General features: G+C 37.5%; 3 protein-coding genes across 3 annotated transcripts; all 3 read left to right on the plus strand.

Moving 5' to 3' along the window:
* The first annotated feature begins 12,316 nt into the window (after positions 1 to 12,316).
* Positions 12,317 to 16,657, plus strand: LOC115506428 (fatty acid-binding protein, adipocyte). The gene is made up of 4 exons (XM_030304411.1): positions 12,317 to 12,454; positions 14,918 to 15,090; positions 15,876 to 15,977; positions 16,432 to 16,657. Exons 1-4 carry the CDS (start codon positions 12,382 to 12,384, stop codon positions 16,480 to 16,482), a joined length of 399 nt encoding a protein of 132 aa, XP_030160271.1. The 5' UTR covers positions 12,317 to 12,381; the 3' UTR covers positions 16,483 to 16,657.
* Positions 16,658 to 33,895: 17,238 nt separating this feature from the next.
* LOC115506413 (fatty acid-binding protein 9-like) lies at positions 33,896 to 37,335 on the plus strand. The gene is made up of 4 exons (XM_030304396.2): positions 33,896 to 34,020; positions 36,251 to 36,423; positions 36,895 to 36,996; positions 37,158 to 37,335. Exons 1-4 carry the CDS (start codon positions 33,948 to 33,950, stop codon positions 37,206 to 37,208), a joined length of 399 nt encoding a protein of 132 aa, XP_030160256.1. The 5' UTR covers positions 33,896 to 33,947; the 3' UTR covers positions 37,209 to 37,335.
* Positions 37,336 to 47,272: 9,937 nt separating this feature from the next.
* LOC115506325 (myelin P2 protein) lies at positions 47,273 to 51,481 on the plus strand. The gene is made up of 4 exons (XM_030304287.1): positions 47,273 to 47,372; positions 49,804 to 49,976; positions 50,304 to 50,405; positions 51,431 to 51,481. Exons 1-4 carry the CDS (start codon positions 47,300 to 47,302, stop codon positions 51,479 to 51,481), a joined length of 399 nt encoding a protein of 132 aa, XP_030160147.1. The 5' UTR covers positions 47,273 to 47,299.
* Positions 51,482 to 72,089: the final 20,608 nt, after the last annotated feature.

Raw genomic sequence — 72,089 nt, forward strand, 5'->3', positions numbered from 1 at the left:
CAGATGCCTGACATTTGTACTTTCTCACTCGATCAGAGTTCACTGGGGAGAAGTCCCACAGCAAAAGTGCCTCCCAGAAAGAATACTCAGTGCCTCCTGTAATCACACTTGTTTCCGGCTGAGCTGCTCCTGTTCTGTCTCTCTGGCAGCATCAAGTCACAGTTCATGCCTATTGTGGCGTCTGCCAGGGCCTGGTGTTTTCATTCTACCCCATGGTTTTCGTTTTGTCTACGACGCTGGCGGGCCCAAGTGTTCATCCTGAGCATCCTGTTTCTCTTTTCTTTTTTCCCTCTTCCATACTCTCTCTTTGCTTTATTCTTTTTCTCCTCCCTCCTTCTCCCTGACCTCTTCCTTCTCTCTTTTAAACATTATTTCTTAAGGGCTTACTAAAGCAGCAACTGTGCCTACTGTCCGCCAGAGCCACTCTGACTGCACGGTCTCTCTTCTCCAAAAAGTTCACGGTTCTCATGTGTCTGCCCTGCTTGTCTTACTCACTTTTATACCACGGCATCCACCACAGTGGCTGGCACTTATTAGACATGTAACGAACATGTAGCTGAATATCTTCTTTGTGTTGAATTCAATTTATGTAATTGAAGTCACACAATACGTGTGCAATTTTTAAAAGCACATAAAATGTAAGTGGGGTGAGGCTGGTAAAAGTAAGGTCATGAACAGAAGTTTGGAAGAGACAGGATGTGCTCAGTCCTTGTGGGTTGAAAAGAGTTCTTATAAGCACAGTAGCACTTTATATACTAATACAACTTGAGGAGCACAGATGCGTTCTTTTGTTCTACTGTATATTTCCTACATCTGAAGATTTACCCTTGACTCGGTCAAAAATAATTTCAAGGGTTTAATCAAGATCTATTTTTTAACAAATGCAAATACTTCTAGTAATATTACAATATTATCTGTTATTTAAATGAATCTGAATGATCGCCTCTCAATTCAACAATACAGTACAATACAGAACTTCCACAACATACAGAATGGTAATCCTCAGGTATCCAAGGACAGATGATATATCACCCCTAAGTAGCTTATAGCCAGGAATTAAAAGGGGAATAACTTAATGTTAAGTGAACATGAAGAAGAGAACAAGCTTGGTGTATGTGTATGTGTGTGTGCGTGTCTGTGTGCACTCACATGCGTGCAAGTGTTTCTGTCTGTCCTCCTGGACATTTTCTTAGTGATATCTTCTTTTATTTTTATTTAAAAAGTTTTTTTTAATGTTTATTTATTTTTTGAGAGAGAGAGAGAGACAGAGTGTGAGCGGAGGAGGGGCAGAGAGAGAAAGGAAGACACAGAATCCGAAGCAGGCTCCAGGCTCCGAGCTGTCAGCACAGAGCCCGACGTGGGGCTTGAACACACAAGCTGTGAGATCATGACCTGAGCCAAAGTCAGACGCTTAACCAACTGAGCCACCCAGGCACCCTTTCTTTTATTTTTAAAGTTTATTTATTTATTTTGAGAGAGGGGGAGTAAGGGGGAGAGAAAGAGAGAGAGAGAGAGAGAGAGAGAGAGAGAGAGAATGTGTGTGAGCAGAGGAGGGGCAGAGATAGAGGGAGAGAGAGAATTCCAAGCAGGCCCCATGCTGTCAGCACAGAGCCCAGCGAGGGGCTTGAACTCATGAACTGTGAGATCATGACCTGAGCCAAAATCCAGATTCCGTGGCCCAACTGAGCCACTCGGGCGCCTTAGGGATATCTTCTAATATCACAACTGGTTCATTTGTACATACTTTTCTGGTTTTCTAGGTTCACTTTTTCACTTGCCTATAGTCAGTCCTTCATAATGATGCTTGCTTTATTAAATAAAGACAAAGTAGGACACATTCTCCATTCAGAAAGTGCTTTGCCAGCTCTTTAGTTGGTTCCTACTTGTACCTACTATTCTATGAACGAATAGCCCCTTTCATGAATAAGAGGGCAAATGAAGAAGTTACACAACACTTGTGAAGCCACAACACAAGTCTATAATTAGCCACCACCTTTTTAACTGATGCACATAGTCTACTGGCTTACTCACGGTTTCTAAAACCAACACTATTTGAAGTCAAAGTGTCAATGATCAGTCACTGTGAATATATACTCAATGGATGATACACAAACTAAATAGGGTAGGTAACCTTTACTTGGCCTATTAAACCTAGGATAGGAAATATAAAGCAATTCTCATATTAAATTTCCCAATAATCTGTGGGGGAGAGAACCAAATAATATATGCCTTAATTTCCTGCCAAAATTTTATATTTAAACTCTTAACAAAATCCCCAAACATTGGTATTAATATTACATTAATATAGGAACTTTGCTTTAATAAAAGGAGAAGCTTGGCATGAACCCTTTCCTAACCTATCACACACATTCTGTGAAAACACTCCCCTTCCCAATGACTTTGGTCTCTATGCCTTATTATCCTGAGATTGGCTACATTTCCTCTTCAACTTAAAAATTGTCAGAAAAAATACCTTCATTTCCTCCAAAAGAAATAAACAAAGGCAAAGTTCAGAGGGAAGCATTCCGTGGAAGCTGTCCATAGTAGAGCAAAGTGCAAAGCAATCAGCCTGAACCAGAGAGGGCCTGTCCCCAGTCAACCCTGAGGGTCTGGGGCCATATTTCTAGTCTCCACATTTCCAAAGCAAAGCAAGGTTTTAGTCACTGAAGACCCCTTTTCCATGGTTCTGGGGAAAGAGTATGATCTAGTATGTACATTTTAGTGGTGTTATTTGAATATTTGTGAATAAAAGCATAGTCATTCCTGTGGGAATTCCTTTTATAATCAAAGGTACATTTTCTACCATGTACCTTGTTTATGGGGACCAGGCTCCTCCTCCAAATGGAGTTTCCTATGTCTTTCCTATGTCATTTCTCCCTTTCTTCCACTGCTTTTCCATCATCTCTCTGCTGTTACCCTTGCTCAGCTCCCTATCATCCCATAACTCGCGCCTTGTGAGGGGAAATTACATCTGCTTACTTTATCCTTTATAATATACCCTTCCTAGTACCACTACATATTTGTAAAACACAGATTTGAGCCTATGGTTTTGTTCATTTAAAACTCATACACAGGGGCTCCTGGGTGGCGCAGTCGGTTAAGTGTCCGACTTCAGCCAGGTCACGATCTCGCGGTCCGTGAGTTCGAGCCCCGCGTCGGGCTCTGGGCTGATGGCTCGGAGCCTGGAGCCTGTTTCCGATTCTGTGTCTCCCTCTCTCTCTGCCCCTCCCCCGTTCATGCTCTGTCTCTCTCTGTCCCAAAAATTAAAAAAAAAAAAAACAACAAAACAAAAAAACAAAAAAAAAACTCATACACAACCATTAAGCATGATTACATAGCCTAAACCCAAACTTCATTCCTTTTGTTATTAATATATTAATTCAGCAAATATTTGGTGAACGAGTGAAGTACAAGGAACTTTAAGTCATGGATGGAATAAAGTTCAGGATGGTGGAGGGAGATCAGGAATGAGGAGAGACTGGGAATAGGATGAAGATACCACTTTTCTTGTTTACATTATACGCTAGTGAAAGATGCTAAAACTGAAAAAAAACTTGGGAGAGCAACAGATGCCTCTTGTACAAAAAAAGAAAAAGCTCCATTAAGATGATTGTCAAAATAAACATCTAAAAATGCTTTGTATTTTACTTTGGCCTCAGTTTGGCAACTAGAATATGGAGTTAGATCATTAAGGAGAAGCAGAAATCACATCTTCTTTATTATTATATTCCCTCACCACACCTACCACAGTGCCGCGGACATAGTAGGTTTGCCAAAGAAAGCTTTTGTGAAAAACCTTTGCCAGTGTGATCATTTAACAATGAAACAATATTTGAAAATCTAAGTAGTATAATTTCTACTACTTTTCAAGAAAGAATGACCACTAAATTTTTTGTTAATCAGAATTTTCTTCATTACACAGGGAAGACATTCTTCAAAGAATGTTGAACCCCAAGTCTTACAATGTTGAATTGCTTTTTAGTGTTAGTCCCCTTATTATATACAATCTATTCATATAGCAATCTATTGACACTGTGGTGAAAGATACTGGTTATTTGACGAGGGAACATTCCATCGTCTTATTCAGACAGCAAGATTAAGTCTTAGGAACTAAGATGAAGGTAATTTATGGAAGAACTAGGCAGTTACTTATATTCCAAGTTACACTGCAGAGTAGATGCATAAAATATGAGGTATGGGTCTTTGGATTAAATTTCTGGACAGCATATGGTTCTTTGAAAAGATCAAAAAAGGGGCACCTACATGGCTTTGTCAGTTAAGTGTCCAACTCCTGATTTCGGCTCAGGTCATGATCTCACAGTTGGTGGGATTGAGCCCTGCATCAGGCTCTGTGTTGACTGCATGGAGCCTGCTTGGGATTCTCTTTCTCCTTCTCTCTCTGCCCCTCCCCGGCTAGTGCATGCTCTCTTTCACTATAAATAAACTTTAAAAAAATCAAGTAAATTGACAAAACTTTAGCCAGACTCATAAAAAAAAAAAAACGTTGCAAACAAAATCAGAAATGAAAGAGGATAAGTAACAACAAATACTACAGAAATAAAAAGGATTATAAGAGATTATGAAAAATCATAAGCCAACAAATTGGACAACCTACAAAAAATGGATAAATTCCTAGAAACATAAAACCTCCCAGAATTGAATCAGGAAGAAATAGAAAATTTGAACAGTCTGATTACCAGCAATGAAATTGAATTAATAATCAAAAACCTCCAACAAAAGCAAGTCCAGGACCAGATGGCTTCACAGGTGAATTCTACCAAACATTTAAAGAAAGCTAATACCTATTCTTCTCAAACTATTCCAAAAAATAGAAGAGAAAGGAAAACTTCCAAATTCATTCAATGAAGGCTGCATGATGCTGATACCAAAGTAGATAAAGATAATAGAAAAACAAGAGGATTACAGGTCAATATCTTTGATGAACATAGATGTAAAAATTGTCAACAAAACGTTAGCAAACCAAATCCAACAATACATTAAAAAAAATCATTCACCACAGTCGAGTGGAATTTATTCCAGGGATGCATGGGTGGTCCAATATTTGAAAATCAATTAATGTTATACATCACATCAATAAAAGAAAGGATAGGGGCGCCTGGGTGGCGCAGTCGGTTAAGCGTCCGACTTCAGCCAGGTCACGATCTCGCGGTCTGTGAGTTCGAGCCCCGCGTCAGGCTCTGGGCTGATGGCTCGGAGCCTGGAGCCTGTTTCCGATTCTGTGTCTCCCTCTCTCTCTGCCCCTCCCCCATTCATGCTCTGTCTCTCTCTGTCCCAAAAATAAATAAAAACGTTGAAAAAAAAATTTTTAAAAAAATTAAAAAAAAAAAATAAAAAAAAAAATAAAAGAAAGGATAAAAACCATATGATAATTTCAACTGATGAAGAAAAAGCATTTGACAAAGTACAACATCCATTTATGATTAAAAAGCCTCAACAAACTATATCTGGAAGGAATATACCTCAACATAATGAAGGTCATCTATGAAAAACCCACAGCTAACGTTATATTCAATGTGGAAAAACTGAGAGCTTTCCTCCTACAGGATAAGGATGTCTACTCTCACTACTTTTATTCAACAAAGTACTAGAAATCCTAGCCACAGTAATCAGACAAAAAAAGAAAGGAAACACATCCAAATTGCTAAGGAAGAAGTAAGACTTCCACTATTTGCAGATTACAGGATACCATATATAAAAAACCCAAAGACTCTACCAACAGACTACTAGAACTGATAAATAAATTCAGTAAAGTTTCAGGATACAAAATCAGTGTACATAAATCAGCTGCATTTCTATACACCAATAGTGAAGCAATAGAAAGAGAAATTAAGAACACAATCCTATTTATAATTGCACCAAAAGTAATAAAATACCTAGGAATAAAGTTAGTCAAAGAGGTGAAAGACTTGTACTCTCTAAAGTATAAAACACTGATGAAAGAAATTGAAGATGAAACAAACAAATGGAAATCTATAGATTTAATGCAATCCCTATCAAAATACCAACAGCATTTTCCAGAGAACTAGAATAACCCTAAAATTTGTACAGAACCACAAAAGATCCAGATTAGCCAAAACAATCTTGAAAAAGGAAAAGCTGAAGGTACCACAATTCCAGATTTCAAGTTATACTACAAAGCTATAATAATCAAAACAGTATGATACTGACACAGAATTAGACACATAGATCAATAGAACAGGATAGAAAGCCCAGAAATAAACCCACTCTTATATGGTCAAGTAATCTTTGACAAAATAAGCAAGAATATGCAATGGGATAAAACAGTCTCTTCAACAAATGTTGTTGGGAAAACTGGATAGCTACATGCAAAAAAATGAAACTGTACCACTTTCTTAAACTATACACAAAAATAAACTCAAAATGGATTAAAGGCCTAAATGTGAAACCTGATACCATAAAAATTCTAGACGAGAGCACAGGCAGCAATGTCTCTGACATTGGCTGTAGCAACATTTTTCTAGGTATGTCTCTGGTGACAAGGAAAATAAAAGCAAAAATAAACTATTGGGACTACATCAAAATAAAAAGCTTCTGCACAGCAAAGGAGACAAGAAAACAAAAGACAACCTACTGAATGGGAGAAGATATTTGCTAATGACATATTTGAAAAGGGGTTAACATCCAAAATACAGAAAGAACTGACACAATTCCACACCCAAAAAACAAATAAGGCAATTAAAAAAGGGCAGAAAACATGAACAGACATTTCTCCAAAGAAGACCTCCAGATGGCCAACAGACACATGAAAAGATGCTCAACACCACTCATCATCAGGGAAATGCAAACCAACACTATAATGAGATATCACCACACACCTGTTAGAATAGCTAAAATCAAAAACACAAGAAAGAAGTGGTGAGAATGTGAAGATAAAGGAACTCTGGCACGCTGTTGATGGGAAAGCAAACTGGTGCAGCCACTGTGGAAAACAGTATGGAGGTTGCTCAAAAAATGAAAAAATAGAATTATGCTATGAATCAGTAAATCACAACTCTGGGTATTTACCAAAAAATTACAAAAACACTAATTTGAAAAGATATATGCAACCCTTTGTTTATTGCAGCATTATTTACAATAGCCAAATTATGGAAGCAGTCCAAGTGTCCATCGATAGAAGATTGGATAAAGAAGTAGTAATATATACAATGGACTATTTATTACTCAGCCATAACAAAGAATGAAATCTTGCAATTTGCAACAACGTGGATGGAGCTTAATGCTAAGCGAAATAAGTCAGTCAGAGCAAGACAAATATTACATGATTTTACTCTTTTGTGGAGTTTATGAAACAAAACAAATGAACAAAGGGAAAAAAAGAGTAAGAGAGACAGACGAAGAAACTGACTCTTAATTATAGAGAACAACCTGATGGTTACCAGAAGGGAGGTGGGTGGAGATGGATGGGTGAAACAGGTGATGGGGGTTAAAGATTATACTTCTCGTGGTGAGCACTGAGTAATGTATAGAATTGTTGAATCTCTATATTGTACACCTGAAACTAATACAACACAGCATGTTAACTATACTGGAATTAAAATAAAAATCTTAGAAATAATTTCTGGAGAGCTTCCTGTTTGAAGGACATCTGTGTCTTATATGATACATAACTTAGTGGACTTGTTCATAGAATATTAGCATTCCACAGGATGATCCATGTGGTTGGAACATAAACTAAGCTGCATGTATGCATTTATTTATTTATTTATTTATTTATTTATTTATTTATTCATTCATTCATTCATTCATTTATTCATTTATTTAAAACTGAGCTGCTTTTAAAGACAACATCCCTTCATGTAACTCTGGCAAACTTATTTTGTTACTCTACACAACTGAGAGCATGAAATTTTTTCATGTAGACCCAACAATCTTCTTATATGTTAATTTTTTCATGGCTCTTCAAGTTACCAAGTTCCTTTACTATAGACTATGAGTTTTGTTTACATGAAATCAGTAAAGGAGTCTGTTTTTGTTTCTAGAAAATTTCAACTATGCCATTTCTCCAGTAATGATCAGACTGTAAACATGTTAACATAGGAACATGAGACTACTGGCCCATAGAAATATTCCTGAGGTAATTTTACAGGAGTGTTGCTCTACTCTCACTAACTTACTTAAGTGGGATTTCCTTCAAGCATTTTGTGGAATACTTGATTATTTGATATGCGCCAGTAAATAATCACGATAAAAGTTTCTGCCTTAACGGAGCTTAGACTCTGCTCATCAGGACCATATATCTATACTTTTGTCTTGGTTTATAGGAACATATATCTATATGTTTGTCACAGTTTAGTGTTTGGTGGTCATATTTAGGTGAAATTGTCATTAGCGAGAATGGAGCCAGAAAACTCCTGCTATTTCCTGTGTCTGGAACATCTATTGTCACATTTTTCCATGGCTGCTTTCTTCTCATCCTTTAGACATCAGCTCGATGGTCCACTTCCTTTGACTGACCTCCCTGAACTGCCCCACCTCGTGTTGCCAACCCACATAGCGGTCATTGCGTCAGATTACTTTGTTCTGTTTTCTCTGAAACAGCACTACCTGATGTTGGTTTATTGATCTCCTTGGATATTATCTCCCTCAGTACTAGAATGTAAGCTCTATCTGAGCAAGCAGTTGCCTGGTAAGGCTGTCCATACTGAATCCCCAGTAGCTAGCTAAGTGCCTGAAACACGTGCTGAATAAAAAAATAAACCTTGGCGTCACTATGTTACTCTAAAATAGTGCTACTCAATAGAAACATAATGTGAGCCACATATGTAATCTAAAATTTTCTAGTAGCCAGGTTAAGAATAAAAAAGAAAATTAAATTAATTAACTAAATTTAGTAATATATTATATTTAACTCAGTATATCTAAAATGCCATAATTTCAACATTTCATAGTTTACATAATCAGTGTAAAAGTTTTGTTTTTTTTTTTCAACGTTTATTTATTTTTGGGACAGAGAGAGACAGAGCATGAACGGGGGAGGGGCAGAGAGAGAGGGAGACACAGAATCGGAAACAGGCTCCAGGCTCTGAGCCATCAGCCCAGAGCCCGACGCAGGGCTCGAACTCACGGACCGCGAGATCGTGACCTGGCTGAAGTCGGACGCTTAACCGACTGCGCCACCCAGGCGCCCCATAAAGTTTTTAATGAGATATTGGTACCTCTCAATTCAGATTCTAAATTTTCTTTTGAAATGCTTGATTGACACTTAGATTTCATAAAATGTAGACATTTCTATAATTGAAAAAGTAGATTCACATACTCAGTTCCTTCCACACATATTTAAAAGTTTTCCCATAACTGTATGAGGATCATTTCTTAAATTTTAATTAAAGTTAAGTAAAATTAAAAATTCAGTTTCTGTATCATAGTGAACACATTTCAAGTATTCAAGAACTGTGTGTGACTAAAGACTCTAGTATTGGGCAGTCCATCTCTAAAAAAATGTTTAAATTGCAGTGTTAAAGTACACAAGATATATATTCAAATGTAATAATCATTTCAAAATCTGTCTAAAGCAATTTGTTACTAAAAGTAAAGCATTAACACATATTTTGAAAAGTAAACCATTATTCAAAGACTGGAGAAAATATTTGCAAAAGATATGTCTGATAAAGGACTATTATCCAAAATATACAAAGAACCCTTAAAACTCAACAATAAGAGAGCAAACAACCCAATTAAAAAAATGAGCCAAACACCTTAACAGACAGCTCACCAAATAAGAAATTCGGATGGCAAATAAGCATGTGAAAAGATGCTCCACATCATACATCATCAGGAGAATGCAAACTAAAACAGCAATGAGATGCCACTCCACACCTAATTAGAATGGCTAAAATCTAGACTCACTGACATCACCAAATACTAGTGAGCATATGGAACAACAGAATTCTCATTCATTGCTATTGGGAATGCAAAATGGTACAGCTACTTTGAAAATTTGGCAGTTCCTTATAAAACAAAACATACTCTTACTGTATCATGCTCCTTGGTGTTTACCTAAAGGAGTCTAAAGTGTAGGTCTCTACAAGAACCTGCATGTGGATGTATATTGCAGCTTTATTCATAACTGCCAAACTTGGAAACAACCAAGGTGTCCTTTAGTAGGTGAGTCAATAAGTAAACTACAGTATGTCCAGACAATGGAATATTTTTCAGCATTAACAAGAAATGAGCTACTAAGCCATGAAAAGACATGGAGGAAAGTTAAATGCATATTACCAAATAGAAGAAACCAATCTGCTAAGGCCACATACTGGAAAAGGCAGAACTGTGGAGACAGTAAAAATAACAGTGATTACACAGGTTGGGAACTAAGGGATGTGGGAAAGAGATGAATAGGCAGGGCACAGAGAATTTTTAGGGCTATGAAAATACTCTGTATGATATTATAATGATGGATACATGCCATTATACTTTGTTCAAACACACAGAATGTACAACATCAAAAGCGAATCCTAAAGTGAACTATAGACTTTGGGTGATTGTGGTGTGTCAATGTAGGTTTATCGTTGGTAAAAGTGTGAGTGATGCTGATCATAGCAGAGGCTATGAAAGTGTAGGGGCAGTGGGTACATGGGAAATCTCTGTACCTTTCTCTCAATTTTGTTGTATACTTAAGAAAGTCTTTAAAAAGACAAACCAAAGCCAAAACAAAACAAAAAAGACAACTGTTATTAATTTAGAACATTGTCAAGTTATCACTGTATTAAGACTGATCGTTTTTATTTACTTATTCAGTGGGAAACAGATTAATTTATAATAGGAAGTCTGCCCGGAATGGTACATCACCCACGGTCCCTGTATCTGTGCAATAGTCCAGAGTGGATGAACATTATTACTATGCCATTAACACATGCAACAATTAAAAATTACTATTGTAACTTGGCTTTATCAGGCCTTCATAGCAACCTGCTTGACTACAGAAAATCCTGTCCTTCATAGAATCCTCTCTCTCAGACATTTCTGGGAAGACCTCAGGGTACTTACATGGGTTGTTAATCAATCATATGCTCTGTAGGGCACACAGAGTAGTGATTCATCCTGATGCAATATTTTATTTTTTTTCTTTTCTAAAATCTGGGTATGTTCATGGATGTTTGTTGCACATACAAACATCTTTCACCATTCTGGTATTGGGTAAGAGGAGACTGAAAGACAGAATTACTTTAGAAAAGAAATCTCATGAATTACTTACTATGTAAAAGAAGGAAATAAAATTTTGATAGTGTGACATCAACACCACTTCTGATCATTTTCAAGCAAAGCAACGCCATTTAGATCTGGATAAATTTAGAGCTTGTAATAACATCGTTCAGGAACTGGATGAATTTTCTCAGTATGGGGAGCATATTTTGGAATGGGGCCTATTTTTTAAGGCCCTAATTCTATGGGAATAGACACTATGCTCTCATTTAGGGGATGGAAGGAGTGAGGTTAAATCATTACTAATTAAGTCAACAGATTCTTGACGGATAATTTCTTTTTCATTCATGCAAAACACTTGAAACGAGAAATCTGACGTACTTTAAGATGCTATTACTTATTTTATTTTAATTGACAAGTAATTCCCGAGACAGCAGGGTCTCAAAGAGCCTTTGCAATTACTTAAGAATCTGTGAGGTCAGGGGCACCTGGGCGGTTCAGTTGGTTAAGCGTCCAACTTTGGCTCAGGTCTGATTTCACCATTCATGAGTTTGAGCCCCGTATCGGGCTCTGTGCTGACAGCTCAGAGCCTGGAGCCCGCTTCAGATTCTGTGTCTCCCTCTCTTTCTGACCCTCCCCCACTCGCACTTTGTGTCTCTCTCAAAAATAAAGAACATTAAAAAATTTTTTTAATTAAAAAAATAAAAAAGAATCCGTAAGGTCATTCTTACGTTCCTCAATTCAAAAGAACCACATAGTTGTAATTTTAATAGAAACTCCAGACCAGGGGGTCAAAGTTCATCTCAAGATAATTAACCTGCTCTACACCAGGATAAGTATGTATGGAAATAATAGCGGCAAATTCAATGCAGTGAACATTAAGCTGTCAAAACAGGAAAGTTGCCTGTTGAAAATATTTTGTCAGCGCTTAAAAAAATTTGTACTCTAAGTCAAATGTCCATTTGCCAGGGAGAACCAGAGTTGAGAAATTTTATTTAACACATGACTCAGAGGGAAAAAGGCAGAGGCTGGTAATAAAGGAAATGATCTGATATCAATCCCCAATTGGTTATTCCTGAAATCACATGATCTGGGCATCTTTAAAAGGAATTTATCTGGACTCAAGAAGGTCATAGCACCTTCCTGACAGCTGCAGCTTTTTTCTCATCTTGAAGATAACCCTAGAAAGCTCATAAAATGTGTGATGCATTTGTGGGTACCTGGAAACTTAGCTCCAGTGAAAACTTTGATGATTACATGAAAGAAGTGGGTAAGAAAATACGTTGTAGGATGACTGGATTTATAACTTTTTCTCTGGGGAGATGGGGTCAATGCATGATTTTCACCCTGGGAGTATGGGTTAGATAGGAAATGCTGCTTTCTACATAGAGGCTATCCAAGTAGCAAGCCAGAATCATTTGTTTGTAGGAACATTCTAGACCAAAGTCACAGTGCATGCTTCCTAAAGGTGAACCAATACGACAAAGGGTCTAGCTGGAATTTTTACAGTCTATAGAAATGACAAGATTTTATTTGACTGCTGAACTGGGTTATCTTTGTGTTACTTGGCTCTTTGCCTGTTTTCCTGTCATTCTTTCTTGCATATGAAATAAATAAGACTATATTTATTTCCTAGCATTCAATAATTTTTATCTGAAACCGAAAGCACTGTATTTCTCTATTTAATGTGATTTTTAAGCAAACATATGTTAACTAATTATTTTATTTGCTCACTGTCAATTTGTTAAATTGTGTTTTTGTTTTTATGAGAACCAAAATCTTAATTTCAGACAATATGTTCCTTTGAGGGGTTAAATATTTCTTTGATTAGGAATTACATGGGATGCCATAGGATCATCAAGTAAGTCAAAAGGACAATGTCATATGTGTAACGTACCCCTCCTTGATAATGGAGGCTTTTAAGCTTGTGGATTCTACTAATATTGCCAGTGTTGTGTGAATATTCCCTAGATGATTATGGTGGTGAAGCATTGAGGTACGGAGGCCGGTTCTCACTCAGACAGCTTCTACCTTGAGAGCCCCTCTCCTCATACCCCTGTGCATGATAAAGTCATACCCAGGTATAGCAATTTGAGGAGGGGTTTTTACAGGGGTTAAGATTTAATCTCTGTATCTTAAGACTTTATCTTTTTCCTAAATCATATGGTATAGTTTTTGCTTGTCTGTAACTGCTACTATTTTCTTTGTTTAAAGACAGGAGGGAAATTAGGGACTTTAGCATAAGTGAGATCTAACTTTCTAGAACATCAACTAGTTGTGATTCAATAAACTAATCAGAATGCTGATTAGTGCTGATACAGAAATGTCAGGATTTGAGGCTATTTTGCTATTGAGTTTTAGAAACATTTTGCACTTTTAATACTTACATTTAAATTCTTATACCACTGTGTTTTAAAATTATAAAGTACTGATGATAATGAAAGACAATAAGGTAACTCCTGAAATTAATTGCTCTAACTGATGATCAGCAAGCAGGTATTACTTTCATCAGTCAAAGAAGGACTGAATAAAGCAAGTGGAGAATGTGATTTTTCCCAAGGTCAGCCATTCTGGAATTATACTTGATGTTGCATCCTTTCATTATACTGACTCACTCCATGTATTTAAAGGTATATTTTGTAACAGGGCCAGGACTTGATGAAGCAATATCTTTCCACCTGTGGCCACTTTTCAGACAGGGCGCTAAATAAGAGCCTCAGCATCACTTGTTTTGGACAATATTTCTCTCCTTCTTACCCCCTCTTTCTAACCTTTCACATGTATACGTAGCCTTTCATAAGCTTAGGCTTATGTACATGTGTTAAAAAATTCAACACGTCTATGGCTGTCATAAATTCTGTGTAACATATGCAGTGACAGCAAGTTCCCACTGTCTACATGAAGTTGCAAATTGTTCATCCCTTACCTGACACAAGAAAAGAAGTTCCTTTTTTAAAAGAGGGGTTTGTACCTGAGGCGATTGAGAGTAAAAGTATTGATTTCTAAACTTAATAAAATAGTGATTTCTTAAATTTTGACATTTTCAAAATTGACTAGACCCTCTTTAACAGTTCCTACAATTTACTGGGAATAATATCACCATTCTTAGATGGTATAAATGTAGGAAACATTTTGCCTTTTGGATAAATTAACCAGAATCTTCATTTCATAGTAGAGTAATTTGGAAAAGCCAAGAAAATAGGACTTGGCAGCAAATGCTACGAAATGTTTGGGCGACTTTTGTACACCCAAACAGGTTATTATTATTTTCTTTGGAAAGAGAGAAGAGAGCAAGCACTAGTGGGGGAGAGGGGCAGAGAAAGAGAGAATATACGTGTGTGTGTACACACACACACACACATATATCTATGTATGTATGTATGTATTCTAGAAGATGTGATCTTTTTGAAAATTAACAGCATGTCTCCTGTGGAGTCCGAAACCCAGAAGAAATTAAAATAGACTTACACTTAATCATGACATGTGTTCCTTTAAATATTAGTCTGCTTTACTTATCTGCAGCAGCTATTTAAATGAGGCTTTTAAGAAATTCACTGGTGTTCTTTTTTTCCTTTTATGCACACCCACCCACCCACCTACACCCATACACACACACACACACACACACACGCACACACACACACACGCACACACACACAGTACAGCTCTAACTTAGTTAAAGATGTGAAAGAAAATTGTAAACCTGACATTTTTTTTCTTTTCCCAACTGTAGGAGTGGGCTTTGCCACTAGGAAAGTGGCTGGCATGGCCAAACCCAACATGATCATCAGTGTGAATGGGGATGTGATCACCATTAAATCAGAAAGCACCTTTAAAAATACTGAGATTTCCTTCAGACTGGGTGAAGAATTTGATGAAGTTACTGCAGATGACAGAAAAGTCAAGGTGAGAAAGAAGGAATTGGAGCAGAATAAAAAGCCTGGTTTCTAAAAGACTGTTGCCAGGGTGCCTGGGTGGCTCAGTCAGTTAAGCATCCAGCTTCAGCTCAGGTCATGATCTCAACGGTTCATGAGTTCAAGCCTCGCATTGGGCTCTGTGCTGATAGCTCAGAGACTAGAGCCTGCTTCAGATTCTGTGTCTCCCTCTCTCCCTGCCTCTTGTGCTCTCTCAAACATAAATTTAAAAAATCAACAAATAAAAGACTGCTGCCAAGAAGAAGTCATTTTGTGTAAAAGGAGGGAAACTATTTTATCACAGGTCAAAGATCCCTGACTTCCTAGACCTAAGCCATGTTCTCTTAGATATGTATTTGGTGAATCTTCTCCTTTCTATAAAGTTGTTTTTATTCTTCAAAAAAGTGATTAATAAATTTTATTTGTCACACAATATATAGAGTATTTGAAGTGAAAGAAAAATAACATTTCAGAGAATGTTTATGAAAGAGTGGAAGAAGAAAGGAAAAGATCACCTATGAGTATCATCTCAACGTAAATTTATTGCCTATATTTTCTCACAGTATTATTTCAAATATGTGTTTGTATAATATTCTGATCATAATGTATCATTTATATGCTGTTGTTTTTACCACTCATTTTTTCGTTTTAATATATTCTTACAATTTAGAATTACTCGTGACCTCAAAATATTCCTTCATTCAAAGGTGATGTATTTTTTTATTTTATTTTCCTCTACCTTATACAAATGGTAATCATTTTTTATTATGCTCACAGAGCATCATAACCTTAGATGGGGGTGCCCTGGTACAGGTGCAGAAGTGGGATGGAAAATCAACCACCATAAAGAGAAAACGAGTGGATGAGAAACTGGTGGTGGTGAGTATCCTCTAGTTGCTTAATTCTAGGCTCTGCTGCTTGGTCATCTTATACTCACCATTCTACCTAATCATGCTGGCTTATGTAGAAAAAAGGTGATTCCATTGGCATTATGGTTTCACTCTGGCAATTGTCCTTCACGCTTTTAAGCTCAGTCGAGGCATGCTGTCCCTCAAGAAGCATTCTCTGACTGCTCTCAGCGCACACCATATTGTATTATGCATTTCTGCTTGTATTGCTCACGCACTATATAGATTGTAAAGTTCCTTGAGGGGAAGGCTTGTGTTTTCTTGGCCTTTTTATCTTCTTAACTTATTACATTATCAGGTATATATAGGAGCCCAGAACAAATGTTTTCAAATAAATACTGTTTCCTTCCCAATATTACAGGCAAAATAAATAAACCCATAGTTTAGTCCCATGATTGACCAAGAGTTTTTTTGTGTGTGTCTAGGAATGTATCATGAAAGGCGTCACCTCTACCAGAATTTATGAGAGAGCATAAACCAAGGGACATTGAGCTGAAGTTTGCATCGAACTCTATGACAGTCTGTTGGATATATTGTCCAAACATATATTGTTATTTTCTACTAATTAGCAAGCAACTAATTTTCCCCCAAACTGATCTTATTCAATGTGGGTATGTTCATTAAATAAAACTTCTTAGATTTAGAAGGTGATGTAATGATTTATTCTTTGTGTGGGATAATTTTTTACTCATAACCCAATGAAGGAAAGAGAAAATTGTATTTTTGCTTTATTGCTGGTATAATATGATTTTTCATAATAATCCAAGGTAAAAAATATTCATGAATTTTCCATTTTCTTAGGTAGATGATAAATTTGCTATTATTGAATATGCAGTCCTTCTGTAGCATGCCTACAGTCAAGTAACTACCTCAGAAAGACCTAAGGTAGTTTTGAATGTAGTGAAGTGGCCCACAGACAGCTGGGCCAAGTCCTGCCATTTCACACCTACCTATCCTGGAGCATTGAGAGAAAGACCAGCAATACATGTTGCAGACACTATTTCTAGAATATAATTTTTAATCTGAAAAATTATTGGTAAACCAAGCTATCTCTGGAATCTCTCAAAGATTAAGTGCAAATAATCTCATAATGTTCTTTCCATAAAAGACATGACAACTTTGTAATGAGTAATGATGCAGATGTTCTTATAGTGGTTTCCAAATCTTTCTTTTTCCTCCTAGTGGAACTTTTTTATTAAACGAAGTATTGAATATGTTCTGGAACTTTTTATTCAGATAAAATCTCCATGGAATTCCCACTCCCCCCCCCCCAAATAGACAAAAATGATAATGAGGTTTCCCAGATAGAGGGGTGTATGTGTGTGTGTGTGTGTGTGTGTGTGTGTGTGTGTGTGTGTGTGTTGGGGAGAGAGAGGGAGGGAGAGAGAGAAAGAGGGAGGGAGGGAGGGAGGGAGGAGGTTTCTTCTGCCTTTTGTGGAAATTTTGCAGCTGTTCGAGATATTATTGGAGTTTCACGTAAATAGATTACAATTTCCATACTATATACTTATATTTTATAGTCAGCCGAAGTCTATTAATGTGCTGCAATTGATATAATTCTGTTTGTGATGTTTCCTTTAAGAATAACTCCATTATTTGTTGAGTACTTATTTTATGCACAACACTAAGATACGAAGGGGCCAGAAGAGGTAAAGTAAGTTCCTGATCATAAGAATTTACTTTCTTTGCAAAAACAGAGTCAAACTCTTACTTTGGGCTCACTGGAGGATTGAAGACCTCAAAAGGAGAAGACTTGTACAGACTGATTAGGAAAATTCTTGAGAAACCAATATTGATTAAGCACTTACTTTGGTGCCAGGCACTTTGCATGCTCAAAATAATCCTATAAGAAGATTTTAGTATTCCTGTTCATAGAAGAGGAAACTTAGGTTTAGAGTGTAAGTCTACAAAGTTAAATAGGGAATAGACATAGTATCTGAAATTCAAGAGAGCAACCCAGGATGGGATATAGGTCTAGAAGCTATCAGTATTCTAGTGGTAACTTAATTCACAAATGGTGATGAGATAATCCAATAATAAGGGAGAACTGGAAAAAAAGAAAGACTTGAAGGTAGTCAAGTGGATGTCCCAGGCACTTCAAGTCAACATGTTCTGTGCTAAATTTATCATTGTTGCCCCCTTCCACCCACTACCTACAACTTGTTCTTTGTCCTATTTTCCAAAGCTCAGTGAGTATCAGCATGTTTTGTCTAATTACTTTTTCCATAAATCTTAAATCATCCTTGAATATGTCTTCTTCCTCCCTCCACAGTATCTATTTTACTTTTTGAAAATCATGTTAATTCTATTAACTTAAAATTTCTTTAATGTTTGCTTTTCTCATTCCCATTACCAATACCTCCAAACATTTTTTTTCTTTAATTGCTTCAGAGTTCTCCTAATAAATCTCCCTCTTTTACTGTCAATTCTCTCTTCTGTTTTCCAAGCCCTATAGATTTAATAAATGGTATTTGCACAATGGAAACCTGACCTGGACACTCACTGATTAAAACATTTGCAAATGGCTCCCATTGCATCCAGAGAAGGTCCAATCTCCATAGCGTGGAATGTTCTGCATCAATTTTGAAAGTTATGCATCAATTTTGAGCAGGTGACCTAGCCTGTTGTTAAGAATAGTGATTTTCACCCAAGTTATTATTGTGACTTGACCACTGTGTGGTATGCCAAAGTATGTTACTACCAATAACAAAGTACAAAAATTTAGGAATTATTTTATTTTTCAAGTAAATTACTTGAATTTAATATTATCATATAAAATATGGTTTTTCACAAACTTGTTCTCTTATTTGCAGAAGGAGAGAAAGGGATTATCACTTTTATATGAGACTTACTTGAGGGTTTCTGAGGGACTTGAAAAAATTCTTACAGGTGCATTGCTGCTAAGAAAAATAGATTGTAAAGTCCTTGAGTTGGAACATGTAAGCCTCCAAGATGGTTGTCAGGTGGTGATGTTTTTTTTTTTATCTTTAGGGTTCAGCTTTTAAGCAGTGTGTTTATAGCACTCCTAGCCAGGCTGTATGAGTACAGGAAATGGCTGGGTGAAGGAGTAAGGCACAGCCCTTGCATAGCTTATTGGTGAACATCTCTCTAGTTAGTGAAAAACACAATATTGACCTTACATCCAATTATGGATCCATCCATTAATTCACACACCAGCCCTATCCCAATGCAGAATACATTAAAAGGATTTACATGTAGTCAAACAAACAGAAAGTGTTAGGCAACACACACAAAAAAATCACTTATTGAGAGCATCTCAAAGGCAAGGATGATGTCAAACTTGAAGCTAGGTTCCCAGACCCTGGTACAGTGAAGAGGAGAGTCAGAGCTTAATAAATGATTCTTGAATGAATAAGTATGCTGTCTTCTTTGTGCTAAATGTGGTGTATGGAACAGAAAGAATGACAATCTCATATACATGTCCTTAATGTAGTAGAGAAATAGCATGAATACCATCACATTACCTGGGAAAACTGTCCTAATAGTTCCTTCTCTTTCCTTTACCTTTACCCCTCAAATCTAGAAAGGATTAAAACTTTCCTCCCCATGACCACAGAAAAATGTATGTGTTCCTACTATAACAAGATATTACCACACTCTCATTTCTCTTTCCCGTTCACTAGGTTGTCACTGCCTCTAGAGCAGGTCACCTACATGGATACCTAGAATCTAGCACAGTGCCTGAAACATGGTAATCCCTCAATAAATTTTAACAGAATGAATAAAGACACAATATAGGGGAAGAAATTCATTATATACTAAATTATGTGGTATAGGCTATGGACTAAAGGGAGCCAATGGCAAGCAGGACCAACATGTCCTGGAGTAGTCAAATTTTCAACAAAGAAGATGTATTTGAGTTAGGCCTTGGAAGATAATTGTAGTTAATTGCTTATTAATTAGTTTTACAGTAGAACAACTTGGCAAATACCAAGCAGATTTTTGTATGTTTTTGAAGTTAAGCTTGCATAAGTTCACATTAGAATTAGTTATAACATTAGGGTCTTGAATGTAATCCCCATGGTAACCAAAAAGAAAGCAGCTATAGAAAATATATATAAGGAAATGAGAAAGGAATTTTAATGTTTCATTACAAAAAATCAGCTACACAAAAAAGGAAATAGTAAATCAGGAAATGTGGGACAAAAAAAGCTACAAAGCACATGAAAAACAAATAGCAAAATGACAGAAGTAAATCCCTCCTTATCACTAGTAATTTTAAATATAAATTGATTAAACACTCTAGTCGAAAGACAAATTGAATAAAGAGAAAGAATAAAAAAAAAGTCTAACTATATGCTATCTACAAGAGACTAACTTTAGATCCAAATATACAAATAGGTTGAAAATCAAAGGATAGCAGAAGATATTCCATACAAATAGTAACCAAGAGAGCAGAGGTGGCTATACCAACAAAAGACAAAATAGACTTATTACATATTTAAATGAAAGTTTCAATACAGTAAGAACATATAATTATAAACATTTATATACCTAGTAAAAGACAATCAAAATACATAAGGCAAAAAAAATGACAGAATTTTTATATCTCAATAAAAAAATGTGACAGAATTAAAGAGAGAAATAGACAGTTCTACAATAACAGTTGGATAATTCAAAATTTCACTCTCAATAAAGGATGGAACAACCAGACAGAACATACGTAAGGAAATAGTAGACTTAGAAAACAAAATAAATCAACTGGATCAACAGACATGTATAGAACAATCAAAAACCACAGAATACATATTTTTCTCACGTGTACATGAACTTTCTTCAGGATAGAAAGGATAAAATTAAGTCTCAGTAAATTTAAAAAGATATTTGCAAAATACCTTATTCAAACATAATGGGATGAAGTAAGAAATCAATAACAGAAGGAAAAGTGGAAAATTCACAAATTTTTGGAAATTAAACAACAACCAATGGATCAAAAAAGAAATAACAAGAGAAATTAGAAAACACTTAGTGATGAATGAAAGCTGAAACACAACATACCAAAACTTACGGGACACAGTGAAAGTAGTGCTAAGTGGGAAATTTATAGTTAAAAATGCTTATATTAAAAGAAGAAGAAAAGAGAAGTTCTCAAATCCACAATCTAACTTTACAACTCAAGAAACTTGAAAAACAAGAAAAAACTGAACCCAAAGCTAGCAGAAGGAAATAATAAAGATCAGAGCAGAGATGAATGAAATAGAAAAATAGAAAAATGAAAAAGAAAATCAACAAAATGAAAAGTTGGTTCTTCAAAAGATTAACAAAATTGACAAGCTTTAGGTAGACTCACTAAGAAAAAAAGAGAGAAAACTCAAATTACTAAAATCAGTAATGAAACTAGGACATTACTACTGACTCTACAGAAATAGAAAGGATTACAAGAGAATAGTCTGAGCAGCTGTGCACCAACAAATAGGGTAACCTAGATGAAATGAACAAATTCCTGCTAAGACTAAAGCATGAAGAAATAGCAAATCTGAACAGACCTGTAACTAGTAAGGAGTAACCAGGAACCAAATATCTGATTAAAAAAAAAAAAAGTCCTGGGCTTAATGGTTTCACTGGTGAACTCTACCAAATTGAAGAAGAACTAATGCCAATCCTTCTCAAACTCTTCCAAAAAAATTAAAGAAAAAAGAAGACTAATTCATTTTATGCATATGATATCATTAATATCAAACTCAGACAAAGATAGTTGAAAAAAATTACAGAGCAATATCCCATATGAATCGTGATGTAAAATCCTCAACAAAATGCTAGCAAGCAGAATTCAGCAGCATATTAGAAGGATTATACACCATGACCAATTGGAATTTATTGGGGAATGCAAGGATGAGTCAACATGCAACAATTGGTCAATATAATCTACCATATTATCACAATGAATGGGGAAAAAAACATATGGTCATCTCAATTAATACAGAGAAAGAATTTGAGAAAATTCAAAACTCCTTCATGTAAAAACATTCCACAAACTAGGAATAGTAGGAAACTACTTCAGTGTAACAAAAACCCTGTGTGAAAACTCCATAGAGGACATAACACTTAATAGTGAAACCTGAAAGTTTTTCCTGTATAATCAGGAACAAGACAGAGATGTCAGCTTCTGCCATTTGTATTGAATATGTTACCGGAAGTACTAATCAGAGTAGTCAAGAAAAAAAAAAGCCATCCAAACTAAAAAAGGAAGAAGAAAAATTATTTCTGGTCACAGATGGTATAATCTTATATGAAGAAAACCCTAAAGATTCCACTCACCTGAAAAAAAAAAACCTATTAGAATAAATGAATTCAGCAAAGTGGCAGGATATATCATCAATTCACAAAAAGCAGTTGTGTTTCTATATACTAATGATGAACAACCGAGAAGTAAATTAAGAAAACATTTCCATTTACAATAGCAGCAGAAAGAATAAAATACTTATAAATTAATGTAATTAATTAACTTAATTAAACGAATCAGCTTTTGGTAAAAGTTTCATACAATTGAAATTGCAAACATCTATAAAAGAAATTTTTAGTAGACATAAATAAATGGAAAGATATCCCATATTCACAGATTGGAAGACTTAATATAGTTAGGATGTCATACTACCCAGAGTTATCTACAGATTTGATGGACTCCCAATCAAAATCCCAATGACATTTTTTGGAGAAATAGAAAACCCATTCTGAAATTCATATGGAATCTAAAGGGACCACAAAAAGCCAAAACAATTCTGAAAAAGAAGAATAAAATTGGATTACTCATGCTTCCTGATTTCAAAATTCACTACAAAGCTATTATAATCAAAACTTACTAGTAGAGACAGACATATAAACAAATGGAACAGAATAGAGTCCAGAAATAAACCCTCACATAAATGGTCAAATAATTTTCAATTAATGTACCAAGGTCATTCAATGGGTAAAGGACCGTCTTCAGAAAATGGTGCTGGAAAAATTGGGTATAACGGGCAAAAGGATAAAGTTGGACCCTTACCTAACACCATCTGCAAAAATGAGCTCAAATGAATCCATGACCTAAATATGTCTTCTATAAAAAAATTTTTTTTACATTTTTAAATTTATTTTTGAGAGAGAGAGAGAGAGAGAGAGAGAGAGAGAGGCAGAGCACAAGTGAGAGAGGGGCAGAGAGAGAGGGAGACACAGAATCCAAAGCAGGCTTCAGGCTCTGAGCTGTCAGCACCGAGCCTGACTGGGGCCCAAACTCACAAACTGGGAGATCATGACCTGAGCCCAATCGGACACTTAACCGACTGAGCCACCCAAGCTCCCCAGAAGTATAAAATTCTTAGAAAAAAAACATAGGGAAAATGTTCCATGACATTGGATTTGACCATGATTTCTGAAACATGAAAACAATGGCACAGGAAACAAAAGAATAGAAAAATTGGACTTCATGAAAATTAAAAATCTGTGTGGGGGCACCTGGGTGGCTCAGGTCACGATCTCACGGTTCAGGGGTTGGAGTCCCACATCAGGCTCTGTGCTGACAGCTCGAAGCCTGGATGGAGCCTGCTTCAGATTCTGTCTCCCTCTCTCTCTGCCCCTCCCCCACTCCCACTGTCTCCCTCTCTCTCAAAAATAAATGTTTTAAAAAAATCTGTGTGTATCTTTTGTGTTGATATATACTATCAATAGAGTAAAAAGACAACTTACAGAATGTGAGATAATATTAGCAAATCATATTTCTCATAAGGAATTAATATCCACAATATATAGAGAGCTCTTAAAACTCAATAACAAATAAAATAAACAACCTGATTCAAACATGGGCAAAGGACTTGAAAAGACATTTTTCCAAAGAAGATATACAAATGTCCACTACATGAAAAGATGTTTAACACTACCAATCATTAGTGATATGTAAATCAAAATTACAATGAGATTCCACATTACATCCATTAAGATGGCTACTATCAAAAAAACAAACCAAATAACATGTTGGTGAAAATGTCTAGAAATTGGAATGCTTGTGCACCATGGATAGGTATGTAAATGATACAGCTGCTGTAGAAAACAGGATGACAGGTCCTCAAAAAATTAAAAATGTAATTATCATGGGATACAGCAATTCTGCTCCTAAGTATATACTCCACCTCCACCACCCATCCCCCCAACCGCCACAAACTGAAAACAGGGTCTTAAAGAGATATTTGTGCACCCATATTCATAGCAGCATTATTCACAATAATTAAAATGGAGAAGCAACTTAAGGTCCGTTGGCATATAGATAAGCAACATGTGGTATTTACATACAATGGAATATTATTAAGCATTAAAAAGGAGGGAAATTCTGACACATGGTACAACATAGAAGAAACTTAAGAAGTGCATGGTAAGTGAAATACACCAGTCACCATAAAAACAAATACTGTATGATTCTACTTATGTGAGTTATTTAGAGTAGTTGAAATTGTACAGACAGAAAGTAGAATAGTGGTTGCCAATGGCTAAGAGACTGGGAAAATCGGGTTCTTGTTTAGTAGGTATGGAGCTTCAGTTTTGCAAGATGAACAGAGTTCTGGAAGTAGATGGTGGTGAGGTAACGCAATAATATGTACTTAATGCCACTGAATTGTACACTTAAAATGGTCAAGATAGTTAATTTTATGACACATGTATTTTACCACAATAAAAAATTGGAAAATAAATCTACTGTGGCTCAAGCTAAAGTATTATATATATATATATGGCAGTATATATTATATATATATATATGGCAGTATATATTATATACATATATATATATATTATATACATATATACATATATGGCACTATATATATATATATATATATATATATATATGGCAGTAAATTACCAGACATATTCCTGAATACTTTCATAGCTTCCAGTATATTTTTATTTTTACCACTGTTCCTCACCAATAGGGAATGTAGCATCTCAAAATTAAAATTTATTAAAGACTCCTTTACCTCTAAAATGTCGCAAGAAAAAAGTTACTCTGGAAAACGAGATATTGGAGAAACATACAGAAATGAGATAATGAAGAAATGAGCATTGAAGCTATCATGAAAACAAGATGTGTAAATGTTCGAAAACAAATTGCTCTATCCTGATTCCTTTACTAGAATTAACAATTATGAACAGTCTCACTTGAACATTTTTTTACTTGAGGGAATGGTGTTTTTTGGGGGTGGGGTTTGCTTTTAAAATCAAACACAAAAGCCAAAGGCAAGTGGTGGTGGCAGCAGGACTAGCAGAGCACATTCTCAGTTGAGAAGAGAGACTCACATGGTAATAATGAGACACAGAGCAAAGACCAAGGGAGTCTGGGAATCCCTCTATCATCTGATGACTGTAATGAAAGACCTGTCATATCGGTCGGCCGGTCTGGAGAGAACAATGTATATTACAAGCTTGCTTACAGTCACTGTTAGAGAGATTAAGATCAGTATATGTGCTGCCGAAGCGAGCACAGAGAGATTAAGATCAGTAATGAGGGGAATTGCCAGTTTAAAAGAAATAAACACTGCTTATTCCTTTTGTCATTCATTTATAAAACATTTATTGAGCACCTACGGTATACCAGCCACTGTCTTAGGGATATTGAGGTAAGAAATATTTTCTTTGCTTGAGGCGCTTATGAAATAACTCAGGGGACAGCTGGAAGATAACTAGTTGTAATACCATGAGAAATGTTTTCTAATATACTTCTGGTAAAGTACAATTGTATTACATAATAGGAATCAACTAGCTCTGAGTCAGTTTCACAGAGAAGGAGATGTTTGAATTGGACCTGGAGAGATGATAGTTGCTGTACACAAGGCCAGCATCAGATGATACATGCAATTGGTTGTTTTGAGATTTGAAACGAATCATTTAGGTAAAGCTATTTACTGAGGCATATCGATTACGAAGGCTTAAGTTGAGAGTAACAAAAACTCAGACACACGATTGTTCAAATAATGATGAAATTTATTAATTCACATATATAAAATTCCAGAAATTAAATGGCCTTAGGTCCTCCCCACTTTGCACTCTGTCATCTTCAGTTTTGGCTGCATCTCTGAGTTGGTAACACAATGGATGCAGCAGTCCCACATTTACAAAAAAGCAAAATGTGCAGAGGAGAAGTGAAACCATCTCTCTGGCTCTTTCCCTTAGGGGTAAGGGAATTTTATGGAAGCCAAAAATTTTACTTTTCCTTTGGTCTCATGGGACAACTGAGTTCTATATGGGCCACAGGATTGATTCCTGAATCAATCAGTGGTAGGGAAATTGGAACAAGAATGATGACACTAATGTCACACTGCCCCATGGGCCAACATGCATCGCCATGTTTTCTTACTATCTTTCAAGCAGAGAATGTAAGCACACATGTAGAACCAGTAAAGCAAGGTTTGATCACTTGTTCTTTATTTGAATATCATCTCCGAGTACATTTTCAACTGTTAAGGCACTTATTTTGGGGACAGGTCTTGGTTTCCTGAAAGTGAGTCTAGCGTTTTTGCTTCCCCTGTTTTGTCCTCCAAATATTTCAATGACTATTATATCTATAAAAAGACTGTATTGTAAATTTCTTCTTTATATGTTGTCATCAAAAGAAATTCTTTATTCCACTTAAGTGATAACATTATGGTGCCAAAATGTCTACCTTTTTAAAAATTTGTTTTTTCCACAGATGATTTAAATAAATATTGCTTTGAAGAATTATTTGACACAAGCAGATAATAGTATGAATATTCTTCTTCTGGTGCCTAATTTTCTGGTCTTGTTCAAAACAACTGGAATTAAAAGTTGTGATATAAATCTAGAGCTTCTGAATCTAATCCTTTTTCGTAAAGGCAAAATTGCCAAGTCCATATTACTTAGGTTACAGAAATAACTGTACAGAGATTTAAATAATCTACTGCCTTTCTCTTTTCGAATGCAGATATCGAAATGCCATTTTTCTCTCTAAAACTTCTCTTGACAATTTCAAGTGGTATCTTTTATTTTTTTTTCCAAGTGGTATCTTTTTTTTTTTTTTTTTTCAACGTTTATTTATTTTTGGGACAGAGAGAGGCAGAGCATGAACGGGGGAGGGGCAGAGAGAGGGAGACACAGAATCGGAAACAGGCTCCAGGCTCTGAGCCATCAGCCCAGAGTCCGACGCGGGGCTCGAACTCACGGACCGCGAGATCGTGACCTGGCTGAAGTCGGACGCTTAACCGACTGCGCCCCCCAGGCGCCCCCCAAGTGGTATCTTTTAATATCAAGATTACTTGGTAAGCCTAAAAGATGAATTTTCCAAGCATTAGCTCCACCTCCTTTTTTTTTTTTATATATATATATGAAATTTATTGACAAATTGGTTTCCATACAACACCCAGTGCTCATCCCAAAAGGTGCCCTCCTCAATACCCATCACCCACCCTCCCCTCCCTCCCACCCCCCATCAACCCTCAGTTTGTTCTCAGTTTTTAACAGTCTCTTATGTTTTGGCTCTCTCCCACTCTAACCTCTTTTCTTTTTTTTTTTTTTTTCCTTCCCCTCCCCCGTGGGTTCCTGTTAAGTTTCTCAGGATCCACATAAGAGTGAAACCATATGGTATCTGTCTTTCTCTGTATGGCTTATTTCACTTAGCATTACACTCTCCAGTTCCATCCACGTTGCTACAAAAGGCCATATTTCATTTTTTCTCATTGCCACGTAGTATTCCATTGTGTATATATACCACAATTTCTTTATCCATTCATCAGTTGATGGACATTTAGGCTCTTTCCATAATTTGGCTATTGTTGAGAGTGCTGCTATGAACATTGGGGTACAAGTGCCCCTATGCATCAGTACTCCTGTATCCCTTGGATAAATTCCTAGCAGTGCTATTGCTGGGTCATAGGGTAGGTCTATTTTTAATTTTCTGAGGAACCTCCACACTGCTTTCCAGAGCGGCTGCACCAATTTGCATTCCCACCAACAGTGCAGGAGGGTTCCCGTTTCTCCACATCCTCTCCAGCATCTATAGTCTCCTGATTTGTTCATTTTGGCCACTCTGACTGGCGTGAGGTGATACCTGAGTGTGGTTTTGATTTGTATTTCCCTGATAAGGAGCGACGCTGAACATCTTTTCATGTGCCTGTTGGCCATCTGGATGTCTTCTTTAGAGAAGTGTCTATTCATGTTTTCTGCCCATTTCTTCACTGGGTTATTTGTTTTTCGGGTGTGGAGTTTGGTGAGCTCTTTATAGATTTTAGATACTAGCCCTTTGTCCGATATGTCATTTGCAAATATCTTTTCCCATTCCGTTGGTTGCCTTTTAGTTTTGTTGGTTGTTTCCTTTGCTGTGCAGAAGCTTTTTATCTTCATAAGGTCCCAGTAATTCACTTTTGCTTTTAATTCCCTTGCCTTTGGGGATGTGTCGAGTAAGAGATTGCTACGGCTGAGGTCAGAGAGGTCTTTTCCTGCTTTCTCCTCTAAGGTTTTGATGGTTTCCTGTCTCACATTTAGGTCCTTTATCCATTTTGAGTTTATTTTTGTAAATGGTGTGAGAAAGTGGTCTAGTTTCAACCTTCTGCATGTTGCTGTCCAGTTCTCCCAGCACCATTTGTTAAAGAGGCTGTCTTTTTTCCATTGGATGTTCTTTCCTGCTTTGTCAAAGATGAGTTGGCCATACGTTTGTGGGTCTAGTTCTGGGGTTTCTATTCTATTCCATTGGTCTGTGTGTCTGTTTTTGTGCCAATACCATGCTGTCTTGATGATGACAGCTTTGTAGTAGAGGCTAAAGTCTGGGATTGTGATGCCTCCTGTTTTGGTCTTCTTCTTCAAAATTCCTTTGGCTATTCGGGGCCTTTTGTGGTTCCATATGAATTTTAGGATTGCTTGTTCTAGTTTCGAGAAGAATGCTGGTGCAATTTTCATTGGGATTGCATTGAATGTGTAGATAGCTTTGGGTAGTATTGACATTTTGACAATATTTATTTTTCCAATCCATGAGCAGGGAATGTCTTTCCATTTCTTTAAATCTTCTTCAATTACCTTCATAAGCTTTCTATAGTTTTCAGCATACAGATCCTTTACATCTTTGGTTAGATTTATTCCTAGGTATTTTATGCTTCTTGGTGCAATTGTGAATGGGATCAGTTTCTTTATTTGTCTTTCTGTGGCTTCATTGTTAGTGTATAAGAATGCAACTGATTTCTGTACATTGATTTTGTATCCTGCAACTTTGCTGAATTCATGTATCAGTTCTAGCAGACTTTTGGTGGAGTCTATCGGATTTTCCATGTATAATATCATGTCATCTGCAAAAAGCGAAAGCTTGACTTCATCTTTGCCAATTTGGATGCCTTTGATTTCCTTTTGTTGTCTGATTGCTGATGCTAGAACTTCCAGCACTATGTTAAACAACAGCAGTGAGAGTGGGCATCCCTGTCGTGTTCCTGATCTCAGGGAGAAAGCTCTCAGTTTTTCCCCGTTGAGGATGATGTTAGCTGTGGGCTTTTCATAAAGGGCTTTTATGATCTTTAAGTATGTTCCTTCTATCCCGACTTTCTCAAGGGTTTTTATTAAGAAAGGGTGCTGGATTTTGTCAAAGGCCTTTTCTGCATCGATTGACAGGATCATATGGTTCTTCTCTTTTTTTTTGTTAATGTGATGGATCACGTTGATTGATTTGCGAATGTTGAACCAGCCCTGCATCCCAGGAATGAATCCCACTTGATCATGGTGAATAATTCTTTTTATATGCTGTTGAATTCGATTTGCTAGTATCTTATTGAGAATTTTTGCATCCATATTCATCAGGGATATTGGCCTGTAGTTCTCTTTTTTTACTGGGTCTCTGTCTGGTTTAGGAATCAAAGTAATACTGGCTTCATAGAAGGAGTCTGGAAGTTTTCCTTCCCTTTCTATTTCTTGGAATAGCTTGAGAAGGATAGGTATTATCTCTGCTTTAAATGTCTGGTAGAACTCCCCTGGGAAGCCATCTGGTCCTGGACTCTTATTTGTTGGGAGATTTTTGATAACCGATTCAATTTCTTCGCTGGTTATGGGTCTGTTCAAGCTTTCTCTTTCCTCCTGATTGAGTTTTGGAAGAGTGTGGGTGTTCAGGAATGTGTCCATTTCTTCCAGGTTGTCCAATTTGTTGGCATATAATTTTTCATAGTATTCCCTGATAATTGTTTGTATCTCTGAGGGATTGGTTGTAATAATTCCATTTTCATTCATGATTTTATCTATTTGGGTCATCTCCCTTTTCTTTTTGAGAAGCCTGGCTAGAGGTTTGTCAATTTTGTTTATGTTTTCAAAAAACCAACTCTTGGTTTCGTGGATCTGCTCTACAGTTTTTTTAGATTCTATATTGTTTATTTCTGCTCTGATCTTTATTATTTCTCTTCTTCTGCTGGGTTTAGGCTGCCTTTGCTGTTCTGCTTCTAGTTCCTTTAGGTGTGCTGTTAGATTTTGTATTTGGGATTTTTCTTGTTTCTTGAGATAGGCCTGGATTGCAATGTATTTTCCTCTCAGGACTGCCTTTGCTGCATCCCAAAGCGTTTGGATTGTTGTATTTTCATTTTCGTTTGTTTCCATATATTTTTTGATTTCTTCTCTAATTGCCTGGTTGACCCACTCATTCGTTAGTAGGGTGTTCTTTAACCTCCATGCTTTTGGAGGTTTTCCAGACTTTTTCCTGTGGTTGATTTCAAGCTTCATAGCATTGTGGTCTGAAAGTATGCATGGTATAATTTCAATTCTTGTAAACTTATGAAGGGTTGTTTTGTGACCCAGTATATGATCTATCTTGGAGAATGTTCCATGTGCACTCAAGAAGAAAGTATATTCTGTTGCTTTGGGATGCAGAGTTCTAAATATATCTGTCAAGTCCATCTGATCCAATGTCTCATTCAGAGCCCTTGTTTCTTTATTGACCGTGTGTCTAGATGATCTATCCATTTCTGTAAGTGGGGTGTTAAAGTCCCCAGCAATTACCACATTCTTATCAATAAGGTTGCTTATGTTTATGAGTAATTGTTTTATATATTTGGGGGCTCCGGTATTCGGCACATAGACATTTATAATTGTTAGCTCTTCCTGATGGATAGACCCTGTAACTATTATATAATGTCCTTCTTCATCTCTTGTTACAGCCTTTAATTTAAAGTCTAGTTTGTCTGATATAAGTATGGCTACTCCAGCTTTCTTTTGGCTTCCAGTAGCATGATAAATAGTTTTCCATCCCCTCACTCTGAATCTAAAGGTGTCCTCAGGTCTAAAATGAGTCTCTTGTAGACAGCAAATAGATGGGTCTTGTTTTTTTATCCATTCTGATACCCTATGTCTTTTGGTTGGCGCATTTAATCCATTTACATTCAGTGTTATTATAGAAAGATACGGGTTTAGGGTCATTGTGATGTCTGTATGTTTTATGCTTGTAGTGATGTCTCTGGTACTTTGTCTCACAGGGTCCCCCTTAGGATCTCTTGTAGGGCTGGTTTAGTGGTGACAAATTCCTTCAGTTTTTGTTTGTTTGGGAAGACCTTTATCTCTCCTTCTATTCTAAATGACAGACTTGCTGGATAAAGGATTCTCGGCTGCATATTTTTGCTGTCTAGCACCCTGAAAATCTCGTGCCAATTCTTTCTGGCCTGCCAAGTTTCAAAAGAGAGATCAGTCACGAGTCTTATCGGTCTCCCTTTATATGTGAGGGCACGTTTACCCCTTGCTGCTTTCAGAATTTTCTCTTTATCCTTGTATTTTGCCAGTTTCACTATGATATGTCGTGCAGAAGATCGATTCAAGTTACGTCTGAAGGGAGTTCTCTGTGCCTCTTGGATTTCAATGCCTTTTTCCTTCCCCAGTTCAGGGAAGTTCTCAGCTATTATTTCTTCAAGTACCCCTTCAGCACCTTTCCCTCTCTCTTCCTCCTCTGGGATACCAATTATGCGTATATTATTTCTTTTTAGTGTATCACTTAGTTCTCTAATTTTCCCCTCATACTCCTGGATTTTTTTATCTCTCTTTTTCTCAGCTTCCTCTTTTTCCATAACTTTATCTTCTAGTTCACCTATTCTCTCCTCTGCCTCTTCCATCCGAGCCGTGGTGGTTTGCATTTTGTTTTGCATTTCATTTAAAGCGTTTTTCAGCTCCTCGTGACTGTTCCTTAGTCCCTTGATCTCTGTAGCAAGAGATTCTCTGCTGTCCTGTATACTGTTTTCCAGCCCAGCGATTAATTTTATGACTATTATTCTAAATTCACTTTCTGTTATATTATTTAAATCCTTTTTGATCAGCTCATTAGCTGTTGTTATTTCCTGGAGATTCTTCTGAGGGGAATTCTTCCGCTTGGTCATTTTGGATAGTCCCTGGTGTGGTGAGGACCTGCAGGGTACTTCCCCTGTGCTGTGGTGTATAACTGGAGTTGGTGGGTGGGGCCGCAGTCAGTCCTGATGTCTGCCCCCAGCCCACCGCTGGGGCCACAGTCAGACTGGTGTGTGCCTTCTCTTCCCCTCTCCTAGGGGCGGGATTCACTGTGGGGTGGCGTGGCCCGTCTGGGCTACTTGCACACTGCCAGGCTTGTGATGCTGGGGATCTGGCGTATTAGCTGGGGTGGGAAGGCAAGGTGCACGGCGGCAGGGTCGGGCAGGCTTAGCTCGCTTCTCCTTAGGTGATCCACTTCAGGAGGGGCCCTGTGGCAGCCGGAGGGAGTCAGATCCGCTGCCGGAGGTTTGGCTCCGCAGAAGCACAGATTTGGGTGTTTGCGCGGAGCGAGCAATTTCCCTGGCCGGAACCGGTTCCCTTTGGGATTTTGGCTGGGGGATGGGCGGGGGAGATGGCGCTGGCGAGCGCCTTTGTTCCCCGCCAAACTGAGCTCTGTCGTCCGGGGGCTCCGCAGCTCTCCCTCCCTTTGTCCTCCAGCCTTCCCGCTTTCCGAGCAGAGCTGTTAACTTATGACCTCCCAGACGCTAAGTCGCGCTTGCTGTCGGAACACAGTCCGTCAGGCCCCTCCGCTTTTGCAAGCCGGACTCGGGGGCTCTGCTTGGCCGGCGAGCCGCCCCTCCGCCCCGGCTCCCTCCCGCCAGTCCGTGGAGCGCGCACCGCCTCGCCGCCCTTCCTACCCTCTTCCGTGGGCCTCTCGTCTGCACTTGGGTCCGGTGACTCCGTTCTGCTAATCCTCTGGCGGTTTTCTGGGTTATTTAGGCAGGTGTAGGTGGAATCTAAGTGATCAGCAGGACGCGCGGTGAGCCCAGCGTCCTCCTACGCCGCCATCTTCCCCTCTCCTCTCCAGCTCCACCTCCTTTTTAGGGCTTAAGTCACAAAACACCATTCAATGGTAATTGTTACCTTCCTTTCAGTGGGCAATCACTCTTGATGAACAACAGTGATAATATTAATAACACTCTATGCCTCCCTCCAAGAAACTGAAGACATCTCAGTTACGTTAACTGGTATCAATTCATCAACCCTGCAAGGAAGGGAGGAGACACTATTATTTTAATGAAGAGTGTACTCTGGAACCATGCTGTGTCCAAACAAAAAACAGCTGAGGTGGATCAAGCAAGGGTGTGCTTCTCCTCTCAGGTGGGGAAACCACCTTAGTCAGGTGTTTATTGGACATTTGTTGGGATATTCCTAAAGAGTTGACTCAGCATTCAGATTTCAAAGGGCTATTGAAAATTATCTCCATTCCAGAAATAATACTTATCAAGTGACTTGGGGGTGTAAGTCTCTTTCCTAGAAGCTATAATCATTGACTTAAATTCAGCTTTACATGTTGATTTTCCATTTCTTAATTTGGGGGTGAATAAAATGAGTCATGCTGGTGCCTAGAATGTTTGGTCTTGCTGCTGTTCATTGGTTATTTCAGAAGTCACGTGATGAAGATGCCTTTTAAATTAAGATACTGGCAGCACTGTATTCCCTGAGTTTCTTTGGCTTTTGGTTGTGAGTGCCTCTTCTCAACAAGCTTTCCATCATGATTGAGCCCTTCTTGGGAACCTGGAAGCTGATCTCCAGTGAAAACTTTGAGGAATACATGAAACAACTAGGTGAGAAATACCATTACAAGATTTAGAAACTGGCAACACATTTTGTTATATGGTCAGCTTTGCATTTCACAATAAATCTTCCTATAATTCTCTTTTTGGTGATCTTAGGAAATAGTCATGTAAGATTAACAAAGTTTATGTATCTACTTTTGATTTTAAAAAGTATATATATTTTGAGAGAGAAAGAGAGAATGAGCAGGACAGGGGCGGGGGGGGGGGGGGAAGAGGGAATCTCAAGCAAGCTCTGTGTGTCTCATGAACTATGAGGTCATGACCTGGGCCACAGGTGGATGCTTAACCAACTGAGCCACCCAGGTGCCCTGTTTTTTTAAATAACTAGTAATAATTGTCTCATTTTGGAATACTAAGCTCACATATACTTCCTTGTCATTATCTTTATATTTAAGTCCATTTATCCTTTTTGAAAATATTCATCCTATCCCCTGGATAGAGTTTCTCCCCAGCTTCATCATTTCATTTAATAGCATTTCTTAGCTTCAAATTTACAGATAATAATTTCTATAATTAAATTTATCAGCTAAATTTGTTTCAAGCTTTGCTTTAAGTTATAACTTCAAAAGAACAAAAGCAACAAATGAAATTTCTACTTGGTTAATGTTTTAGAGTCTTCATATATATGAGAGATACTTAAAAAACATTATTTTGAAGAATTTCAAATTTTTTATTGGAGAAATGGAACATTTTTACTCATTGAATGTCTCTCCATTGGCTATTTCTCAGAAGTCTAAACCCTGTCCATTCTTTAGCTCTATAGTCAAGTTCATAAACATCAATTATAATGGCTCAGGTCTATAGCAACTCAACTATTCTTCACTAATGCTAGAAGAACAGTAATTATTTAATAATTAATTTTTAATAGTTAATTAAGAGAAGTCTTCCTTGCAATAATAAACTGCATATAAAGCCAAGAATTTTTTAACCTTATTTTCTTCTTTAAATTTGGTTGAGGTGATCAATGCATAATAAGTCAGTGTGTTCATAATGTAACATTTGTCCCTTTTTCATGCTTAGTATTAACTTTCTTAGGGAGATAGGAGAAACATACCTCTCTATTTCTTCATGGATTCATAGACCCACCTGTTTTGAGTTTAAATTTGGGGGCATCTAAGAAACTTTGGGCTTATGGCAAGAGTAGCCCTTGATTGACTGAGAGTGGACTGAGGCAGAGGACAAGAGGGAATAACAGCTGAGCACCTACTATGTGCCACTGCCATGCTAAGTGCTTTCACTTAATCTCCTAGCACAGCTAGGAGGCAAGCACTATAGTTGTCCACGTTTTGCTATTGAGAAAGCTGAAGGTTAGAGAAGGGAAATAACATGCCCGAGCTCACAAGTGGCCAAGCCCAGGTTATAACCACCTCGCTCTTCTCTCTTTTGTCATCCACAGCTAACACCGCTTCTCCACAGTCAGGTCTGTCTTGTTAGTTTCACAGTCTGAATGCAAAATCGAGTTTGCTATTGGTACAGGGAGAGAAGATTCAGCTCTTCTGCCCACCTATTACAGGAATCAAGTTTGACCATGGACAATCCCCAACCTGAACAGGGCCAGGCTCTAAGCCAAACTGTCATTTGTCTACTTCCTCTTTTCTTGGCTAGATCTGAATGTAATCTGCAAATAAAAGAGGGGCTTGGGCTTCCTAAGTCATACTCTTTTCGAGGAGTTTAGATACTTTAAATTGTATTTCTTGTTTTGCTTTTTTTTCCTAAGTGTGCTAAAATTCTCAGTTAGAAAACCTGTGTTTAAATCTCAGCTCTGCTACTTACCAGACACCTCACTTAGAATAAGCCTCTCTCTCTCTCTCTCTCTCTAGGATGCTGTGTACTCATCTCTAAAATGCAGATAGTAATACCCCCCTCATAGCTGTTGTAACACTCCACAAGGTAAAGCATGAGTTCTGATTCACTAAAAGGCACCATGCAGCTATACATTTTCGAGGAAGCATGAGTCTCCAAGATTTTCGATGAGGCACAATAGCCTCAAAAAGTGAATTTAGCTTTTCAAAATGTCAAGTGTAATTACTGACACATTTTCTCAATGAGTTTGCTTGGCTCAACCTAGCTATTACAGTGAGCATTGAAGAAATTACAGCGCATTACCCAAAACCTGAACGGAGGAAGTATGTATTCTTTTTAAATTGCTTTCCAACATGGTTGTTAGCACTTCTTCCTAAATGTGTTAGGAAGTCATATTGCTTTCTCCACTTTACAGGAATGAGCGCAGCAGCCCGGAACCTGGCGGGGTTAGCAAAGCCGATAATCAGTATTAGTGCCAATGGGGATGAAGTGAACATCAAAGTAGAAAATTCCCTCAAGAACACTGAAATCTCCTTCAAACTGGGGGAAGAATTTGATGAAATCACAGCAGACAGTCGGAAAGTGAAGGTAAGAACTAAATAAGTCTTCCTGGTGTTCCACAATCCAGAAAAAACTAGGAAGCACTTGAGCATGGTTCATTCATATCTAATTTGATTAATTACCAAGTCACTTTGGGCTTGTTTTGTTCATTACTATTGCATATCTCTAAATTCAACCCTTTTGCAAGTTATTCTGATGGTTAACAGGCCAAAAAATTTGATGTGTTTTTATTTCTTTCGGATCTCTTTGCATAAAAGAGCATATACAAGAGAACAATTATTCACAAATAGTTTAGGTATTGTTCGGGGAAGGAGAGCATTAACTGAATACTCACTTGGTACCTCTCTAGTTTGATGATAATAAATTATGACAAGAACTGAAAGGAGAATTTGGGTGAAAAAAATGTCAAAACAGAAATGAAAAAGTAGATGAAAAGTCTTCTGTAGGTGAAAATGTTGTGAATTGCTATTTCTAACTGATTCCTTTATGCATTTATAGAGCATCGTAACATTAAGCAATGGTTCAATGATTCATGTCCAAAAATGGCTTGGCAAGGAGACAACAATCAAAAGACAAATTGTAGATGGAAACATGGTAGTGGTGAGTTTTCTGTAAATTGAAATTTTCCGATACTCCTATTTGAGGCATGCTTCTCAAGTTACTCAATTGTTTTACATCCTGATGTGAGAGTCTGGAGAAGGAGGGGTAGAGCAAATTTAACCTTCATGCACCAACTCTAATAGATCCCTCTTTGCTTTTAGGAATATACCATGAATAAAACTGTCAGCACTCGCATTTATGAAAAGGTATGAAGGAAATTTCTACATCAGTGGAAACTTGTTCACTAACAAGAAACTGGGACTTGAAGAAGATATGCCTCAGGGCCATTGATTTAAAAAAATTGTTCAACATAAATTTGCTCAATAAAACCATCAAATTAAGTGCAGTTTTGGAGCTGTGTGATAGTGAGGGTTGGGGACAAGCTGATTAATTGGTGAGGTAAGAAGCGACTTGCTTATTATATGATTATGAGAGCACCAAAGTTCCCCTACCCTCTGTCTACCTGACTTCTATAGTCCTTAGGTTCCCTCCAGTGGACCCATTCCATTTAAGTTAAGGCATTCTGTCAAAGAGTGCTCTGTTGAAATTCCTGTGACCTCAAAGAGGGTATAATACACTGCAGATACAACCACTAGGAACTACTTTGGGCAGTACAGATGCTGGAAACCAACATGCTGACTTTCTGTTTTTGCAAAAGGCTGGCCCTGCTTATATAGATGGATAGAGCACAAAATACAGCCTGGACATTATACACTGTGACACTGTGGTTGAATTATTGTAGAAGAACATTTGAAACAATTATTGTCTCACTCGTCCATAAGCCCACTTAAAATAATCAGGCCAGTACACCTGTCACCACTGTTTACAACTTAGTCTTTGCAGAATGACCTTATATTAAATGCCAGTACTGAATTTCTAAGTTCCTGGTAAGAATATAATATCTAGAGCTACACAAAGTCCCTTAATAATTTCATTAACTACTGTTACTAGGAAGTACTCTCAGGGTTTAGAGAAAAGAGGAAGAATTATGTAAATACCATGTTGTACCTTAAATTCCAAACTGATAGCAGTCAGTCAAAAATAAGTCGTGAGAGTTAGGTTTAATATGGGCTAAAGTAGAATGTCCATGTAATTTGTTGTCTACAGTGGAAAGGGACTGTATCAATAATTACCCTTGGACAACAGGCAAAAATGGGGACTGCCCTAGGCAAACTGCGGGGTATGGCTGCCTTTGTAGGGATGAAATTGAAAGGTAATCTATAAAATGAATAAGCATGGGAACCAAATCAAGGAAAGTAATTAGGCCAAGGAGAGGATCTAGGATTGTCATATTAAACCCTGAAGACGCCTAAGCACACAGCTGTGCGCCTGAAGTGATGGGCTTGGTGGTGGCCACACAGCTGCTGGATGTGGGCGATGACAGGCATTCCCGCAGGACTTGGGCCTGTCCTACCTAAAGGACTCAAGTGTGTACAAACTGTGACCACGCTTGCTCCCCAGAGGTCAAAGGGACTCTCAACACCCAATGTGTCCTTGCACAAAGAGGGACACGGGCCAATCCTTCTTTAATCAGAACACAGTCTGATTGCAAGGGGCGTGCAAATGACAGGCCACTTTAGCAACACCTCAGAGCGCAACCATTAGGGTTTCCCACAACCGTTAGGAAGAAGATACTACTCTAAAAAGCACTAGGCACTTACTCATTTAGATCTGTGGATTTACGGAGGCATAATTAAGAAAACAATACTACAGGTCTCAATTTTCAAGACTCATTTCTCTCCTCTTTATGCCACAGCTCAAAGTACAAAGAACTTAAATGAAACAAAAGCCTCGTGTTGTGTCTTTAGTAGGTAGAATAAAACATACTACTCCTGAGGATATCATTGACTCAACAAATTCTTACTCTGACAACTGTTCAAAACCAAATTAGGTGCTGGAAAACAGCAACATGTTAGGCACAGAGCTCACAACTTTTGATGTTATAAATAGGCTGGCATCTTGAAACCCTACTGTTTTTACTTTTATTCTCAGTCAACGCACGTCAAAATTTCTGTAGAAAAAAAGTCACTGATGCTTATACTAAGAATCATTATTAGTCTTTCCTAAGGACTTTCACATGATCAGTCACTTGGTATATTTGACTTGCCTTCAAAAGTTATCATATATCTGTAAGTAAATGATAACGTATCTGTCAAGTTGTACAGGATTTATCATTATCTATCTGTAAGTAAATAATAGTGTGTCATATTTGTTAACTTGTGTTGGAAATAATGGAGCTTTTCATTACAGTGAGTTGAGCAATGAAAAGCCATTATTTGTTCACTTTCCAAAAGGGTTTGAAATGAAGGAAGTAATAGTAGTTTTTATAAGCCACGAAGGAAAATAACACTGACAAAATAATTTGTTTTGAACCTTCTTAGTGTTTTAATTTTCATAAATTTTTGCACAAAAATGCAATAAACATAAAAGTCCATGCTTTTCTTCACTGGCCTTAAAAATAACTAACTATGCCAAAGATAGTAATCTAGATGGAAAAATTAGGATGAAATATCAGGAAATAACCTAATCCTGAAGTTACAGGTTAAGATTTCTAAATTGAACGTTTAGGGAAAATATAGTTTGCCCATTTTTTAAAAAAAATTTTGACTTTTATTTATTTTTGACAGAGAGAGACAGAGTGTGAGTGGGGGATGGGCAGAGAGAGAGGGAGGGAGACTCAGAATCCAAAGCAGGCCCAGGCTCTGAGATGCCAGCATAGAGCCCAATGGGGGCCTTGAACCCATGAACTAGGAGATCATGACCGCAGCCAAAGTCAGACGCTTACCCAGCTGAGCCACCCAGGCACCCCTGGTTTGCCTATTTTAAAGTCTGATATCTAGATCCTGTGTAAGTTTTGGAGACGGACAAGGCTGGGAAGGAACCATCTAGACACCAGCCCCATGCTAGAATCAGACTTGTCTGTTACCCCAGAGATGCACTGCAGTGAAGTGAAGTGAATGGGGTTGGAGAAGCAGTGAGAGCCAACTGAATCCTGCTTCTGTCGTGGACACCTATGTGAGCAAGCGTGAGCTGTTTAACCACTTTGGTTTTCTCCTTTGCAAAATGGAGTCTATTTGCTTTACAGAGTTGTGTACTTGGAAAATTAGGGTGAAATATCAGGAAACAACCTAATCCCAAACCTACAGGTTCTTAAGATTTCTAAATTGAACATTTAGGGAAAATACAGTGTGTGTATGCATGTATGTCTACTGTGTGTGTGTGTGTGTGTGTGTGTGTGTGTGTAAATAATACTTTCTCTCAAGGCCTTTATACCATCTCAATTATTGAAAACATTTGTAAGACATAATTAAGGAAATAAAGTAGAAAAAAGGTAGGCTATCTGTGTAATACACGATTAGAAAATCACCTTAACTGTTACGAGTTTATATTTGTTCCTTATGAAATAAAGCTAGACATGCTAACGCTTCTCACTATCCTTTGCAAGGGAATTATTTTTCAGGGATTCCTTTCTCCCATCAGCTGTAAGGGAGCAGATGGGCTAAGTCCTAAAAAGTATTTCCTATGGCTCTTTATGCTAATGCCTGAAAAGTACAGCCTACTTTAATGCTGTGAACGTCACTTTCTCACTAAGAGGAAAAAATGCAAATTGAATAAAAAACTGTGGCCAGCTTAGTATATGCTGTAATGACTAACAAAAGAAGCTGAGATGCAGAAATTATCTTCTATTTCCTCCCCAGTGAATGAGTAACTTTAATTCTCAGGTGTTCTATTAGTAATAATGATTTGAAATCTTAGACTAGATTTTGCAAGAGGCCATGTACGTTACAGTCTAGAAAAAACAAAGCTTAATGCATTGTTTGGAGGAATCAGAAACTACTTCCCTCTCTTTATTGCCATTCAACAAAAGACAAGCTATTAACCACCTTTGAGCAGTGTAAATGTCACAGCAACTGTCACCATAGCAACCAAAAGATAGAATATCCACTGGTGACTAAGGAGCTTACAAGAAATGATTTGCATTAAGACAGCAACTATAATCTCAATATTGTTAAACGTAGAGAAAAACACTCATCTGAAACATGTAATAGGAAGATATCAAGACTGAAGTGCCATTGTCACCTTCTGTCAAATAGCTGTCTCGGGTGGGGGCACCAGATGCCTTTGCGGCTGAGTTCTAAAGATAAATGAGATCATCAGTCTCAAGGCATCTGGTGTCTAAACAATTTCATAAGGGATCTTCCTACATAATAATGGTTCATTGGCTCTTTAGTGATATCCTCACTACCTCCATCTGCAAATGATAAAAAATAATAATTGGGAAAAAGGAAAATAATAATTGGATATTCTAATATGTCTCTGACCGTTTGTTTAATGTCTGTCTTCCTAACTAGGATATAAGGCCCCTATGGGCAGGAACTGTTGCTGTTTCACTCACCACGTTCTCTCCAGTGCTACCTCAGTTCAATAAATTTGTGTCGAGTTATTGTCTAGATGCATGCAGGTGAGAATATGTACAATGAGTCTTGGAATCAACTTATGTGCACTTTCCTAGTGGTGTGCTATGGTCTTGTCATCCTGGACACGGAAAAAAGCGCCACTAAAAGAGTGACCAGTGAGGGAATGAGTGCTGCCATTAAGTTTCACACTTAGACGTGCCCCACCGCCTTTGCTTTCTCCATGCTTCCAGTGTGTGTGAAAAAGGCAAGAAAAAAAAGGTAGGGGAGGAAGAGGAGAGAAGGAAGTTTAGCAGAACAATATTATTGATCATAAGCACCAATTTTAGATTTTTTTATGTTATTTATTATCTGATTTAATGCAAATAATAACCCCTATAAGTAGAAAATTTTATATTTTCTTCATTCAGTCAGTCAACAAATATTCATTGACTGTCATGTACGTGGGATACTACACGAGTGAAATCACATGTTTTCCCCACTTGTATGGAATCAAGACTTCAGTGGGTGATATACATATTAATCAAATAACATCCAAAATTAATAAAAATTACCATTGCAGTAACTGTTAAATGATGTTATACAAGAAGAAGTTAAGAAAGATGATTGAATTGAAATCTAAAGGATGTCAACCCAAGGGTAGGAAAATATGATTGAGCTGAGATTTAAGGATTAAACACATGGGAGTGGTTAAACATTCCAGGAAAAGAGAAGAGTACATACGAACACCTGGTGGAAGCAAGTTGGAAATTAATACTTTCTTTCCTATTCTCTGGAAGATTTTGTGTAAGATTGGTGCTATTTTTTTCAGAAATATTTGTAAGAATTCATTGGTGAAGTTCACAGGCCCAGAGTATCTTTGTGAGAGCAATTTTAACCATGGTGATAATAATGGATTTGGGAGTATTCACATTTTTTACTTCTTGTATTATTTTTGGTAAATTGTGTTTTCTAAGGAGTTTATAAATCTCTTAAGATTTTTTTAACGTTTATTTATTTTTGAGAAGAGAGAGACAGAGCATGAGCAGGGGAGGAGAGAGAAAGAGGGAGACACAGAATCTGAAACAGGCTCCAGGCTCTGAGGTGTCCGCACAGAGCCCGACACGGGGCTTGAACTCACTGACCGCGAGATCATGACCTGAGCAGAAGTCGGACGCTTAACCGTCTGAGCCACTCAGGCGTCCCTGTAAGTCTCTTTTAAATCTTAAAGTTTATTGGCATGAAGTAGCTCCTATTATTTTCTTATGATCTTTTAAATTACTGTGTTATATAACCATAATTTTTAATAACTATAGGATATACTAATATATCCTTTTTTATTCCTGCAATTAATAACTTTTACCCTCTCTCTTTTTAAGTCCATCTTGCTAAAAGTTTGCCAATTTTTATTAGTCTTAAAAATTTTTGGTCTTAGGTGAAAAAATGCCCAACGTCACTCATCATCAGGGAAATACAAATCAAAACCACAATGAGACACCACCTCACCCCTGTGAGAATGGCTCACATTAACAACTCAGGCAACAACAGATGTTGGCGAGGATGCGGAGAAAGAGGATCTCTTTTGCATTGTTGGTGGGAATGCAAACTGGTGCAGCCACTCTGGAAAACAGGTTGGAGGTTCCTCAAAAAACTAAAAATAGAACTACCCTAGACCAAGCCATTGCACTACTAGGTATTTACCCAAGGGATACAGGTGTGCTGTTTCGAAGGGGCACATGCACCCCCATGTTTATAGCAGCACTATCAACAATAGCCAAAGTATGGAAAGAGTTAATATGTCCATTGATGGATGAATGGCTAAAGAAGATGTGGTGTACACACACACACACACACACACACACACACACACACACAATAGAGTATTACTCGGCAATTAAAAAGAATGAAATCTTGCCATTTGCAACTACTTGGATGGAACTAGAGGGTATTATGTTAAGCGAAGTTAACCAGGCAGAGAAAGACAAATATCATATGACTTCACTCATATGAAGAATTTAAGATACAAAACAGATGAACATAAAGGAAGGGAAGCAAAAATAATATAAAAACAGGGAGGGGGACAAAACATGAGAGACTCTTAAATGCAGAGAACAAACTGAGGGTTGCTGGAGGGGTTGTGAGGGGGGATGGGCTAAATGGGTAAGGGGCATAAGGGAGGACACTTGTTGGGGTAAGTGCTGGGTGTTGTACATAGGGGATGAATCACTGGAATCTACTCCTGATACCACTATAGTACTATATGCTAACTAACTTGCTTGTAAATTAAAAAATAAATTTAAAAAATTTCAAAAGAGAAAAACAAACAAATAATTATCAAACAAATAAATGGAAAAGCGCTTCCAAAAAAATTTGGTCTTGATGATATTTTCTATAACATGTTTGTTTTTATTTTTATCCGCTTTGTCAATCATCTATCTCTATTGACTCTTGTTTCTTTTGCTTTTTGAGCATATTTTCCTGTCTCTCTGTTCTATTTATTTTTGATTGACAACATATGCGAAAAAATTGTAGAAATAATTTAGACTTACGGTGACATTATCTTCCTTTGCTTCTGGCTGGTAGTGAGGTTCACTGGCTGTCCAGATCATACTAAACTAATTTTGAGAATGGAATTGATGCTAGCACAGGCCTGTTTAATTCACCTTCTCCCTTATGCTGCAACCTTTCAATGTCCCAAACCAAAGCATGATGACGAACCAGGACTCTCCCTCATTGTTCCCCTAACTCTGTAACACAGTTATAAACATTCTTCAGACTTGTGCCTCTCACTTGCCTTTTGCAGAATTCAGAGATCGTAGAAAGGCAGGGATCTGCCCCGAATATTGGGACTATTCCTCTGGGCTTTCCTTTTTCACCCAAATCCTAGACCCTTAATTTTTCTCTGCCTTTGTGTAGTTTTGATGCCTTGAAGAATTTTTTAAAAAATCATCCATCTTTTCTAAGATGTCAGAGTTGTAAAGTTAGTTTAATTTCCTCACCTATTATGAGGATGTGAAAATTCTAAGGTCCTTTTTTGTTTTCTCAGTTATTAAAAACATGAACATTTAAAAAATGACCATTATTTATAGTGACCCATTGTTTGACATATTTTTCTTGCCACCAGCTATGATCCCAGTATTGCTATTTTGCAAATAACTTCAGACTATATACTAATTTTAATATAGAAAGTAAGTTCCACAAGGGCATGGAATTTTATTCAATGATGTTTAACCTTGAACAGTGCCTAACACTTAGTAGGCTCTCAATATTTTTTGCAATTAAATGAATGAAAGGAATCGAGTCAGATTTTTGGCACTCAAATGGGTGATCATTCATGAATTCTTTGTTCATTTACCATAGGATGATTGGTTATCACTTTCCCAAATATATAATGGGATACAGCTTGAAGACAATATGTGAGAGATATTTACCTAACATATTATCTAGAGCAAACTTTCTTTATCTATTTTGTTTGGACCTCTGGACATTCTCTTCAGTGTATGATTCAAGTAGCTCCCCTTTTCTTGAGAATTTACATAGGCAATAAATCTATGAAAGGTGAATCCATGCTGTAAACAGACTACATTTAGTTCAAGTATAAATATATGTATCTAGTTATAATGTGGCTCTGGTGTTTGTTATCCACTCTTTGTCACTAGGATATTGATAGCTTTCTTAGGTAAGAGTGACTTAATATCTTAATCCTGGTTTAGTTTGGATCTTCTCTCATTGCTTTGATCTGTGCCTTTGGTTCACACATGAGTCTCAGAATTTTATTTTGGTATGAATATATCTGGTTAATTCTAGCAGTCAGTATATTGCTGATAAGCTAAAATAGAAAATTCTTTTCTTTGTTTAAAATTGCTTCAAAGTTATAAGCCTCGCTAATATATAGCTCGATGTTTATATTTTCAATCCACAGCTATTCCTATAAGCAACACAGGAACTGCTGAAAATTCATATAGCTCTCCTATATCAGTCACTCTGTATACAAAGGCTCAGCTCAAGTGGGATGGTTTAAAGGTCTCACAGATTTAGGGAGAACACCTAAATGTTGAATGTTTAGCTTCACTTCTCAATTAAGTAGGGTAACGAAAATTTTTTTGAAGGCACAAGTGATACCATCATCCATTTTTATTAAGTGTTTTGGTTAAGAAAATAACACATTTGCTAATCAAAAGCCCTTTTTTTCATAGCTGTTTCTTCTATTCCAGTACAATATCCTTCCTCCAGTTATATTCTCTTGGGTCTAGGATTGGGTTAGCTGATTAGCTCAGGAATTTTTCTAGTCACTATTTCATTTCCACTTTGAGTTATCCACGCACGAGTAATGTAAGGTGAGGCTTGGAATCACTGTATAAGATTCCATATTTTTGACCCAATCTGGACTCTAACCACATAAGTGCAATGGTTATGGCACAGCTATAACATTTGTAACCTAAACCCTAGAGGCCAGCAATTCTACCTGTTATGAGCAAACTGATCATGGGATATTTCCCCATGATGAATTTCCCACTGTTGTGAATAGTGCCAACCTGTGTACAAATATATAAAACCTAGTAATATCCGTTGTCTTACAATCAGGATTAATGCCAATCTAGAAAACCACTAGGAAAAGGCATGACAGCAAAAAGGTATTCCCAAGAGCAACATTTATATTTGAAGTGGTTTTATATCTGCTCCCCCTGGTCAAAGACTGAGGCTCTGATGTACCATAGTAGCCTGGATGCCTCATCTCTTGACTTTGTCCTCTACTGATTTGGGGGGTGAGAATGAATGTCTCTATCTAGTCATGGGGATGTCAGTATGATCTGACCTTTGGCCAAGGCCTCGGTGCATATGTGATATAAAGGGAGCAGTGTCAGATAACGGTCCAGAGTCCAGGCTTGGGAACAATGCAAGTTCAAACCTCCAAGTTACCTAACCTCCCCAAGCTTCAGTTTTCTCATTGGTAGAATAGATGTAATAATAGTACCCAATTCTGGGAGGTGTTGAGGGAATTCAGTGAAATAATCCCTGACAAGCAGTTAGCACAGTGGCCCGTAACAAACTCTCAATATACATTAGTATTATTTACATAGAAAATCCTTCTCTTTATAAAACTGAAGATTTATTTTAAAGGCTTTACATTCAAAGTTGTTATATTGACTAAGAACCTGCTTAATTTAGACTGAAAGGTTTTTTTAGATGAAAATCTTTGCTGCGGTCTAAGAGCGTGTTCTGGTGCTCCTTCTTGTCCATCCATGAATACAATTTCTGTGCTCTGTTGTAATAGACTGACCGTATTGTCTGCCCACTCAGCCCGCCTGGGATATGTGAACTATGCCAAGCCTCCCTTACCTATGAATACTTCCTCACACTGGTCCCCTGCATTTCTCTCCCACTACATATTTGAGGCGGATATCACAATACTCATGGACATTTTCCTCCCTTTCTTCTCTTTCAATAAGAATTCTTAATTTTGCAGACTCAGGATTGAGAGTGACCAAGATGCCTAAACACACACACACACACACGCGCGCGTGCGCACACACACACACACACACACTCATTCATGCTCATATAATTCAATTTGGTATAAGATTCAATTCATGGAGTCTTTTCCAAAGCATTAAGGACTAAGCACTTCTTAAAAATGTAAGATTGACCAAAAAAATTTTTTGAAGGTTCAAATAGTACTCTCATTGATCTTTATAAAATTTTTTGGAGACTAAAGGAAACATTATGTGGGGCTTTCTTTTGTCCTAATGGACGATTCATTGCCGAGTCCTGACACTGCTTTTCCCCATTGGGTCTCTGTGAGAGTCACATGCTTTGGACATCTTTGAAAAGAATCTTCTGAGCCTTCAGCATCTTATTTGAATCTCCTGAATCTCATCTAGAACTGTGTTGAATTCTCATCCATCGCAATGAGCAACAGATTCCTGGGCACCTGGAAACTCGTCTCCAGTGAGAACTTTGATGATTACATGAAAGCTCTGGGTAAGAAATGTTTTTGTTTTTCTGGTTGGGAAGATCACTTTTGAGAAAGCTGCATGACTATTTCCCTTTAATTCCTTTTCCAGGACTCTGGGAAAGTACAATCCTTTTCTAGAATTAGTCTTCTATTGTGGAATTCAAATAATTTATTTGCATTTGCTTGTGGATATTTTAATAGATTTTAACCTAAATAAGAGCTGCTTAAATATATGGAACTTCCACTGATTTCAAGAGTAGTTTCATATCAGTAGGGCTTTGCTTTCAGACCTAGAGGAAAGAAATCTTAGAGGCTTAGTCAACTCATCCTCTGGCTTTTCTGAAGGTTAGTTTTATAACAACTGAAGTGCTCATAAAATAGGCAGTTGAATATACTAAAGTGAATAGAAAACCTCAATCTAAAATTTTAGTGTTTAGGTAAACCAGAAATTTACACTAATTTCAGACTTTTCTGGAATTGGAGCAGTGGATGAAGATGGAAAATCCAGTCATTTGTTGCATCAGCTTTATTTTATACTAATTCTAGGGAATGTTTGGGGCACCTTCATGGCTCAGTCAGTTAAGCTTCCGACTTTGGCGTAGGTCATGATCTTGCAGTTTGTGAGTTTGAGCCCCACACTGGGCTCTCTGCTATCAGCCCAGAGCCCACTTTGGATTCTCTTCTCTCTCTCTCTCTCTCTCTCTCTCTCTCTCTCTCTCTCTGCCCCTCCCCTACTCTCTCTCTTTCTCCCTCCCTCTCTCTCTCTCTCTCAGAAATAAATAATAAACTTAAAAAAAAAAGAGAATGTTCCATATGAGCACAATAAGTTTGAAGAGTCTTTGGAAATTTCCAGAGCTGTGTAAATATAATAGAAACTGATGTCAAATGACCCAGGTTGCCATGTTTTTCAAAGTGTCTGTAGCTTTACTTAACTGTTCAGAAAGCTTATGAGAAAGATTCTACTTTTAGATAAAATGAGCAAAATCTTGTTATGTTGCCTAGAAAACTATGAGAACCCATCGGGATAGATCCATACTACGAGGTTGGTTAGATTTGTGGATGTGACTTAATATCTGAGGAAGAAGCAAAATACAAGAGTCTCAATGAAGGACTCCCTAAGTATGTCATTTTCAAATTTAGAATGCATAAGATCGCCTAGGGGTTTGGTAAAGTATAGATTCTCAGACTCTACTGCAGAGATCATATATATATATATATATATATATATATATATAGACATAGACATCTATTATGAAACATAACAATTCATATATACACATATAGGCAAAACTAGTTTTTCCTTCATGTATTCTCTCATTTGACATTTCTTTTCCATGTATTTCTATAGCCTTAGTAGTAATAGTAATAAAACAGGAACCTAGTTTTGTTTTCTTTTTCAGATACAGAAAATTAAAAAAAAAATCAGTTACCTATGATCATTTGCAATGGTACAGATCTTGAAGAAAAATGGAAAGTTTTTTCTTACCAGCTAAACTTAAGGGCCAGAAAAAAAAAATTCAGAAATGAGATTCTATTAAGGATGTGGGGGCTTTTCTATATCCACAATATTACTGAGGGGAAAAATCATAGAACAGTGTATATCTGTCACAGTCTCACTTAAAATATACCTATACTATTTATAAGTAAAACCAAAATGTCCAGAATGATCCACAGAAAATATTAGTGATTTTCAAAGTCTGTGGGATTGGATGTGGTAAAAGTGGATAAATTGCACTATTTAGGCTGAACGCTTTTACTTAAAATCTGGAGACGTTACTTTTGTAATAATGAAACCTCAGCTATTTAAGTCTATGGACATGTATTTCCATGAGGTGGTTAAACGTGGGAGGAGGTCCTTGGTAGTGAGTGACAGTACCTGCCATCTCCACACCTGAGACACAACTGAGCGTAAAAGGTGGCCATTCAGGGGTCCCTGGGTTACTCTGTCGGTTAAGCATCCAACTCTTGATTTTGGCTCAGTCATGATCTCACCATTTATGAGTTAGAGCCCACACTGGGCTTTGCATTGACAGTGAGGAGTCTGCTTGTGATTCTCTCTTTCACTCTCTCTCTACCCCTCCCCACTCATGCGCGTGCTCTCTCTCTCTCCCTCAAAATAAAAAAATAAGCTTAAAAATAAAAGATGGTGGGGGCGCCTGGGTGGCGCAGTCGGTTGAGCGTCCGACTTCAGCCAGGTCACGATCTCGCGGTCCGTGAGTTTGAGCCCCGCGTCGGGCTCTGGGCTGATGGCTCAGAGGCTGGAGCCTGTTTCCGATTCTGTGTCTCCCTCTCTCTCTGCCCCTCCCCCGTTCATGCTCTGTCTCTCTCTGTCCCAAAAATAAATAAACGTTGAAAGAAAAAAAAAATTAAAAAAAAAAATAAAAGATGGTGGCCATTCATAGTCTCTCTAGGTATACCTCTTGGTCAACATAATTCTAACACTATCTTGATTTTCAGGTGTGGGGTTAGCCACCAGAAAACTGGGAAACTTGGCCAAACCCCGAGTGATCATCAGCAAGAAAGGGGATATTATAACTATAAGAACCGAAAGTACGTTTAAAAATACAGAGATCTCCTTCAAGTTAGGCCAAGAGTTTGAAGAAACCACAGCTGACAACAGGAAAACAAAGGTAAATTTTAATGTTTCTCTCCAAAGTTGGATCAGTCTGTGGCTCAAGAGGATTATTCCTATTAGTGTTCAAAAGGGTAGACCTACTTCATTCCACTGAAAATGAATGTGACTTTGGGGCACCTGGCTAGCTCAGTCACAAGGCTCTTGATTGTGAGTTTGAGCCCCACGCTGGGAGTGGAGCCTACTTAAAAAAAAATAAGGTAAAAATAGAAAAATGAACGTACCTCATGAGACATCTATTATGAAAACAATTCAATACTGAATGAACGGCTCCTTTAATCAACCAAAGTCCAAGCAACTTGATTATGGGAACTTGTCTTTGCAGAGCACTGTAACCTTGTCAAGAGGCTCATTGAATCAAGTGCAGAAATGGGATGACAAAGAGACAACAATAAAAAGAAAGTTGGTGGATGGGAAAATGGTAGTGGTAAGAATATTTTCACTTCTAAATACAAAAATAATGCTATTAAATAGAGAAACTGGTTATATATTTTTTTTCGAAATATTCTTTTTTTCCCCTTTGCAATACAAATAGATAAGAATGGCTAAGAATAAAGTCAGAGTTAATGATTAGGTGATATTTTAACCATGAAGACTCAGCGATAAGTACTTCAAGTATAGGTCCAAGGTTTTAGAAATAACAAAGCCCATTCATTATTTTAGAAATAACACCTAAAATAATAGTAAAGTCAAAAAAGTATGCATAAATATCACCAGTTTGGATTCACAAAGAGAAAAACAAATCTAAGTTTTAAAAGCAAAGTATTCCTGAACAGCTCAATTATAAAATATTTGTAGCTAAGTGTGTTGCTTTCAAGAATCCAAAGAACTTGAACTAAACCAGGTCAATAATTTAAGCTCAGCTCATAGGAAACCCTTTAGTCAGCAGATAAGAATGATGACCAGGGTTGCATGGGATGGCCTTTAATGATTTAAGTTTTTGCTTCTGTGCTTACTAATACATACAGTGAATATAAATTCCTGTAATTTTAAATGTTTTTTTTTCCCTGTAGTTTAGAGATTCTTATCCCTACCTACAACATAGGTTTAGATGGGGAGCGAATACCAATATATGGCCCCAACACAGATCAATTAAATGCAAATCTCTGGGAGGGGAAGAAGGAGCCATCAGTATTTTTAAATGTTCCTCAAATGATGCAGATATGCATACAGTTTTGAAATCCACTTTTAGTAGAGTCAAATGCATGCAAATTATGCATAAAAACCTGCCACTTTAAGAAAATTCTTCTATAGTAACATAGATTGACTTCAAAACTGTTTCTCCTATTTCAATTATTATAAATCTGAATTGCTGGAGACTGACACATTGATGTTCTATTTCTTTCTAAGTTTAATATTCTGAGCTTGTTTTTATTTTCTGTTGCTATTTGCAAATTTGCCGTTTTCTAGTTTGAGTTTTAGATACTCAATGAATCTCTCTCTTTTCTTAAGGAATGTAAAATGAAGGGCGTGGTCTGCACCAGAATTTATGAGAAGGTCTGAGAAAATCATTTCCTCATTGAAGTGGCATTTGATCATTTGATGTTGGAAATCAACGGTTTTCGTTGGCAAGGCCCGACTACACTGCAATTTGTTTGTTTTTGCTTTTGTCTTAATAGATCAGAGAGGTAAAGGTCTAAACTGAGGATTAATCTAAAATTCAGTGTTGTTGAAACATTTTCGATTTGCATGCATTTCCTTACTGTATTAAAGTATGTATACTGGCCACACCTAAATACTTGATAACGTCATTTAGTGATCTGTGAAATTCTAACTTATGTTGTACTTTGTGCATCGAAGTGAAAGTAAAGCAAGTAACTGGATAGTAAAAGGAAGTAAATGTATTGATCGGGGTAGCAGGAGCATAATGGGAAGAGGATCAGAAGCGAGACAAACTACAAGGAAAGGATTTAAGTCAGAGTTCTATCCCAGCGAAAAGGGCAGCCTCTACTCAAGCCAATTGTTTGAAAATTGAGGGGTAATTTATGGACAATGAAATGCACAGATATTAAGGGTAGAATTCAAGCCATTGTGACAAACGCACGCACCCATATAACTCACATCCTGATCAAGATAGTGGTGCCTTTCCTTAATCCCAGAAGGTTTGCTCATGTCTCTTCCCGATCACTGTCCTGCCCTGTCCCATTTCCACCAAAAGCAAGTAGCGATTTGGTTTCTATCATTTGGTTTTGACATTATACTTTTCTTTCATGTTTGGGTTTTTATACAAAGAATATTATTTTTAATCCAAAAAAGTATACATTTTTTAAATGAAAAGGTAACCAGGAAAATTCTTAAAATCTTTTTTTCTTATTTTTTTTCTAATGTTTATTTATTTTTGAGAGAGAGAGAGAGAGTGTGTGAGCAGGGGAAGGGCAGAGAGACAGAATCCGAAGCAGGCTCCAGGCTCTGAGCTGTCAGCACAGAGCCCAACACAAGGAGACTCGAACCCTCGAACGGAGAGATCATGACCTGAGCCAATGTCTGATGCTTAACTGACTGTGCCACCCAGGTGCTCCTTAAAAATCTTAAAAAGAGGATAACAACTGCTTCCATTCTACGCAGTATGAGCTATCACTTTGTGCATGTGGACATAATAGTACTCATCTGTAACCACAGGGCTCATACTTTTTTTGCATTCTGCTTTTTGTAACTTTCACAAGGATTCTTCCACATTTCAACTAATGATATGCCTTAATTTATTATGGTTCTATAATACAACTGTTCTATTTTTATGTTATGCCCAGTTTGGAGTTATTACAGATTATTTTGCAAAAATTGCCTTCATGTATATATCTGACTGTGCCGACTACTTTTTCTAGGAGAGGGATCACTAAATCAAAGACTATAGAAAACCTGATGGGTTCTTAGTAAATATTTCTGCATTGCTTTCCTGAGCATTGTCACTGATTAGCGACAATGTAATCAGCAGTACACACGTATAGGACAATGTATGAACACACATCCTAGGCTAATAATAACAGCGACCAAATGTTATATGTGTACTGTGTGCCAAGTTCATTTACTCTCTATCAGATGATTTACATGTCATGTTGCCATATTTAATATAACTTCACACAACAACCCTAGCAGGTAGATCCTATTATTATTCCCACTTTATGAAAGAGGAAACAAGTGTAGAGTAACTTGTGCAAAATCACAAAGTGATAGAGACAGGATTTGCCTCTGTCTGAAGAGAGGCCAGTTGCTAAACCTTTATTTTGCCTCCTTGGCAACACCTCTCTATTAGAAACATGTCTGTTTCTTGTAGTATCTCTAAAGGTGTGCCATTAGAGATTATTTTTGCCTGTTCTTGGATTTCATATAAATGGAATCATACATTATGTGTTCTTTCTGTTTGCCTTTGAAAACTCAGCATAATGCTTTTGAAATCCATCCATATTGTTGCATGCATTAGTAGTTTGCTCTTTTTATTGCTAAGTAGTATTCTATTGCATGAACATATCACAGGTTGCTTATCCATTCTTCTCTTAAGATAACTGGCCTATATCCAGTTTTTGGCCATGATGAATAAAGCTACTGTAAACATTCTGGTACAAGGCTGTTGGTGGACCTCTGAGTTCCTTCCTTGTATAAATAGCTGGGCATAGAATTACTGGGTCCATTTGATTTTGCACAGGCAGGAAGTGTGACTGCTGTGCCCAAGTAATAATGAAACTATTTCAGATGTATTGTATGACTGAGCAAATGAGAAGTGTGTTGATGTTGTTAGGGGCCAGGATTTCACTGTGGAAGAGGAACATAACAAATCAGGGGGGCAGGCAAGAGAGAATCATGTGAGAATGGATTGGAACAGATGTAAATTTATGGTTTCTAAGGCATGCGTATATTTGTGCATATGTGTATTAATTGTACATGCATACCTGCATGCATTTATGTGTGCGTATATACACATATTTATGTGTATGTGTATATACACCCATATATTTCCTAGCTCAATCTGCCCAAAGAGCTTAGAAGCAATGACACCTCAGTAGGAATGAGCCCACTTAGTGCCCAGACCTTGGTGACCACTATCATTTCCTACTAAAAGGAATGAGGATTCCTTGGAGAAACAACTAATTCTGATAGGATGTCAGGGTAGGTACAAGATGAGCCTGAAATATTTTGTTATACCAGAAAGTAAGGAAGTGTTTAAAAAAAATAATAGAGGCAAGCCACCAAAACATGGAAGCCAGCTTGGAGGTGCTCCCCTTGGTAAAAACTGGGACAATTTGAAAAATAATTGAGAAAAATAATAACTTATAAATCATTGAAGGAAAAATAAGGATCTATGAATCCATAATGATAATAGGGAGAAAGAGAACAGGGTCCCTTACATCAGAATGCCATTGGCTGACTGGTAAATATGGAAGGAGTGTTAGAAATGGAAGTCATCATTATTCAACCATCACTGTAAATATTGGCTCAGGCAAGAATTGCCAATGAATGCTAAATCCAGAGGGAGATTTTGATTAGGAGGATATTCATTTGGTAAGAAACTATCTTAAGAAAGTATCTCTTCACAGATTGATGATTAGTTATGAGGGGAAAAAAGTTTAACTTTGCAGTGGAAAAATTGGATAACCCCTTGACTGGGTAATCACCCCTAACATTACCAATGAGGGGCAGAAGAACATGTGCCTTCAAAACTGATACCCTGAGAAGGAACATCATTTATGTAGTATTTCAGCCTGGAATCCTTATCTGGATCTAATCACTGGGAAAGATCAGACAAATTCCAAATGAGGAACATTCTCAAAAAAAGAGGAGGGTGGTGTCGGTTGAATTCTTCAAAAACATCATTGTCATAGAAGACAAAGAAAGGCTCTGTGGAATGTTCTAGATTAAGTTACATTCAGAATATGTTATGACTGAATACAGTAAGTGATTCTAGACTAGATCCTGTACTAGAGGTAAAACAAATGCTCCAAAGGACAATATTAGGTTAGTTGGTCAATTGAAATACAAATGGTAAATTAGGTTTGAAGTGTGCTGTGTTTATGTAAGAAAATATCCTTATTCTTGGGAAATACACACTGAAGTATTTGGGGGGTAATAGGCCATTATATATGCAATGTACTTTTTAAAAAAAACTCAGAGGAAAAGTATGTGTGTTTGTGTGTGTGCACACATTTAGTACATACACCCATGAAGAGAGCAATTGATAAAGCACACAGGGTAAAACTTAACCTGACTAAAAGCTACACGTGTTTTCTTTGCAATAGTTTGATTCTTGCAACTTCCCTGCAAGTTTAAAGTCATTTCCAAACAAAATCCTTTAAAAAAAAAAAACCAAACAAACCTGCCCTTGGCAAGTCTTCTTCTGTCTCTGGGCATTCGGTCAACACATGTCTGAGAAACATCATAACTGAGGTGTGTTTATTTATTTATTTATTTTGGCTCCAGCTAGAGAAACCCATAAAAAAAGGAGAGTTTTTAAACTGGTGCTATTTTTAGAGGTTGTAGTAATGTGACTTGCAATAAAATGTATTCCTCAATAAATATAATTGCTCTATTGTCCAAAAAGCACGAGCAGTTTCTGTTTTCATAACAGTAACGGTGGAGTTGTGCTGATAACGAGGAAGACAAAATAATCATCTCAGCAGGTGATACGTGTTGCTAGATTTGGAAAAGATTTTCAAACAACCAAAAGTGGGGGAGGGAGCGAGAGCTCCGCAGTACTCAAACATGGTCTCAGAATATAATTTTGATTCTCAATTCTTTTTGATAGAACAAAAAGCTCTTGTCAATATAACATAGTGGCTAAGAGCAATCAGACTGCCTCGTTCAAGTTCCAATTTGCTGCTTACTAGCTATGTGTCGTTGGGCAAGTTACTTAACCTCCGTGTCCCTCAGTTCCTTCGTTGTAAAACTGGGGATAATAATAGAACATATCTCAAAGAGTTGTGAGGAATAAATAAGTATATGTAATGTGCTTGGCACAGGAAAAGCATTAGAGAACTGTCTTTTGTTATTGTTTACTTAGTAACAAACATGATGTTAAAATAGGTCATTTTATTATACCTCAAAATGAAGAGAATTCACAAGATCTCAAGATCTCAGAGCTGTTGATATTGATTTGCACACCAACTGGCTAAATTTACTAAGAATATTATTTACACCAACATAAAAACAATCAAGAGACCCACTTACTAGCACACTACTGCCTAGAAGTAGCATGGTACTTAGATGTTATCAATGACAGTGTTAGTTTTATGTTGACTGTAATATTTCTAAGTTTTGACTAAAGATTTACTTTGTAATTTCTTAAAAAGTCGCTCTGGCTTACCTTTAAAAAATATTCCTTCTAAACTAAGTGGAACCTCTCTAAATACGGCTGCACATTAGAATCATCGGGAAGTTTTTAAACATCCCATTGCCAAGATTGTAACACATACCCACTTAGTCATAATCTATGGGTAATGGGTGAGACCCAGGCATTAGTAGTTTTCTTAAAACACCTCTGGCGATTTCAATGTGTGGCCAGTTTGAGAACCGTTGTGCCAAAGTCTTCCAAAGTTGGAAATTTGATGTAGGCTATTATCATGTTGCTATCAATTAAAATGGAGTGAAAGGTGATCAAAGTCAGGAGTACCAAATGTCCCCAACGTGACACTAAGTAACAAGAGGTAGTGAAAATACTATGGTAAAATCAACTCAGATATAATCAAGTCTTTTGTTTGGGAAGCAACTGTCTACTTCTTATCTTTGTTATTTCCACAGAAGTTAACACAGTTGGCCGTTATCCATGACATATGGAAAAGTGAAGATTTCAAAATAGCCAAATGTGGAGCAACAGGGAAACAAAGCAATACAATCATGCCAACCCTCGCAAAATAGAAACTATTTTTCAGCATAATTTAGAAAATGAGTTCAAATTACTCAAAAAAATATAGTATGGGACTAATTTTCAAAATAGCATCTTGCACATTTTGCTGTCTATTGGGAAAATCAGTGATGGCATGCAAAATTTTCAGATCTCTGGCTTGGAATTCGGGCACTATCTAAAATCCTCTCTTTGGTAACCAACTGCTATGCAACAGTTCAAATTGGTCTGCTGGTGCAAGGTGAATATCTCAGCAACACCAAAGGATTGATGCCTCTATAGTTGAAGAGTTTTGAAAACTAGATCTGTGACAAGTCTTAGTTTCACATCCATTGAGACCAAATAATATTTCCTTGTTGGATTTTAAGATGGACATGAATTTTTGCACAATCTTGCATTTGGCATTATAGTGCACTTATTCTTCATTTATAATTGCATTCTTTCAAATTATTAATGCATGCAAATTGCACTAAATAAGATAAATAATGTAGAGTAAAATGATGATAGAGTTCAGATTTAGGATTTCCAAAATGAATCACTGCTGGCCTTTGATTTCCTTGATGTAATTTGGCATTTGGAGAATACTGACTTCATTTAAAGCCAGCCAAATCTAAAAATTTAGATTTTTATTAAAACCTATCTGATATCATACCACGCTTCATTCATGTCAATCCCATCTCTCTCAGCTAGACTGCAATCAAACACAAACAGGGACCAAACTTGAAAATTCCCTGAGCAAACAAAACCAATTTGGTCATCCAAACAAAGCTTAATTTAGTTTATTTTGCAAGACAAGCGAGGCTAACTTGACTTGGGTTGTTTATGCTTGTGCCTATGAAGATTATAAGCGAAACTTAAATTGTTCCCCAAAATTGATATGAAGTAACCACTAACCAAGTGCCTTTCATTTAAGAAAATTCTAATATTGTAACCAGTCACTGTGAAGAATAAACAATTACCGCCTCCATATTCTGTGAACTGCTTTATAACAATATGCCTCTGAGCATCATTCCATGTTTTTGTTCGAGTGCTCCCGATTTGCAAATTTCTTGCTGTATACACAATAAACTTTTACTAATTACTACATCAGTGATCCATTGGCTTTACTTTTTTCTGAACTTTTGACAGTTTAATGTTGAAGGTGACATACCATGTCCTAAATTTTGTGTTTATTAAAAGCTTTGTGTTCATTAAAAGCTTCCTGAGAAGTGCTAGGTCCCAGCAATTGTTAAATTCCTGACCAATATGGGAAGATGCAGGGCATCTATTACATATTTCATGTGTTAAGAGGGGATGGGAGCATAGTAGCAAGAATCCCTCGAGGGTAGTGGGAACATATGGATTTGAACCCTGGCTTTGCCACTTGCAATTTCCTAATTTGTACAATGGGGGCAGTAATGGCTGCTTCACACAGCTGATGTGGGAGGAGAAATATGCATATGAAAGCACTTTGTAAAGTATAATGCATTATTCATATGTAAAATATTATTATGTCTATTGTTACATGACACATGTAAATCCTTCTATTCAGCATTTACGTTTTTTGTTTTGGTGTGTGTGTGTGTATGTGAAGTACTCCAAATAATTACTGAATATAGAACCTTTCCTATTTAGTAGGCTCCTAAATGATTAGATATTTAAAAAATTTGAATGAAGTCAAATATACTAAAATCCTGATTCATGCCACTAGTAAAAGGAAACAGATCAGATAAGATGCTGTTAAATAGAATGTCATTCAGCATCTGAAGTCATGGGCTTGAATCCTGGTTCTATTGACCTGCGTGGGGTGACCTTCAGTAGCTCATTTACATTGCAAACCTCCAGTTTCTCCCTCTTTAAAAGGAAGGGCTGATTTGGATGATCTTTAATATTCCACTTCTTTTTTTTGTTTTTAACTTTATTTACTTTGAGAGAGAGAGAGAGATCGTGAGTGGGGAGTAGGCAGAGAGAGTGGAAAAGAAGAAGAATCCCAAGCAGGCTCAGCACAGAGCCTAACACATGGCTTGAGCCCACAAACCATGAGATCATGACCTGAGCTGAAACCAAGAGCCTGAAGCTTAACCAATTGAGCCCCTCAGGTATCCTAAGATTCCACTTATTTCTAAATTTTATATCATCGTATCTAATAGGATTGGCTATTTAATATTGAAATAGCCTTATTATATTCATGAGTTTTCTACTTTAATAGCTACTTGCTTCCCAAACTTCTAGAAGTTCCATGTAGACAGAGATAAGCATTTACCTAGTTTCCCTTCTGCATCGCACACTGTTTCCCATCCAGCAGATTCCTTGTCACCTTCAAGAGACATCAATCCCATGCAAACTTCTCTGACCTGCCTCCAAGGAGAATTTGATTCCTTCCACTGTGTTTCCACTGCAATATAGCCATGTATTTAAACCTCTAATTCTGGGGGCGCCTGGGTGGCGCAGTCGGTTAAGCGTCCGACTTCAGCCAGGTCATGATCTCGCGGTCCGTGAGTTTGAGCCTCGCGTCAGGCTCTGTGTCTCCCTCTCTCTCTGCCCCTCCCCTGTTCATGCTCTGTCTCTCTCTGTCCCCCCAAAAATAAATAAACGTTGAAAAAAAAATAAACCTCTAATTCTGATTGAAAGGTCAAGTGAAGAAATTTGAATTTTTTATTTTTATTTAAAAAATTTTTTTAAACGATACTGTTTTTAATTTTTTTTTTTAACATTTATTTAGTTTTGAGAGATACAGAGACAGAGTGCGAGCTGGGGAGGGGCAGAGAGAGAGGGAGACACAGAGTCCGAAGCAGGCTTCAGACACTGAGGTGTCAACACAGAGCCCGACACGGGACTCGAACTCAGGAACCGTGAGATCATGACCTGAGCCGAAGTCGGACGCTTAATCGACTGAGCCACCCAGGCGCCCCTCGAAATTTGAGTTTTTTAATTAAAAAAAAATGTTCAGCCCACAGTGTTTGAGTCCTAGAAGAGGCTTTATAAATGTTTGCTGAATAAATGGGGGCACGAATGAGTAGCAAGCATTTCACAATTCGGACCAGTGTCCTGTACATGCAGGCTCCATCCATTCTGAGTTTGAAAACAGATGGCTAGGTTTCACACAGTTTAGATAAGGTGAGTTTTTTTAGTCAGAGTTTCACAGACAAAGAAAAACAATGAGATGCCATTATAATATGCCGTCACATCGAACTTTCCCTTCTTTCCTCTTGAAATGGTTCGGTCTGGAATGTTAAACTATAAACAGGAAATCTGTCTGCTTCTCTGTTGTCTGATAAGTCACATGCATAACCTAGGCATGGTTAAATACTTGACTTAACAGGATTCCTGTTAAATTCTTGGTTCCACAGGACAGCCGAGGGATTTTCTTATTTAGAAATCATGAAAGACAGGTGAGTCCGTGAATTAGTAATATGATTAAAATTTATTTCTCTTGTAACATGGAATATAGATTAGATCTACCATTTCCAACTGCACATATTGTATTTTCCTTGTATAGAATTCATGTTGATTTTAGATTTTTGAATTACTGATGTGAGCGCACATTTGGGTGGAGAGGACACAGGGACTACTCAGAAAAGCACAGAAGGAAACTCTTTCAGTTCTCTGTGTATTTGTGAACTGTATTTATAACCCACTGAATATAGAATTCCTGCAGGATTCATCAGAGATCTATACAGTCTTCCTGCTGATTTATATCTGTTTTGCTGATTCAGCTGGTAGATGTGTGAGATCACTTGTAGACCATTCTACAGTCAGCAAATGTCTAAATTGAAGCATCTGTTCCTTGTTTTAGTCAAAACTCTCTGGTTATCAGTAGGCAGTGAGTGAGAAATGGAGAGAAGGTGTTTGAAATAACTCCTAGGTAAACACTGAAATAACTCCCACGTAAACAGGAAGAAATGTAAATCTCTTCTGGTAAAGGAGGCTCTCCTCCCTGGGGAAAGTAGAAAGAAGGCAATATGCAATATTCAGTTAGGTTTGTCATTATTTGCAGCATTTACTCCAGGAAGTACAAGTATGGTTCATAAACCACAAAAACACCGAATAATTCTACCCACCCTGATTTCTTGATCTCCGTGAATACAGTGAAAAAAAAATACATTATTTTTACACAGTAATAGTTAACAACATGATAGACACCACTTTATTATTATTTTTTTAATATGAAATTTATTGTCAAATTGGTTTCCATACAACACCTGGTGCTCACGCCAATAGGTGCCCTCCTCAATACCCATCACCCACCCTCACCTCTCTCCCACCCCCCATAAACCCTCAGTTTGTTCTCAGTTTTTAAGAGTCTCTTATGTTTTGGCTCCCTCCCTCTCTAACCTCTTTTTTTTTTTTTCCTTCCTCTCCTCCATGGGTTTCTGTTAAGTTTCTCAGGATCCACATAAGAGTGAAACCATATGGTATCTGTCTTTCTCTGTATGGCTTATTTCACTTAGCATCACACTCTCCAGTTCCATCCACATTGCTACAAAGGGCCATATTTCGTTCTTTCTCATTGCCAAGTAGTATTCCATTGTGTATATAAACCACAATTTCTTTATCCATTCATCAGTTGATGGACATTTAGGCTCTTTCCATAATTTGGCTATTGTTGAGAGTGCTGCTATAAACATTGGGGTACATGCATCAGTAGTCCTGGATCCCTTGGGTAAATTCCTAGCAGTGCTACTGCTGGGTCATAGGGTAGGTCTATTTTTAATTTTTTGAGGAACCTCCACACTGTTTTCCAGAGTGGCTGCACCAGTTTGCATTCCCACCAACAGTGCAAGAGGGGTCCCGTTTCTCCACATTCTCTCCAGCATCTATAGTCTCCTGATTTGTTCATTTTGGCCACTCTCACTGGCATGAGGTGGTATCTGAGTGTGGTTTTGATTTGTATTTCCCTGATGAGGAGCGACGTTGAGCATCTTTTCATGTGCCTGTTGGCCATCCGGATGTCTTCATTAGAGAAGCATAGACACCACTTTAAACAGGCACTCTGCTCAGAAAATCCCAGTCGAATTCAATGGGCAGTCATTCATTCATTCAACAAACATCACTGCTAAAGAAAGGTAAATAAGAAAAGACCCTGCCTTCAAGTAGCTATGTAACTCCTCAGTGAGTAGGACGATTGGATGTGAGGGAGAGGACAGAAACATGTGGAAGGAGGTTACCTGAGAACCCAAAACAGAATTTTGATGAGTTTCATGTTGTTCTTTGAAGATAGGTTTAAGGAAGGTACTTGATAGGATCTTCTTAAGCATAAACATCAAACAGTCCTGTGTTATGTCATCCACTCTCCTTGTTTAAGAATTTTACCTGAAGGGCTAAGGAGACTCATTAGAGATTATATCACTGGGCACTCATAAAACCTCATAAATCTACATTTTCCTTACAACTGCTGAGTGGCTCAGGAGGGCTTAATAAATGAGGCGAATTGTCTGCCTGGCTCCATTCAGCGACCAGGATGTCCAAGGATCTTCACGCTCGGGATTGTGTCTTACTTGCTTTGATGGCAGTTTCATCACTAATCATCACCAAACAGATCTGGCAAGGTCAGGGATATATAAGTACACGGGAAAGCTTCCTGTGGTAAAGGAAGGTATCTGGCAGTCCCCATTTTTTGGTAAAACAGGAACTCTGATGACACTCGGTATGGGTCTTTTCTGTTTTTACCAAATTACATTGGTCTGAGAAGCTACTTAAGTACAAATCCAGAGTGACAGGAAAGTCACTGGCACCCAGAGTGAGATGAAACATTGAAAGGGAGAGGCCATCTCAGCAAACAAATGTTGGCAAGGATCCCACAATGCATTTTGGAGGCATAAGGCAATTCTTTAGGTTTTGTGCGGTGAAGAACAGAGATAGCTAAAAAACTATAAAAGTATACTTGGTAAAGACTCAGTACTTGACCTGTGAACAATTATGGATTAAAAGAATGAGAATTCACTACTCTTTTTAAAAATCCCTATAGATGGACGTGATCAATCCAGAGCAATAAAAGCCTAATGTTGAACTTGAAGTGGGTTTGGGTACCAGTAACAACTACAGGTTTGGATATAGGCTGCACAACTGCACAGATCTGCCCTTTAGCCACACTTAGCTAAGAGCCTGAAGAAATCCTTTTAAAGGAAATAGAAAATAAATGATAGTTCCAAATTATTGAGTATTTCTATTTTCTTGTACTCTGCATATTGATGATCTAAAAAACTCTACAATAGTATAGAACTAAGTTAGAGTTCTCATTATATACTTAAGATTCACCCAATAAAATTAGTTCTCTGATTTTCTTTTTCCTTTAAATATAAAACAGTGAGCTAAAGGATGCCACCAGTTATTGGTATAAATAAACATTTCACTATATGTCCCTCTGTAGGTACTTTTAACCAAGATTCTGCTGATCTAACTGGAGTGACTAGGTAAGCAGCAAACTTTAGAGAACAGTGCCTCAACAAAGTTCATGCCTGTGTAGCTTTATTACAAATAACAACGGCACTTTTTCAGTAGCGGTTATTTTAGTAGCTAACAAAGATATCAAGATATCATTGGATGTCAAATAAGAGAAGTGAAATAGTTATACATTTGAATTGGGTCAGCAAGAGCTTATATCATAAGCCTATTCCTTTATAGAATTCTAACAATATTTCAAGACTCTCACCATCTGCTCTTTATTTGGAATAGTTATTTTCTTCTTGACTTTTCCACCCCTTTGAGAGCCAATTTTCACAAATAGCTATAAATCAGGGGAATCAACCTCAGTAACATGGAAAATTATTCTGAACAATGCATAATATCATGGCAGGCTACCAAATCACTGTGAAAATGCTAGAAGGAAGTCATTTGGTTCTAAATGTGAATGACAAGGATGTTAGTTTACGAATGTCCAATCAAGACATATTATACTAGGGTCCCAAGAGAATACTCTTTAAATACAGCTAAGGTCACAGGAGCTAATGATCTTATCATCATTGGATCAGTTCCCAGTTGGCAGAATACAGACTGTTTCTTTTACAAATTGAATTTTCCTGGAGTCTTACCATGTAAGTACAAGATTCAGAGCAGGGCTGGCCTGTTCTGAGTTAGGCCACAAGTTCTTCCATTATCTCTTGCACTAGATTTACTTCCCGAGAAATATGCTTGGTTAAGAACAACAAGCCACGTTCAAAAACTTAACCGTATTAGTAGAAAGATTTCTTAACATGCTACTCTTATACTAACTCATTTCACCAGTATAGTACCAAGAGGAAGGGGCAACAGACAAGAAGGCTCTGTCTTCATCACTTCCTTTACTTGTGTTACCTTCTCCCTTTACCTAATTCTCTTTGATCTGCTGATACTTAATGTACAGTCTAGGGGCCACCAGTATGAGCATCCTTTGGGAGACTGAAGGAACGCAGAATCTTGGGTTCCACTCAGATCTGTGGATTCGAATCTGCATTTGACAAGATCGTCCATGGGATTCTTGTGTACGTTAAAGTATATAGGACATCCTCCTAAAGACATACTTTGTTCTGTTGACAGGGAAACAAGACATTGATCTCTTTTGATATTTTCATTTCTATCATCTCCACTGTTATCCAAAAAATTCACAGTCTAGAATCAACCCTCTTCACCAAAGCCAAAATAAGATGACTAAGAAATAGCCAACATTTGTTTAACCCTTTACAATTTACAAAATACTTTTCATCATCAAATCCACTTGATGTTCGCAGGATCTTTGAGAGGTAGGCAAATGTTATAATTCTCACTTCACAAATTAGACAATTATGGCTGATGGATGTTAAGTGACATCTTCCAAATTATGCACAACTAATTTTCTGACTCCAAGTTTAGTGCACCTTTTGCTACTGCACCATGATGATCGGACAGAAGATCTCAAAACAGAATGACAGGGGAGAAGAATAAATTTAGGACCTAAACTAGAGGTAGAAATTACTGGGAAAAGTTGCTGGAAAACTGATTACGTAATTTGTAGCCACCTTATCTAAGATTTCACTCCCAATGACCAGGATATACAAAAAAAATCTACTACATTTTTAAAAGATATTCAGCCTCTTCCTGATTAGGAGCTAAACATAATCATAAGCAAGGGAAGGCAGGAAAGCAAGTGGGGCTGTGCAAGCATTTCCCTGCTAGCGATTCTCACAAGCACATCAGCAGGAACCAGTTGCAAGGCAGCTCACCGGCTGTAGTCCCAATACTTCGGTCCCCCCTGGAAGTGTTTGGCACCCCTTTTCACCTAGTCTGCATACTTGCATCAGTCAAACAGATAGCATATGACCAACATGGTTTTTGTAGATACTTCCTTTCGGGCAAAAGCCAAATTTGTTTTATTTATACATTTCTGCATTTCCTTTATTTATGCATTTATGCATTTGTCTGACTTTTCCCATGCTTATATACCATGCTTCCAAAGTCAACTTCTTTTTTTTTTGGATTTCCTCGTTAGGAAAAGACAGGCAAGCTTTTTCCAAGAAAAGCTGCTCTGCCAAACCCACTGCCAGTCCTGGTCACCGGTCTTCATGTGCTCACAGCAGGGGCCCCACCACGTAGGCAGCTGCAGGAAAAGTCGAATGCCTTCCCCCATGAGCCATGGCCTCGGTGCCCTGGGGTTTGGTGTGTACATCTTGGGCAGATCATCCATTAAAAGACAAAAGAATTAAAACATCTTTGAAGAAACAAATTTTATCACCAAATCTCTATAGGTTTTCCTTTTGAGAGTTTCAGGGTGAACGATGATTTGGCAATTAAGGAAGTTACTGAGTAAATTTGGGAATGCAGACCTTCTTGAAACAATTTTCAAAATGTTTTCTCCAATATTTAAAGCAAGGGAAGGCACACAAACGGGGTGGTCAAGATTCCAAATCATATCTCCAGCATCTGTTCTGTAAGTGAGGGGATGCATTGAAAGCACGGAAGGGCTGAGTCCACAGCAATGTGCTCAACTCGATGGGATTTCCCGATATAGATGTACACACTCCCTGGAGATTCAAGCTGGACAAGAGCCCTATACTCAAGATGGAGAAAACAATCTTGCTTTAAGTCTAGAACTAGGAATGGATAATTCTTCCAATCACAAAGTAAACACATTCCCAGCTAAATATGGGCACGACAGCATGTCGATAAAATTCAAGTGAGATCTGTTTTTGGAGCACACAATTAAAAACTGGCAACAGCCGGGAGTTCCCAAATAAGCTTAAAATTAATCATATTCTAGTATTTTTACTCCTTTCATTTCAGTAATTTGTTCTATTCATTTCTGAAATGCTTCATTCTAGGGGCTTCTACTTGTATATATTCTCTTCTGGCCATCAAACTTTAATACTTACTGGTTTATTTTTAAACTCTATTATTTAACTTATAAAAAGAAATAATAGAAGCTACAATGAACATGAAGCAGTGTGGGTAAAAATTCTTACCATAGATACTATTCAGAGACTCATGCTGCAAACAAATATATTGGCTCTAATTATTAGCCTTGCCATTTATGCTGAACATGCCAACATATTTTCTGTACCCCATCTCTGTTCTCTCTGTCTGAAATTTTCTTCTCTCTCCTCTTTCCAAGTCTGGTGTCTTCTCCTCTTGGTCTCTGCTTTAATGTTATCTTCTTAAAGAGGCCTTCCTCAACTACCTTACCTAGGGTAGTGCCCTCTGCTATTTATCACAATATACTATTGACTTATTTTATAGTATTTATCATTATCTATTATCACGTGCTGTGTTTGTTTATTGCCTGTCTCTCCTAGCAGTATGCAAAGTCTGGAGGGCAGGAATCTTTCTATCTTTATTATCCTTGTATATTCATCTTCTAGTCTAGAACAAAGTAGCTGCTTAGTAAATATATGTTGAATGAATGAATGGACATTTGACTTTTCCTTATTTATTTAGTCCTAATATCAAGTCTTAAAGATTTCCTGGTTTCACTTTCTTTATTATTCTTTAAACTAAACCCCAGATTTTCAACATTTTTTTAAATCTACACATACACATTATCATACAACATGGCTATTATAGCCTGAGAAGTAGTTTCTGAATTTGAGAAATAAATAATCCCCTTGATTCTGAAACCTAAATTTAAAAAAGAAACAGCCATCTATCTTCAAGGGATAAGAGTGTTGATGAAGAAGAAAACATTCACTTTTTTTAAAAGTTCTGTTAATTCCATAGTTGAGTTGGTTTTAAAGAATATTTCACTTATTTTTAGACTCTGATTTAAGTTTCATCAAGTCAACAGATATTTCTTGATCCTTCCTGTAGTTAATTTGATTGCCCCATTTTGCAATTATGGAAGTTTAGACACAGCCTAGGCGATCCTCAGACGGAATGAGGAATAACTCTAATTCACAATGTACACACACAGACAAGGGGGAATTTATAGAATACTGTGGGTATCAGATTTGTATAAAGCTTTTGCCTCTCATCTTGTCCACTAAGGAGACAGAGACTATTCCTCTTCCTCCAGTACCTACGATTTCCTTTACACTTCTAGTTTGGGCATTTGACGTCCAAGGACAAAGGGGACATTTGCTGGCTTCTGTCTTCACATGAGCCTTGGCCAATGGGATGGGAGTGAGTCTAGCCCACCTTCTCTAAAGGAGGGACGTCATTAAAAGAAAGGGTGTGTCTTCCCTTTCCTTTTAACTCTTTCCTGTTGTCTGGAATGCGGACTTGGCAGTGAGTCATTTTATACCATAGGGATGAGGGCGAGATCTTACAGATAAAGGAGCCAGGACGTGAAGGAACCTAGCTCCATTGCTGACTTTGTGGAGAAAGCTGCCATGTGGCTTAGACTTTAGCATTAAGTTAATGTTAAATGTCCATCTTTATTACAGCTGCCAAATCGACATTCCAAGTAATATGTCTGCATAGGATTCTCTTATATATCTTTTCCAAAATTTTAAATAAAAGAATTTACTTGATTTTAAATTCAAATAGCTTCTCCTCCCACCCCCCACCCCCCCCACCCCACAAAGCCTCTATTCTGCCTGGAATTTTCTGGGTGTTTCCAAAAATACAGAATAACTGAATACACCTTGGAATGAGAGATATCTCCAATGCAGTCATGGAGTTATTTTATAAGTACTGGAAAACGGTCGAAGACAGCATTCTAAGATAGATTGGGCTTCATTATGAGATGTTTTAAATGTTGAGGGCAACTCTTCAGTAAGGGAAAATTCTTTTCTCCCAAAGAAGGTTGAGAAAAATATTGAGACAAGTATTTGAAACATTACTTCTGTGTTCTAGAATATGCTGGGATACAGAGAATTCTAAGCTTTTTTTTTTTTTTTTTGTGATCAAAACTTCTAAGTTTCAGAACACACAAGTATATGGAGATTTTTAAAAGTTAAACCTTTGCTGAAAGCTCTGGAGGAGCAGGGGAAAATGCTCACATATTATCTGTTGCAAGGATATCTTCAAATCAATATACTGTGAGAACCTTTCTTTCTCTACAACTTAGAAATAATGTGCCTATAGATATTATCATATTCTTCAGAAATTGATGACTTCTGAACCCACAAACTAACGTGGTTTAGGTACTTACTATGGACTAAGTGCTTTGCATGTAGTAACATGTTTATTTATCAGGAAACTGAGGCACAGAGAGACTAAATAATTGCCCCAGGTTCTAAAGCTGAAAGGCTGCAGGGCCAGGTTATCAAAGATGACTCTAGAACTTCTAGTCTAGAAGACTAAATTTCTGTCAGATATAATCATAAGTCAGGAACTTGTTAGATTTCTGAAATTTGAAGATTCCAAAATGGTCACAGCTATGGCCACATGGACATCAAGCACTCTGTCACAGCCAGTCCCTCCTTTCCCCAAATTCTGAGGCTGTATCTTATCCTACTGAGAGTGATTACTGCATTACTCTGTTTACAAGTTTGTGGGGACACATTTTGGGGAGAAATTTTCTGGTTTTACCTACAATCCAGTAACTGTTACTATCTGCATGTTATATCACAGAATGTGACATTTATTTTCTCTCATTTCCTGCTCATGTCCATTCACCTGCAACACAGGACAAAGGGAAGACAGAACTGGAGAGTATTCCTGCCTACACATTGTACCAGCCATCTTTGGCTTCAAAAATACGGGTTTAGAAACTTTTGTACAATGAAGGTACAGTGTTTTCCAGGTTGAACGTCAATCAGTGTGTTTAAAATGCCTCACACCACTGCCAAACAAAAATGCCTCTGTTCGGGGTGCCTGGGTGGCTCAGTCGGTTAAGCATCCGACTTCGGCTCAGGTCATGATCTTGCGGTTTGTGAGTTCAAGCCCTGCGTCGGGCTCTGTGCTGACAGCTCAGAGCCCGGAGCCTGCTTCAGATTCTGTGTTTCCTTCTCTTTCTGCCCCTCCCCTGTTCATGCTCTGTCTCTCTCTGTCTCAAAATAAATAAAACATTAAAAAAAAAAACACACACCAAAAATGTCTCTGTTCGTGAGTGCTGGCTCAACAATCTCTTCAGAACTTTCGGGAAATGGAGGTGAGTGGAAAATTAGCTGCTGACAAATTCACTGCTGTCTATGCTAGCCGACACACTGGACATGAACCAGCTGAAAGTGTTGTGACTTTTCTAGCCCTGACTTCAGGCTTCACTGGAATTGACTACATTTGTCCAAGAGAAACCATGGCACAAAAGAAGTAAGCTGGGAGGTATGGGCTGAATGCAAACAGAGTTAGTATATTTTCTATGAGAATCATGATTAGCTACCTACATTTATTCAGGTGCTGAAACTTACACAGCCTTTACGGATCCAGGAATATTTCTTTAAATGTTAAATTGTTTAATGCATGCATAATGATTATCATTCTGTGGTGTAGGGTTATCACCCAAAGATTTCTTGGAACCATAGTCCGAACAATATAATAATGTAATTTTATGACTAGAAGGGACCACCTTATGATAGCCATCAATGCTTTTCATCAAATATTTGAGAGTTTCCCTGTCTGGTCACACAAGTCCCTTTGCTGGGTATATGTGACTTTTTCTTGCCATGGAGTTCTGAATAGAAAGAAACATGTGGCACTCTCAGGCTGTGTATTTAATTGCTGGTGTGAAAACCTCCAGAGTTCTCTTTGCTCATTGGTGCAGCCACGACCAAGTGTTTGGCACAATGGTTACATTTTGTTGAAACTGGATCCTTGAAGGCTGCAATGAGTCAACAGGCAACCAGCACTTAATGGAATATGCCCTGAGTGAGAAATAACCCTTTGTTGTTTTATAGCCATTAATTTTTTGGGTTGCTTATTCACTATCACAGCATAATTCATATTAATCTGATGGATATAGAGATTAATATATATAATGAGGGTAGTGCGCCACACTAAAATATGTAGCATTGGTTTTAGGACCAGGAAGTGTTTCATAAGGAAACTATTAGCAGAGGCCTAAGGGATGGCATTCTGTGTTTTTCAGTGGCAACACACTTAGTAAATTCTTACTTGAATTAAACTGAAAGCATATGATATACTTCAATAAACTTGAGAAGAAGTTTGAAAACTCAACATCCAAAAAACAAATAGTCCAGTGAAGAAGTGTGCAGAAGACATGAATAGACACTTTTCCAAAGAAGACATCCAGATGGCTAACATACACATGAAAAATTGCTCAACATTACTCATCGTCAGAGAAACACAAATCAAAACCACAATGAGATACCACCAAATACCGGTCAGAATGGCTAAAATTAACAACTCAGGTAACAAAAGATGTTGGCGAGCATGTAGAGAAAGGGGAACACTCGCACTGTTGGTGGGAATGCAAACTGGTGCAGCCGCTCTGGAAAACAGTGTGGAGGTTCCTCAAAAAATTAAAAATAGAACTACCCTATGACCCAGCAACTGCACTACTAGGTATTTATCCAAAGGATACAAAAATGCTGATTCTAAGGGGCACATGCACCCCAATATTTATAGCAGTGCTTGCAACAACAGCCAAATCATGGAAAGAGCCCAAATGTCCATTGATTGATGAATGGATAAAGAAGATGTGATATATATGCACAATGGAATATTATTTGGCAATAAAAAAGAATGAAATCATGCCATTTGCAACAATGTGGATGGAACTAGAGTATATTATGCTAAGTGAAATAAGTTAGAGAAAAATAAATATCATATGATTTCGCTCATATGTGGAATTTAAGAAACACAATAAAGAAACATAGAGGAAGGGAAGGAAACATAAGATAAAAACAGAGAGGGAGGCAAACCATAAGAGAGTCTTAAATACACAGAACAAACTGAGGGTTGCTGGAGGGGTATTGGGTGGGAGGAAAGGCTAAATGGGTGATGGGTATTAAAGAGGGCACCTGGGATGAGCACTGGGTATTATATGTAAGTGATGAATCACTAAATTCTACTTTGGAAATCATTATTACACTATACGTTAACTTAGATTTAAATAAAATTTAAAAATTAAAAAAAATAGAAAACTGAATGCTAGTATTATGTATTGGTTGCTTTGGGTAGCATTTAACGAAGTACTAAGTCTATTTGCCACGTGGTTGACTACCCAGTCCCAAGATCTCCCGCTAATCCATGAGAGACATGTGAACACCTTTGCTGTTCCTACACAATTGAAATTTGGGGCATGTTTGTTATCTCTGCAAAACCGAGCCTATTCTGACAGAAATGTAGTCCAATTAGCCTCATTTTACAGGTGAAAAAGCTGAAAGAGATATTGGTGAATATCTCAATAATTTCTAAGTCATTAAAGGTAAGGCTGACACAAGTCGATGTGTTTTGTCACTGTGAACCAGTGTGCGGCCTTTTGGGCAGCAAACAGGATATTCTCCAAGCAGATCTTTCTCCTTTAACCCCTGTCAGAGCTTGTGCAAAAATGGAGTAAATGCCCTTTGACTCAAGAAGACTCTCTGGAGGAGATGCAGAACTTGCTCAAGAAGACAAAACCAGCGGGTCATAGTCCACTATTTTAGTTCAAGGAGAAAGGAGATGAAACAGAAACCCCTACAACACACACAGGAAATGCACCCTCATTAATTCTTCAGAAACGAACATCTGCAAAAGCAGGAAGAAATCTGTACTAATCTGGACTATCTATATGACTTCCAAAATCAACACTGAAGGGCGGCGGCTTTACGTACAAAAATCAAGTAAACGCTCAAAAATTAAATAAAAATCTTGTACTCGGCAAGCAGCATTTCAGACATTGTTGGGTGTTTCAAAGTACTTGTGTCTCACCATGTTTTCATGTCTTACCTCCTATGGAGTAAAACCACCACAGAAGTTTGACGTCAGACGAGCAGGAATGTTTGACAGAGCTCAGCCTGCCCTGATTCGTGG

Source organism: Lynx canadensis, chromosome F2 (genome assembly GCF_007474595.2).
Source record: "Lynx canadensis isolate LIC74 chromosome F2, mLynCan4.pri.v2, whole genome shotgun sequence".
Classification (NCBI taxonomy): domain Eukaryota; kingdom Metazoa; phylum Chordata; class Mammalia; order Carnivora; family Felidae; genus Lynx; species Lynx canadensis.

Excerpts from the sequence above, each read along its gene's own strand:
- LOC115506428 (XM_030304411.1), top strand. The coding sequence starts at position 12,382 with ATGTGTGATGCATTTGTGGGTACCTGGAAACTTAGCTCCAGTGAAAAC. Across the intron at positions 12,455-14,917 it reads TGATTACATGAAAGAAGTGG|GAGTGGGCTTTGCCACTAGG; the intron begins GTAAGAAAATAC and ends TCCCAACTGTAG. Across the intron at positions 15,091-15,875 it reads CAGATGACAGAAAAGTCAAG|AGCATCATAACCTTAGATGG; the intron begins GTGAGAAAGAAG and ends TTATGCTCACAG.
- LOC115506413 (XM_030304396.2), top strand. The coding sequence starts at position 33,948 with ATGATTGAGCCCTTCTTGGGAACCTGGAAGCTGATCTCCAGTGAAAAC. Across the intron at positions 34,021-36,250 it reads GGAATACATGAAACAACTAG|GAATGAGCGCAGCAGCCCGG; the intron begins GTGAGAAATACC and ends TCCACTTTACAG. Across the intron at positions 36,424-36,894 it reads CAGACAGTCGGAAAGTGAAG|AGCATCGTAACATTAAGCAA; the intron begins GTAAGAACTAAA and ends ATGCATTTATAG.
- LOC115506325 (XM_030304287.1), top strand. The coding sequence starts at position 47,300 with ATGAGCAACAGATTCCTGGGCACCTGGAAACTCGTCTCCAGTGAGAAC. Across the intron at positions 47,373-49,803 it reads TGATTACATGAAAGCTCTGG|GTGTGGGGTTAGCCACCAGA; the intron begins GTAAGAAATGTT and ends CTTGATTTTCAG. Across the intron at positions 50,406-51,430 it reads TGGATGGGAAAATGGTAGTG|GAATGTAAAATGAAGGGCGT; the intron begins GTAAGAATATTT and ends TCTTTTCTTAAG.